Source organism: Amblyraja radiata, chromosome 21, assembly GCF_010909765.2.
Source record: "Amblyraja radiata isolate CabotCenter1 chromosome 21, sAmbRad1.1.pri, whole genome shotgun sequence".
NCBI lineage: Eukaryota > Metazoa > Chordata > Chondrichthyes > Rajiformes > Rajidae > Amblyraja > Amblyraja radiata.
The window spans coordinates 1,220,427-1,292,515 of record NC_045976.1 but is presented as its reverse complement, the minus strand read 5'-3'; the positions used below and the strand labels follow the sequence as shown (position 1 = coordinate 1,292,515).

The following is a 72,089-nucleotide window of genomic DNA, read 5'->3' as shown; positions in this document are numbered from 1 at the left end:
CAAGACAACTGAATTAATAGTGATTATTTAAATCAAAGTTGCTTCTGATCCATGAGAATAAACTTTATTATCTCTAACTTGCCTCTCACACACAGACACACATTCATATAAATATATAAAATATATATACGTTAAATTTAATTTTGTGCAGTGTGTGTTAAAGCAATACAAGGGAAACTGCACAATACAATGCAAGGGAAACTACGCAAAGGAGGGGGCTGTTCCCGCTACAAGATACTCGAGGATCTTTGCTTTGGATCAAAGATTATAGAGGAGCTCTATAATCTTTGCTTTGGATCACAGCGGGTGGCATACCGGAAGTCGCGTGTCGCATTAAGAAATGGCGTCCGTGACGTTCCGTCACGTACTACACGTCAGTCCATTGGATTTCGGAGGAGTGGTCTATCTTGCTCCGCTATAAGATCTTTGGTCTAAGCTGTGAATCAACTGAACTGTGAGACTGCAATGTACTTGCAATAAATTAATTGTTAGCCCTTAATGACAATGCAATGAATTGTTTGGCCTGCTGCCCTGCCTGTACTTGAAAATGCAATGCTAAATTGGAAATGAAATGAAATGATAATGCCATGAGTTGTTTGGCCTGCTTCCCTACCTGTGCTTGAAACTGCAATGCTTTGTTAGGCCCAATTGTGTTTGGAAGGAATAAATGCTTTATTAGGTCCGACTGTGTTTGGAAGGAATAAATGGTTTATTAGGACCGACTGTGTTTGGAAGGAATAAATGCTTTATTAGGTCTGACAGTGTTTGGAAGGAATAAATGCTTTATTGGGTCCAAGTGTGTTTGGCAGGAATAAATGCTTTATTAGGTCCGACTGTGTATAGTCCAAAGGTCCCGCTCATTCCGTGACTTCCGCTTAGTGGACAGGTCACGCTGATTGCGTAATTTCTGGTGAGTGCAGAGGTCGCGCTGATTGCGTAATTTCTGGTAAGTGCAGAGGTCACGCTGATTGCGGGAGTGCCGCTGACTGCGGAAGCCCCACAGTGGAGAGGCCGAGCTCAGCCGTGTGAGTAGATTCAAGAAAGTTTACTGTCATATATAAGGTGTGCGAGTCAGTGTGTGTGTGTATCTGTGTGTGAGTGAGTCTGTGTGTGTGTGTGTGTGTGTGTGTGTGTGTGTGTGTGTGAGTGTGTGAGTGTGTGTGTGAGGTGGAGGGTGTGTGTGTGAGTGAGTGTGTCTGTGTGTGTGAGTCTGTGTGTGTGTGTGTGAGTGTGTGCACTCTGATTGAAATGGTATGAAATTGAATTTGCTGGCCTGCACTCTGCTTGAAATGCTGTGAAATTGGATTTGCTGGCCTGCACTGAATGATGACTTTTGAGGTAAATTCTCAGATTTTCTTTGTTAAAATTTGACCGCTCAATCTCTCTATATTAAAATTGTCTTTTTTTAAAATCAACAGCAAAGAGTCATCAAGAGGCAGTGAGCAGCAGAACACAACAAGATACACAACAAGAAAGAACTGAACTTAATAAATCTCATCTTTAACATTTAAATTGTTATATTTTAAGAGTCATTCACATTTTGAACTTTAATAAATCCTTGTTCCACCTGCCATGCCTGCGTGTTATTCATCACAATGGGAACCTAATAGGCAGGAATGGCTGCGCTGTCGGAAAGCCACTAATAATAAGCCACCAGCCATGACTTGGTGAACTGCCAGCCCACCAGCCATGACTCACTGAACCACGAGTCCAAGAATCCATTCAGTCCACAATATCCATACTAGCACTCTGGAAACCTGCCCCTTCAGCCCACAACGCCCATACTATCGCTCCAGAGATCCACGCAAGGATAGACTTTCCTCCTTTATTGCTGTGATCTGTAAAAAAGAAAATGTCTAAAATTGATTCTCCACTATCTGCCCTTCTCTCTCACAGAGTCTGTCACCTGTTTTGGGCAGAATTTCTGGCAGTTTCTGAGCTGCCAGCCCGCCAGGCCTGAGTTACTGAGCTGCCAGCCTGCCAGGTCGACTGAGCTGCCAGATCTCAGTGACTGAGCTGCCAGCCCAAGAATCCATTCGGCCCACAATGTCCACACTAGCCCTCTGGAAACCAGTCCCTTCGGACCACAACACGAATGCTAGCGCTCCAGAAAGCCCCCCCCCCCCCACTGGCCAGCAATATTGGAATTGGTGGAGAGGTGCAATATTGCATTGGGGGACCAGCGCTCCCGTATGAAGCTGGGACCCAATGGGTCCCACTTAGACTAGTATACTATTAAAAGTCTCGTCTTATTTCTATGTGTGTGTGTGTCTGTGTGATGGTATTTTCGCCAAAATGGCGCATGGTAGCGCTAAAATCTTTGCAGAACCTTACTCAGCTATTTCCCATCGTCGATCTAATCAAGTTTCCTTCAGATTTGATGTTATATTTCATGATATTGATATTTAAAGGTTTAGAAAAGCCAACTTTGAGAATAATAACTGACTGTGAGCTTCTGGCAGCTTCCAGTGATGATGTCACAATGGCATCTCACGGTCCTCTAATCACAATGGGATCTCATTTACACAAGCTGCCGTGAACATTACAACAACCAAGAATGACATCACATTGTGATCTCTGCTGCCAATACACAGGCTATGAGAGCGTTTTTACATCTTTGTAACGAGATGGCCGTAGTGGGGGAGTTGTAAAAGTTGTAAAGTGACATTTAAAAATTGGATTTCTTCAAATCTGCACTGGCAGTTAGGTAGTTATGATGTCACAATGCCCTACTGGCTACAATGTTGCTATGTCAGAACACTGAGTCCTTCACAGCAAATGTCCTTCAGGGAAAGAATCTGCCAGCCTAACCCAGCACAGCAAAGTTTAATGATTAGATTTGGATTACAAAAGATGGCCTTGTCGGTGGCACCTACATCACATTAAATCTTAGTGCAATTGCATTTTTTTTGAAGTTTAAAATGAGGGTGGGTGAAAGAATGAGCCGACCTGCATAGTTGGGGGCTATGGGTGAGTGGTGGAATATTACATTGGGAGAATGAGTTATGTTGGGGGAATGGGTGAGAGGTGGAATCTTACATTGGGGGAATGGGTTGCATTGGGGAACGGGTGAGTGGTGGAATATTACATTGGGAGAATGAGTTATGTTGGGGGAATGGGTGAGAGGTGGAATCTTACATTGGGGGAACGGGTTGCATTGGGGAACGGGTGAGTGGTGAAATCTTACATTGGGGAACGGGTTGCATTGGGGGGCCAGGTCTCCCGTGGGGGCTATGGGTGAGTGGTGGAATATTGCGTTGGGGAACGGGTTATGTTGGGGGAACGGGTGAGTGGTGCATTATTGCATTGGGGACGGGGCCCAACGGGTCCCACTTGGTCTAGTACACCTTAGGATGTTCAGCATCTCCTCGACTGTAATACTGACTGTCCTCATATTTCGCTTGGGCAGTTTACAACCCAACAGTATGAATATCAACTTCTCTAACTTCAAGTAATCCTTACTTTCCCTCTCTCTCCACCCTTCCTAGTTCTCTGACCAGTATGACTTTCCCCTTGATTAAATGTCTATCTTTGTATGCTTCGTTGTCAACTTTCCCTCGCTAACAATGATCTATTCTTCATCCCCTTTGATGTCCCTCTCCCCTGACTCAGTCTCGACCCGAAGCTTCAGCATTTTTGGTCTATCTGTCCTCAAGATACTTCTATTGACTGCGCCAGGATCCCTGGACTTCATGTCTTTCTCCATGGTAAAAACACTCATTGAGGACCTTGCCCATCTCCTACAGTACTTGTATCCTGGAACTTTGTTGCCAGACTTGTCCCTAGTTTGAAGAAGTGTCTAGACCCAAAATGTCACCTATTCCTTCTCTCCAGAGATGCTACCTGATCCATTGAGTTACTCCAGCTTTTTGTGTCTGTCTTTGGCTTTAACCAGCAACTGCATTTCCTCCCTCTACAGACCTGTTCCTCTCTTAGTTGGGAGCTGACTGTACTGAAAGCAGTTCAACCGGCATCTACAGTATGAAGAGACAGCTGAGTTCATGTTTGATGGTGTTTCAGCCTAATGGGGCTGTCCCACTGTACGAGCTAATTCAAGAGTTCTCACGAGTTTCCCCTGATTCGAACTCGGAGAATTACGGTAATAGCTGGTACTCGGGGCTCTCGTGGACATTTTTCAACATGTTAACCATGTACATGTTGAAAAATCTTCACGAGGCTTCCCGAGCTAACCGCGTTTCCCGAGAACCTGCCGTTAGCGTTACGAGCCGCTAAGAGATGTCCCCAAGCTCCGACGTACCCGCTACATACATTCTACTTGCTTACCACGAGATTTGATTTTTTTTTAAATTCGGGAGAGCTCTTGAATTAGCTCATACAGTGGGACAGCCCCATAAGACACAAAATGCTGGAGTAACTCAGCGGGTCAGGCAGTATCTCTGGAGAAAAGGAGTGGGTGACGTTTCGGGTCGAGACCCTTCTTCAGACTGAGTCAGGGGAAAGGGAGATGAGTGATATAGATGGTGTTGTAGAGAGATAAAAAACAAATGAATTAAAGATATGTAAAAAAGTAATGATGATATAGGAAACTGGCCATTGTTAGATGTGTGCCAGGTGAAAACGTGTTACAGACAATGAGAATCAACAAGATAACATTGAAGCTAGTACGACTTGGGTGGGGGAGGGATGAAGAGAGGGGGCTGCAGGGTTTTCTTGAAGTTAGAGAAATCAATATAGAATATCTATTGACTACAGGGTGGTCACGGTGGCGCAGCAGTAGAGTTGCTGCCTTACAGCGAATGCAGCGCCGCAGACCCGGGTTTGATCCCGACTACGGGAGCTGCCTGTACGGAGTTTGTACGTTTTCCCCGTGACCTGCATGGGTTTTCTCCGAGATCTTCGGTTTCCTCCCACACTCCAAAGATGTACAAGTTTGTAGGTTAATTGGCTTGGTAAATGGAAAATTGTCCCTAGTGGGTGTAGGATGGTGTTAATGTGCGGGGATCACTGTCGGCACAGACCCGGTGGACCGAAGGGCCTGTTTCCGTGCTGCATCTCTAAACTAAACTAAACTAAACTAAACTAAACTAAACTAAACTAAACTAAACTAAACTAAACTAAACTAAACTAAACTAAACTAAACTAAACTAAACTAAACTAAACTAAACTAAACTAAACTAAACTAAACTAACCTAAACTAAAAAACTATCAATATTCTCATTTCCCTGTCCCCTGACTCCCAGTCTGAAGAAGGGTCTCAACCCTAAACTTTACCCATTCCTTCTCTCCAGAGATGCTCTGTCCCGCTGTGTTACTCCAGCTTTGTGGAGTACACCAGCATCTGCAGTTCCTTCCTATGCGTTTCAGCATAGGTTGTGATGCAAGCTCTTCAATGTGAAACATTCGTACTTCCTGTCTCCACAGATGCTGAGTGTGTTCAGCATTTGCAATTTTATTTCAGATTTGGAGCTTTTGCAAATTTCTGAAGTGCAGTTGTTGGTTACTGTCATGTTGCCTTTTAAGTTTGTAGTGTTAGCGACTCCTGATGATGTCACGCAACATGAGTTGGTGGAAGCAGGAAGGCCCAGCACAGCAGGCTGGTCAAGGACATCCTTTCTAGTTGGAGGCAAAATGACCTTTGGAACCAAGACTTTAGACTTTAGAAACAGTCGAGTCAAGAGTGTTTTATTGTCAATCAACACAAAACGCTGGAGTAACTCAGCGGGACAGGCAGCACCTCTTCATAGAAGGAATGGGTGACTTTTCAGGTCGAGACCCTTCTTCAGACTGTTTTATTATCATATGTCCCAAATAGAACAATGAAATTCTTACTTGCTGCAGCACAACAGAATATCAGGGCCGGATTTAGATGAAGAGAGGCCCTAGGCTATTCCACTTGAGGCCCCTCCCAATCCCCCACCCCCACCCCCACGACAAGAGGAAGATGGAAGAGTCCACCAGATTGACACCGATGTGCAGCTGAGCGTGGCCAATGAGTTAAGTGCTAGTGTCGAGTTATCGGCTTAAAACACTATTATTCTGAAATGGAGGGCAAGGAAAATTACTGGTGTTGTTTAGAGACTACAGTGCGTTGTGACAGCATATGTAAGAAAGGCCTATGATAGTGTCAAAAATATTATACACTAGGCCCGTATGCAGCTTTTCAAAAAGGGGAGTGGCATGGCAGGATTACAAACATTTTATGTGAAATAAGTGCACGCAGCGCATATCACAAGCGCGAAGCTGAAAGACCCTTGCAGCCGTTGTTCTGGGGTTTTAGATGCTCTCAGGTGCATTCTGAGCCTTATTTTGGAGCATTTTTGCACCAAATTTATGACCAATATTTCAGAAATAATTTTGGTTGTCAAGAGTAATAAGTGGTTGGAATGGGATGATTGGGGTCATTGTTGCATACATTTTTTTAAATCACGAATTGAAGCTGTACTTGTTTTAATAATCAAGTTGTACTGTGAAATGTTATGTGAAATGTTGTAAAGGACCATGCAAACACTGCAAATAAAATACTGTAAGTTTTCACAGTAAATTAAACCTTTTTTTGGAAAATGTTTTGTGTGCTGATTTGATTGCCAGTTACTGTTTGACTGTGTTAGTGTGTGCACATTAAAAATATGATGCAAAATGAAAGTCGCAAACTATGGAATACATATTTTTCAGTATTGTTATCAAGGAAAAGAAAGCAGTTCCGATTGTTTGATATTATTCATATGGAGAAGATATTTGCTCTAAAACCTACCTTAATTTTGCAATCTCATTCAAGATAATCCCCCTTTCCCTCTCCCCCCTCCTCCTTCCCCCTCCCTCTCCCTCCACCTCTCTCTCCCTCCCCATCTCTCTCCCCCTCCCCCCGTTCCTCTCTCTCTCTACCCCTCCCCTCCCTCTCTCTCACCCCTCTGTCTCAACCCTCCCTTTTCCCCCTCTCACATCCCCCTCTCTCTCTCTCTCCCACGCAGCGAGGCCCTGACTCCGCGCCGCAGACACCGCTGCCCCCCCCGGCCCGGAGAAATGGACACTCCCGCAATGTAATATTGCACTACTTACCTGGAATAGACACCTAGGATCTTTGGTAGACACAAGGCATCAAGGTGATTGTGTGGAGTGCAAATGGAGATCTGAACTCGCCCGGGCCCACTGCGCACGAGCGGAGAGACAGCGTCATATTGCGTCGCTACTGCGGCACCGACTTCCCCCAACTGCGCAGGCGAAGATGGTCGCAATTTTTTTCCCCAAAACTTCCAGCAGTCCGGAACCAAAATTTTGGGTAATTTCCGTCAAAGTGGAAACGCTGACAGTGCTCCAATTTTGTTTTCCTCTGGATTTTTTTTACTCTGGGAAAAAAACACCTTGGCCGGAGGCCCCCTAGATTGTGAGGCCCTAGGCTTCAGCCTATGAAGCCTGTAGGTAAATCCGGCCCTGCCGAGGCCCCCCTAGATATCGAGGCCCTAAGCTTAAGCTTGTGAAGCTTATACGTAAACCCGGCCCTGCAGAATATGTAAACATAGTAACCTGTAAACAATATAATAAACGAGAAAAAAGGGTTCATTGTGTGGACACACACTCACATACATACACCTAAAAACAAATAAACAATAATAGTGAAAAAGTCAAAACCAGTGCCCCCAAGTCTATGTGGTTCAGAGCTTATTTGGAGGTTGGAGTGTTTAATAGTCTGATGGCTGTGGGGAAGAAGCTGTTCCTGAACCTGGACGTTACAGTTTTCAGGCTCCTGTACCTTTGAGTGTGTGGCCAGGGTGGTGTGGGTCTCTGATGATGCTGGCTGCCTTTTTGAGACAGCGACTCCTGTAAATCCCTTCGATGGTGTGGAGGTCAGAACCCGTGATGGTCAGTGTCCACAACTTTGGAAACCGGCGCGGAAACAGGCCCTTTGGCCCACCGTGTCCACGTCAACCAGCGATCACCCCGTACACTAGCACTATCTTACACACTACGGCCAATTTACATTGGCAGAAGCCTACTAACCTACAAACCTGTACGTCTTTGGAGTGTGGGAGGAAACTGGAGTACCCAGGTAAAACCTACTTGGTCACGTACAAACTGCGTACAGACAGTTCCCATTGTCAGGATTGAACTCGGGTCACTGGCGCTGTAAGACAACAACTCTACCACTGCGCCACCGTGCAGCTGCGCCACCGTGCCGCCTCCTAAGACTCCATTGCAAGGAGCACCTCTGCCCTACCCTGCACTTGTTGCTTCTTCCTGTTCTTTGTCCTCTGCTCTGCCTGCCATCATCCCAAGGCCTTGAATGGCCAACAACAGGGTCTGCTGCAGGCTGTAGCCCGGCAGAGGGTTCTCCCACAGCCCCGGTCACCTTGCTTTGAGGGGCCTGTGTTCTCGTGCTCCCTTTCACCGGGGCCCTAGTGCCCACATACACATTCACTGGTTTGAACTTGGGTCAGATAGATTTATACTACGGTGGCCACACGGTGGCTCACTCTGCAAGTATTCCACTCAGAACAGGACATGCGGCACAGTGGTGCAGCGGTAGAATTGCTGCCTTACAGCACCAGGCACCCGGGTGTGATGCTGACCACTGGTGCTGTCTGTACAGAGTTTGTACGTTCTCCCCATGACCTGTGTGGGTTTTCTCCGGGAGCTTTGGTTTCCTCCCACACTCCAAAGATGTGCAGGTTTGTAGGTTAATTCGCTTTGATAAAATTATATATTGTCCCTGGTGTGTAAGATAGTGTTAGTGTGCGGGGATCGCTGGTCGGAGTGGACTCTGTGGGACAAAGGGCCTGTTTCTGTATCTCTAAACTAACCTAAACTAAACTAAACTAAACTAATATGAATTAAACTAAACTATCGCAGAGGAGTGAAGAGTAGAACGCATCTCAAAGTGTATTTGGGTGAATCCCGTGTGAACGGGTTCATCTGAATACTCGTGCCCACAACTCCCTCCCTATTACCTCCTGGCCATCGACAAAGTTCTGCATGGTAGGCTGCTCTGGAAGGTTAGATCCGATGAGAACCAAGACGAGGTAGCTGAATGGATAGCAAATTGGTTTCATGGAAGGAAGCAGAGGGTGAAGGTGGAAGGTTGCTTATCGGACTGGAGGCCTGTGATTAGTGGTGTGCCACAGGGTTCGGTGCCGGGTCAGTTACTGTTTGTCATCTACATCAATGATTTGGAGGAGAATGTACAGGGCAAGATTAGCAAGTTTGCAGATGACGCTAAAGTAGGTGGTGTTGTAGATAGTGAAGACGGTTGTCACAAATTGCAGCAGGATCCTGATCGAGTGGGCAGGTGGGCTGAAGAACTGTTGATGAAATTCAATATAGAGAAATGTAAGGTGTTGCACTTTGGGAAGTCTACCATGGGCAGGACCTTCGCAGTGAATGGTGGAGGGATCTCAGGGAGCAGGTGTATAGTTCCTTGAAAGTGGCATCACATGTAGACAGGGTGGTCAAGAAGGCTTTCGGAACATTGGTCTTCATCAGTCAGAGTATTGAGTATGAAGTCATGTTGCAGTTATATAATTGTGGTCACATTTAGAGTATTGTGTTTAGATTAGGCCTGATCTAAAGGGAGAAATTGAGCATTCATTCATTTGTCTTTATTCATTGGAGGACAGGAGGATGAGGGGTGATCTTACAGAGATGTACAAAATCATCAGAGGAATAGATCGGAATAGATCGACGCACAGTCTCTTGCCCAGAGTTGGGGGATGGGTAACATGAGGGCATAGGTTTAAGGTGAGGGGTGGTAGCTTTAATAGGAATCTGAGCAGTAACTTTTTTACACCAAGGGTGGTGGGTGTATGTTTCTTAAACGTTGGGATGGGGTGGAAGATTGCAACCTTCACGTGGTCCACCCTGTTTCGACTAATGCAATCAACTCGACGTGCACAAACGGGAGATCAAATAGAACAAGTTGTCCAACAACTTTAGGCTGTGCACGCCACACGAAAGAAGAAGAAGAAGAAGAAGTAACGTTGGGATAGTCCCAGCATCACCTGGAGTATTGCGTACAGTTTTGGTCTCCTAATCTGAGGAAAGACATTCATGCCATAGAGGGAGTACAGAGAAGGTTCACCAGACTGATTCCTGGGATGCCAGGACTTTCATATGAAGAAAGACTGGATAGACTCGGCTTGTACTCGCTAGAATTTAGAAGATTGAGGGGGGATCTTATAGAAACTTACAAAATTCTTAAGAGGTTGGACAGGCTAGATGCAGGAAGATTGTTCCCGACGTTGGGGAAGTCCAGAACAAGGGGTCACAGTTTAAGGATAAGGGGGAAATCTTTTAGTCCCGAGATGAGGAAAACATTTTTCACACAGAGAGTGGTGAATCTCTGGAATTCTCTGCCACAGAAGGTAGTTGAGGCCGGTTCATTGGCTATATTTAAGAGGGAGTTAGATGTGGCCCTTGTGGCTAAAGGGATCAGGGCATATGGAGAGAAGGCAGGTACAGGATACTGAGTTGGATGATCAGCCATGATCATATTGAATGGCGGTGCAGGCTCGAAGGGCTGAATGGCCTACTCCTGCACCTATTTTCTATGTTTCTATGTTTCTAACTACCTCCTCTGGCATCTTGTTCCATACACCCACCACCCTTTGTGTGAAAAAGTTACCCCTTGCATTCCTATTAAATGTTTGCCCCTTCACCTTAAACCTATGTCCTCTGGTCCTTGATTCACCCACTCTGGGCAAAAGATTCTGTGCATCTACCCGATCGATTACGCTCATGATTTTGTACATGATTCGTGTACATTAGGCAAAGTTGGAGATAATGTGCAGACTTTCTGCACTTGACTTTGCACTGTCTTTGCTGTTGACTGTTTGATGCTCAGGTGCAGCACATTGAGCTGGCCTTGGATCAAACCCAACGCTGCCTCACATTTGGTACAATTCCTTATTAGATTATTGGCTGAGACAATGGGAGAATTTGACAAACTAAAAATAACAATGCCAAGTTAAATTCTCTTCTTATCAGCAAGGTCTTACATTTCTAAGTGCTGCTGATAAGAGTTGCTGATTCACCCGTTCCTCCTTCATTATCTTGTTTATCTTTCCTTCCCTCGCTCCTCTCCAATCAAAGCCATCTCATCATTCACCGTTTACCTCATCTCATTTTTCCTGTCATAAAACAATGGCTGTTCCAGCAAGATTGATCAATAAGGGACAATGCAATCTCCCCTCCCCCACCCTGCACACCTCCCTCCCTCCTATCAGACCTTGAAGACCCAATATCAGTCATAATCAAAATCTGGTTATGGTTAATTATTACCATTGTAATGAAAAGCGGTTGTACCTAAATTGTATAAAAGAGCTCGGCTTATTTAATATTTAAAGCGGTGTGTTTGGAAGGTATACTGAGGACAAGAGCGCAGGTAACATTTTTGTTACGTACATGTTGCTGTTACTTCAGATGGGAAATACTGCAGTGTTTTATTTGTGCATTGGAATTCTTTGAAGAGGTAAATAGCAGGACAGACAAAGGAGAGTCAGTAGATGTTGTTTACTTAGATTTTCAGAAAGTCTTTGATAACGTGCCACACGTGAGGCCGCTAAGGAAGCTGAGAGCCCACGGTATCAACGGGCAGATACCAGCATGGATAGCAGGTTGGCTGGATGGCAGAAGACAAAGAGTGGCAATAAAGGGGCTTTTTCTGGTTGGCTGCCAGTGACTAGCGGAGTTCCGCAGGGCTCGGTACTGGGGCCGCTAATCTTCTCGTTGTATATTAATGATTGGATCAGCGGATTGAAGGCTTTGTAACCAAGTTTGTGGATGATACAAAAATAGCTGGAGGGGCAGATAATGCAGAGTAAGCAGGGACTCTGCAGAAGGACTTGGATAGGTTGGGATAGTGGGCAGACAAGTGGCAGATGGAATATAGTGTAGCAAAGTGTGGAGTCATGCATTTTGGTTATAGGAATAAAAGCGCAGACGATTGTTTTTAAATGGGGAGAGAATCCAGAAATTGGTGCAATGGGACTTGGAAGTGCTGATGCATGATTCCCAAAAGGTTAATCTGCAATTCAAATCGGTAGCAAAAAAGGCAAACACAATGCTAGCATTTATTTCAAGAGGGCTAGAATACAAAAACATGGATTTAATGCTGAGGCTCAATAAGGTGCTGGTCACGCCGCATCTGGAATATTGTGAACAATTTTGGGCACCCTATCTGAGGATGTGCTGGCTTTGGAGAGGGCCCAGAGGAGGTTAATGAGAATGGTCCCAGGAATGAGTGGGTTACATATGATGGGCGTTTAAGGGCACTGGGCCTGTACTTGATGGATGAGGGGGGACCTCATTGAAATCTATAGAATAGTGAAAGGCCAGGATGGAGTGGATGTGGGGAGGATGTTCCCACTAGTGGGAGAGTCTAGGACTAGAGGTCAACCTCAGAATTAAAGGATGTTCCTTTAGGAACGAGATAAGGAAGAATTTCTTCAGTCAAAAGGCGGTGTATCTGTGGCATTCACAGGTTGTGGAGGCCATGTCAGTGGATATTTTTACGGCATAGATAGGTAGATTCTTGATTAGTGCAGATGTCAGGGGTTATGGGGAGAAGGCAGGAGAATGGGGTTAGGAGGGAGAGATGGATCAGCCATGATTGAATGGCGGAGTAGAAGATTGGCTGAATGGCCTAATCCTGCTCCCATCACTTATGAACTTATGCAAACTGGACTACTCGACCTGACTCTTGGGATGAAACCCCTCATTCCCAGAACCATCCCAGTAAATCATTTTTGTGGCCACACTCGGAACTCCAGATCCCTCCTGGAGACAGACACAAAAAGCTGGAGTAACTCACCGGGTCAGGCAGCATCTCTGGAGAAAAGGAATAGGTGACGTTTTGGGTCGAGACCCTTCTTCAGCCTAAGTGTCAGGGAGTGAGATATTGGAGGTATGGGAAGTTCTTGACCTGAAATGTTGCCTATTCCTTTTCTCTCAACCCAAAACATCACAGATTCCTTATCCCCTTCCCTGACTCGTAGGGAAACTATATTCAGTTGTGCAAGATGTTGTTGACTTGGGGAAGAGTCTCGACCCAAAATGTCCCAGCAGGAGACTGGGGTCGAGAGGGTTAGATAGATCAACCATGATTGAATGGTGGAGTAGACTTGGTGGGCCGAATGGCCTAATTCTGCTCCTAGAACGTATCCCTTGCTTTTGTACTGATTACTTCTTTTTAAGAATCACAGGATTCATGTGCTAAAATTGTATGGGTGTTAGTATCGCCATGTTAGGGGAAAGGGTGATGTCACTGTAGGGTCGGCATCTCAGGATAGGGAGCAGTTGTTATTTGTATCCTCAGAATCCTTCAGGCTATGGAATGGCATGGTATGCCTGGCTTCAGAATCCCAGCTTCGGGAAACATGATGCTCCTGGTTAGGGAAGGATCTGATATTATGAATGCCAGGACAGAGAATGAGGCGATGGATACTTTTCTGCAGTGGAGCATTCTGCAAATATCACATTAAGAACAGGAAGAGTGGCACGGTGACCCAGGAGTAGAGTTGCTGCCTCACAGCGCCAGAGACCCGGGTTCGATCCTGACCTCGGGTGTTGCCTGTACGGAGTTTGTACATTCTCCCTGTGGCCACATGGGTTTTCTCCAGGTACTTCTGGTTTCCTTCCACGCTCCAAAGACGTACAGGTCGGTAGGCTAATTTGCTTTGGTAAATTGTGAAAATTGTCCCCAGTATGTGTAGGTTAGTGTACAGGGTGGTCGCTGCTCGGCACGGGCACGGTGGGCCGAAGGGCCTGTTTCTGTTCCGTATCTGCAAAGTATAAAGTCTAAAAGGTGGGTAGGTGTCAAATAGAACATAGGAACTAGTAGTGATGCCACAAGGTCCTAGAAGAATGGTCCTGACCAAAGGCAGACGAGTCACCAGGTCCCCACAGCCTAAACACCAGGTTGTAATGTGGCTGCTGAGATAGTAGATTTCCCAGCTGAAATTGTTACAAAACTCACTCGACAAGATACCAAAGGATTGGAAAAATGCAGAGGTGACACTAGAGAGAGAAACTATCGTCCATAACAAGTGACTTGGACAAGACAATGGAGTCAATAACCAAGGAAGAAATGGCTTAATGTAACCAAACTAAACTCTGTAAGGAGTTTGTACGTTCTCCCCGTGACCTGTGTGGGTATCACCGGGTGCTCCAGTTTCCTCCCACACTCCAAAGACGTACAGGTTTGTAGGTTACTTGGCTTTATTGAAATTGTAAACTGTTCATGGCGTGTGTAGGATAGTATTAGTGTACTAACATTTGGATAGAGTGGAAGTGGAGCGGATGTTTCCACCAGTGGGAGAGTCTAGGACTGGAGGTCATTGCCTCAGAATTAAAGGACGTTCGTTTGGGAAGGAGATGAGGAGGAATTTCTTTAGTCAGAAGGTGGTGAACCTGTGGAATTCTTTGCCACAGAAGGCTGCGGAGGCCAAGTTAGTGGATATATTTAAGGCAGAGATAGATAGACTCTTGATTAGCAGGAGAATGGGGTTAGGAGGGAGAGATACTGTAGATCAGCCATGATTGAATGGCGGAGTAGACTTGATGGGCCGAATGCCCTAATTCTGCTCCTATCACTAATGATCTTATGTACGGAGATTGCTGGTCGGTGAGGACTCGGTGGACCGAAGGGGTTGTTTATTAACTCATTATCATCTGTCCCACTGCCAACAATGGACCATTGTGGGCTCTACATTCCCTTGATTATCATTGCTTTTTGCATATCCTGCATTCATTTGTCATGTTCATAAGTGATAGGAGAAGAATTAGGCCAATCGGCCTATCAAGTCCACTCCGCCATTCAATCATGGCTGATCTATCCTTCCCTCCTAACCCTAACCCTAATACCCATAATAAACAAGAATCTATCTACCACTGACTAAAAATATCTATTGACTTGGCCTCTGTGGGAATGAATTCCACAGATTCATCACCCTCTGCCTCAAGATATTCCTCCTCGTCGCCTTCTTAAAGGTACGTCCTTTAATTCTGAGGCTATGTACTAAGTATGGTTTATATCTCTCATTTCCCTCTCCCCTGACTCTCAGTCTGAAGAAGTCTTGTCCTGAACTATCACCTGTTCCTTTTTTCCAGAGATGCTGCCTGACCCGCTGCTCTTTAGCTTAGTTGAGTTTAGTTTTTTAGTTTAGTTTAGAGATATAGCACAGAAACAGGCCCTTCGGCCCACCGAGTCCGCACTGACCTGCGATCCCCGCACATTAACACTATCCTACACACACTAGGGACAATTTTACACATATACCAAAGCCAATTACCCGACAAACCAGTACGTCTTTGGAGTGTGGGAGGAAACCAAAGGTCTTGGCGAAAACCCACGCAGGTCACGGGGAGAACGTACAAACTCCGTACGGGCAGCACCTGTAGCCAGGATCGAACCCGGATCTCCGGCGCTGCAAGCGCTGTAAGGCAGCAACTCTACCGCTGCGCCACCGTGTCTGCCCACCTTCTCAATAGTGGCTGAGGGATGGGCTGTGAATGCAGGCATTTCCCAGACAAAGGGGCGGGAGCAGTCAGCAGTGGGGTGCGGGCACCGTGAGCCTGTGAGAAAGTGGTCAGGGCAACGTTGAGAATCATTGTTTTCAAACCACTCATTGAGAACAGGCCACCGCGCTGGTAACAATATGATATTATCCCCATCCTGAGCACCAGGAAACCATAGGTAGACAAAATTGCTGGAGAAACTCAGTGGGTGCGGCAGCATCTATGGAGCAAAGGAAAGAGGCAACAAAACGTTGCCTCTTTCCTTCGCTCCATAGATGCAGCCGCACCCGCTGAGTTTCTCCAGCAATTTTGTCTACCTTCAATTCTCCAACATCTGCAGTTCCTTCTTGACCACGGAAACCATGATCCATGTCACCTGTCTGTTCACCGGGGCAAAGACTGTGCTTTACTGACGATAGGATGGTTTCCTGCTGGTTGTTCACCCTGTAGTTTGGTTTGTGTAGGACTCTGGTCAACGGTGGTGAAGGGAAGTGGTGGTGATGGAGCCTGTTCCAGGGAAGGGAGCCATGGATGGTGAGAAGGAGCAGTACGTGATCACCCGAGCGGCCTACTCTGAGGTCAGCTTCAAGGCTCAACACCAACAAATTGAGAGGTATCACAAAACGCCCCTGGATCACCTGAGGATCTATTTCAGGTAAGCAATATGACACAACTGAACATTCCCAGAGAGTGGGAAGTAGGTCTTTAAAATGAGTCCTTAGTTGGTCGATTGGCTTGGGAAATAGTAAATTGTCCCTAGTGTGTGCAGGATAGTGAGAAGATGCTGGGATCTCGGATCGGCGCAGACTTGGTGGGCCGAAGGGCCTTTCTGTACTGTATCTCCCAACTACACTAAACTAATCCAAACTACACCAAACAATAGACAATAGATGCAGGTGTAGGCTATTCAGCCCTTCGAGCCAGCACTGCCATTCAATGTGATTGATCATGGCTGATCATCCACAATCAGTACCCCGTTCCGGCCTTCTCCCCATATCCCTTGACTCTGTTATCTTTGAACTCTATCTTGAAAGCATCCAGAAAACCGGCCTCCACCTGAGGCAGAGAATTCCACAGACTCACAAATCTCTGTGTGAAAAAGTGTTTCCTCATCTCTATTCTAAATGGCTTACCCCTTATTCTTAAACTGTGGCCCCTGGTTCTGGACTCCCCCAACATCGGGAACATGTTACCTGCCTCTAGTGTGTCCAAACCCTTAATAATCTTATATGTTTCAATAAGATACCCTCTCATCCTTCTAAATTCCAGAGTATACAAGCCCAGCTGCTCCATTCTATCAACATATGACAGTCCCGCCATCCCAGGAATTAACCTGGTGAATCTACGCTGCACTTCCTTAATAGCAAGAATGTCCTTCCTCAAATTTGGAGACCAAAACTGCACACAATACTCCAGGTGTAGCCTCACTAGAGCCCTGTACAACTGCAGAAGTTGCTTCTATGCTCAACTCCTCTTGTTATGAAGGCCAACTACACTTTCGTTTTCGCTTTCTTCACTGCCTGCTGTACCTGCATGCTTACTCAGTGGCTGAAACTACATCAAACTAATCCAAACTGCACTAAATTGAAAAAAAAACCCCGAAAGGATATAAATTTAGGGGAGGGGGTAAAAGATGTAGAGGCGATCTGACGGGAATCTTTTTCACACTGAGAGTGGTGAGTATCTGGAACACAGTGCCAGGGAGAGAGGTGGATGTAGAGTCTCGACCGCTGCTGGCAAATTCATTTCACTTGCACTTTATGTGCAAGTGACGAATAAAACTTGACTTGACTTGACTTGGACAGCAATTAAAACTGGTCTAGACAAGTACTTGAATTAGCCAGGTATTAAAGCAAAGTTCTAGGAGATGGGATTAATAAGAATAGGTTCCAGTGCTGGGCATGGATGTGGTGGCCAGGTAGCCTGTTTCCATGCTGCAAGACCATGAGCCCATGACTGAATCCAGGCATCCTATTTCTCCTTTGACATGGACCTCTTCTGCTATCTTTATGGGCCACCCCAAGTGTCGGTTAGTTCTTAACTTCTAGGAAGAATTAGGCCATTCAGGCCATCGAGTCCACGCCGCCATTCGATCATGGTTGAGGTCACAGGGGGAACGTACAAACTCTGTACACACAGCCCCCGTAATTAGGATGGAACCCGGGTCTCTGGCGCTAAACTCTACCGCTGAGCCACCAACAACTTTTTCTTTGGATCCCATGGGCTTCCAGGGCTGCCTTATTGCTAAAATACGTGCAGAGACCCTCAATGACCCTCCAGTTACCTTGCCAATGTGGCCCTTCCTCATCAAATCTCCGATCACTGTTGCTGAATAAACGGGGCCTTTCTAAGGAACATTGATACTCCATTCCAAAACTCACCCACCCGTTCAAAGTTAAACTAACTGGCCTATAAGAACTTGGTTTAATATTTTATAACTGTTTAAACAATTGTGAAAGATAAGCCAATGCAATGTAAAACGTGATTGATCCATTTTAAAAGATATGAACCTATTTAATACTTTCACCTTACCCCATCCAATATTTCACACTCGTTCACCTTAGCTGCAATGTCAGCATTATTCCTTGCTGTGAACAGTCCCAGGTGGCAGCATGGTGGGGCAGCGGTAGAGTTGCTGCCTTACAGCGTCAGAGACAAGGGTTTGATCCTGACTACGGGTGCTGTCCGTACGAGCTTGTACCTTATCCCCATGAACTGCGCGGGTTTTCTCCGGGTGCTCCGGTTTCCTTCCACACACCAAAGCCATGCGGGTTTGTTGGTTAATTGGCTTCTGTAAATTAAACATAGAACTAGTGTAGGGGTGATGGTTGGCTGGCATGTTTCCATGCCGTATCTCTAAACCAAACCAAACCAAAGTGCGGGGGAGCAGGATTGATGGCATTGCCCTGACAGCAGACATGGGCTTGATGGGCCGAAAGGCCCACTTCTGTGTTGTATGGAAATATCAAAATACTTTGAGAATCCTTCATCTCTGCTAACAGGCGATCTTCTTGGTCTCTGTGTCAACCCTATGCTCTCCGACATTATCCTATTGTTCTTAACCGAAGATAGACACAAAATGCTGAAGTAACTCAGCGGGTCAGGCAGCATCTCTGGAGAGAAGGAATGGGTGATGTTTCAGGTCCAGACCCTTCTTCCTCTTGTTTGTTATGTCCTGATAAAATACCCAGGGATTTTCGCCGACTTTATGTGCCGCTACTTTCTCATCCCCCTCTTAACTTCTCAAACTTCCCCTTTACGTTCACTCCTACACCTACAGCGCTGGTCGAGATCACGGACATCTTTCTCATCATCCAGGGGCTCTGGGTTTCCCAGTCCCAACGTTCACTCTGTGGATCCCATGAATCTCCTTCAATGCTTCCCATTGCTTCAAGAAACTGGTGACAGACACAAAAAGCTGGAGTAACTCAGTGGGTCAGGCAGCATCCCTGGAGAAAAGGAATAGGTGACATTTCAGGTCGAGACCCTTCTTCAGACTGAGAGTCAGGGGTAAGGGGATTGAGAGATATAGATGGTACCAGATAAATGAATGAGAGATATGCAAAAAGCAATGGTAATCAAGGAAAAGTGGAGCACACAATGGTCCATTGTTGGCTCTGGGATATGTGATAACGAGTTATACAGACAGAGGAACTCAACAGGGTGAAAGTGAAACTAGTACTATGACTAGGGTGGGAGAGGAACGGACAGAGAGGGGATGCAAGGGTTACTGAAGTTAGATAAATCAATATTCATACCGCTGGGGTGTAAGGTGCCAAAACAAAATATGAGATGCTGTTCCTCCAGATTGCGTTTGGCCTCACTCTGACAATGAAGGAGGCCCAGGGCAGAAAGATCAGTGTGGGAGTGGGAAATCCCAGATCTGCACTGGGAGACCTCCCTAACCTGACACTGGGAGATCCCAGACACTGAGAGATCCCAGACACTGGGAGATCCCAGACACCTGGAGATCTCAGACACTGAGCGGTCCCTGGTATTGGGAGATCCCTGGCATTGGGAGATCTCAGACACCAGGAGATCCCAGATGATGGGAGATCCCAGACATTAGGAGATCCCAGACACTGGGTGATCTCAGGCACTGGGAGATCTCAGACACTGGGAGATAGATCCCAGACACTAGGAGATCCCAGACATAGAAACATAGAAACATAGAAATTAGGTGCAGGAGTAGGCCATTCGGCCCTTCGAGCCTGCACCACCATTCAATATGATCATGGCTGATCATCCAACTCAGTAGGACACTAGGAGCTCCCAGACACTGGGAGATCCTAGACACTGGGAGATCCCAGACAGATCCCAGTGGGGGGGACTGCTGCCCAATGCAGGCAATAAACAGGAATGTTCGGTGAACTCTGGTAACTTTGTTGGCAGCAAAGACGTGGTGACTCTTGTGCATTGCCCAGGTGAGGTCTGGCATCCATATGATTTTACCGGGTTGTATACAAAACAAAGCATAATTGGATCATTGAATAGATGCCACCTTCTTGAGGCAGAGCCTCTTGGAGATGCTTTTAATGAACCAGGCTGAAGCCACCACTTTCTGCAGCTCTCGTGTGTTAGTGTGTTGTCGTTGTTGTACCAGGCCCTGATGCAACCAGCCATGAGCTGGGGAGGAAAGGAGGTACTAGGGGCCATTAGGACGGAGACGAGGAAACACTTTTTCTCACAGAGGGTGGTGAGTCTGTGGAATTCTCTGCCTCAGAGGGCGATGGAGGCAGGTTCTCTGCATGCTTTCAAGAGAGAGCTAGATAGGGCTCTTAAAGATAGCGGAGTCAGGGGATATGGGGAGAAGGCAGGAACGGGGTACTGATTGGGGATGATCAGCCATGATCACATTGAATGGCGGTGCTGGCTCGAAGTGCCAAATGGCCTACTCCTGCACCTATTGTCTATTGTCTATTGTCTATTAGCTTAGTCTAGTTCAGAGATGCAGCGCGGAAACATGCCCTTTGGCCCAGCGAGTCCGCAGCGATCAGCAATCCCTACACGTTGACACTCTCCTACACACACGAGGGACAATTTACAATTATACCAAGCCAAATAACCTACAAACCGGTACGTCTTTGGAGTGTGGGATGAAATCGAAGATCTCGGATAAAACCCATGCAAGGGAGAACGTACAACTCCGTACAGGCAGCACCCATCATCAGGATCAAACCCGGGTCTCTGGCACTGTAAGGCAGAGACTCTACCGCTGCGCCACTCTGCTGCCCAGTCCAGTGTCTGGAGTCATTGGGTGACATCAATGGGGTAGATGTCATGAAAGGGGTTAAATGGTCACAGGTGGGCAGGTGATCAGGGCCATGAGGGGCCACCGAGTCCGCGCCGACCAGCGATCCCCGTACACTAGCGCTAACCTACACACGTTATGGAGAATTTACAATTACTCCAAGCCAATTCGCCTAATCACTCCACAATGAGGATCAATTAAATAACTATCACATAACTCAATCTCAGCTAACTCAAGAGGAACATTTAGCCACGGTCACTGCTTCCACAGCTGTTCAGGGTGTAGGCTTGCGAGACCAAGCGCAGACTGGCCGATCGTTTCGCTGAACACCTTCGCCCAGTCTGCCTCAACCCACATGATCTCCCCATTACCAAACACTTTAACTCCCCCTCCCAATCCCACTCTGACCTTTCTGTCCTGGGCCTCCTCCACTGTGAGAGTGAGGCCACACGCAAATTGGAGGAGCAGCACCTCATGTTTCTCCTGGGCAGCTATGAATATTGATTTCTCTAACTTCAAGTAAATCTTGTTTTCTCTCTCTCTCTATCCCTCGCCGTCCTCGTTCTCCGACTATTTCTGCTGTTCTCCTAATTAAATTGTCCTGATTGTACGTGTCAGTCACCTTCCCCTCAGCCAACAATGATCAATTCTACACTTGGACATTGTCCCCTTTGATCTGTGTTTTCACACTTTCCCCTTCCATATCTCTATGTCTCCCTCTCGCCTGACTTTCAGTCTGAAGAAGGGTCTCGACCCGAAATGTCACCCATTCTTTTTCTCCAGAGATGTTGCCTGGCCCGCTGAGTTACTCCAGCATAGTGTGTCTATATTTGGTGTAAACAGGCATCTGCAGTTAACTTCCTGCACATTTTGACCGCTTTAAAATCGGGCAGAACCACCTGACCGACGATACACATAATCTGCCGGCTCATTTTCCAGGTGCTGTAGACTTGTTCTCTGTTTCAGATGCTCCACTGCAAGAGCGAAGAGAATCGGCCTCTCGTTGCTGCCCATTGTCTCATGGCTGCCAGCGTACAACGTGAAAGAATGGATTGTCAGTGACATTGTGTCTGGTATCAGCACTGGCCTCGTCTGCGTTCTGCAAGGTATTCACCCACTTTAAATTTAGCTTAGTTCAGAGATACAACACGGAAGCAGGCCCTTCGGCCCACTGAGTCTGCGCCGACCAGCGATCTCCGCACATTAACACTACCAATTTTACCGAAGCCAATTCACCTACAAACCTGTACGTCTTTGGAGTGTGGGAGGAAACCGGAGATCCCGGGGAAAACCCACACAGATCACGGGGAGAACGTGCAAACTCTGTACAGACAGCACCCATGGTCAGGATTGAGCCTGTGTCTCTGGCGCTGTAAGGCAGGAACTCTACCACTGCACCACCGTGCCCATGTTTTAGTTTAGTTTAGAGACACAGCGCGGAAGCAGGCCCTTCGGCCCTCTAAGTCCATGCCGACCAATGCTATGCTACACACTAGGAACAACTTACAACAATTTACTACAGACAACAGTAACAGGGAGAATGTACAAAGAGTTAGATTGTCTGTGGATAAAGTCTGTTGAAATAGATGACAGGTTAAAGATCGCCACAATATATTGTCTAAATTTAGATATTTTAGAGTGATTGGCCTTGAAGAAGAAGACACCAATTGCCTGTTCGTTATCTCTTCAATATCAACGTTTCAAAGATCACTCATGAATTCATGAAAAGCATCAAAACACGGGATAGGGGATGAAACTCATAAAGATCATCTGATACGCCGCACCCTGAAGTATTTTTAGCTGAATGAGGGCAGGATTTCATTGAAGATAACAATGTACAGATTAGTTCCTGGTGTCGGCTCGCTCTCAGGCACCAAGGCTGAACAATCAGTGACAATAATCCTCATTCCTGGCACTCATATCTTTTGTGGGAGCAATGATCCAACCGGTTTTAAATCTTCCACTCTTGCCGTGGGGCCCACAAACGAATGAAAGGAAGTCAATGAAGGATCATCAATCTAAACTCACAAACAGAAGGATGAAATCTGGCACATCCTTCCTACAGGTGTAGCGTGAAAGGTGCAGTCGTTACAGAGTGTGGAGGGAGGGTGTCGCGGGCATAGTAAGGGCGCTCACTGTGTGACAAATAGTTCACACGTTATCGGAGTAGAATTAGGCCATTCGGCCCATCGAGTCTACTCCACCATACAATCCTGCCACATAATCCCATTTTCTTGCCTTCTCCCCATAACCCTTGACACCCGTTCTAATCTTGTCTATCTCTGCCTTAAAAACATCCACTGACTTGGCCTCCAGAGCCCTCCGTGGCAATGAATTCCACAGATTAACTACCCTCTGACTAAAGAAGCTCCTTTTCACCTTTTTAAAAGAACCCCCATTAATTCTGAGGCTATGATCTCTGGTTCTAGACTCTCCCACCAGTGGAAACATCATTTCCACAGCCACTCTATCTATGCTTTTCATTATTCTGTACGTTTCAATGAGGTCCCCCTTCAACCTTCTAATCCCCAGCGAGTAGAGGCCCAGTGCTGTCAAACGCTCATCATATGCTAACCCACTCGTTCCTGAGACCATTCTTGTAAACCTCCTCTGGACCCTCTCCAGAGCCAGCACATCCTTCCTCAGATATGGGGCCCAGATTTGCTCACAGTTCTCCATATGCGCCAGTGGGAATTTTGGGAATCCTGACCAGTGCCTTATAGAGCCTCAGCATTACATCCCTGTTTTAGTATTCCAGTCCTTTTGAAATAATTGAATTTGTCTTCCTTTGCCTTCCTTACTCCTGATTCAACTTGCAAATTAACGTTTTGGGAATCCTGCACCAGCGCTCCCAACTCCCAAGTCCCATCGTGTGAGGGTAGAGAGTGTCGCTGGCAATGTGAGGGCAGTTGTGACAACTAGTGTGTGGGTAGTGCGTGTGTGACTAGTGTGTGGGTAGTGCGTGTGTGACTAGTGTGTGGGTAGTGCGTGTGTGACTAGTGTGTGGGTAGTGCATGTGTGACTAGTGTGTGGGTAGTGCGTGTGTGACTAGTGTGTGGGTAGTGCGTGTGTGACTAGTGTGTGGGTAGTGCATGTGTGACTAGTGTGTGGGTAGTGCGTGTGTGACTAGTGTGTGGGTAGTGAGTGTGTGACTAGTGTGTGGGCAGTGAGTGTGACATTCAATATGAGGGTAGAGTGTGTCACACACTCACTCCCCTACAATACTGGGGACACACTCACTACTTCCACACTGCCGATAACGCACTCATTGCTCTCACACTAACAGAGATACACCTACTGCCCACACACTACTAGTGACACATTTGCTCCCTGACACTGCCAATGACACACTCCCTGCTCACACGCTTTGATTGGCAAGCCCACAGCTTTCACACTGCCTGTGACACACTCACTGGACACACTCTATACAGTGTCACTTATTAAACGGCCTGTACATGGCTGGCAATATCACCGTGCCCATGTTGGCTCTGCTCCAGTTCACCACTTGGTCCTGCCATTGCTGTGTACTCTGCCAAACAAGAGGCAGAGGAGAGGACTCTTCTCACTGGGCCACCCTCAGCTGCCGATGCTGATGCCACATCGCTCATGCTGCTGCTGGTGTGGTGTTGCCATGCTGGTGTAAGGCCAACCTCGTGCGGCACAGTGATGCAACGGTAGAGCTACTGCCTTACAGCGCCAGAGACCCGGGTTTGATCCTGACTACAGGTGCTGTCTGTACGGAGTTTGAACGTTCTCCCCGTGACTGAGTGGGTTTTCTCCAAGATTTTTGCTTTCCTCCCACACTCCAAAGACGTACAAGTTTGAAGGTTAATTGGCTTGGTGTATGTGTGAATTGTCCCTAGTGTGTGCAGGATAGTGTTAGTGTGCAGGGATCGCTGGTCAGTGCAGACTCGGTGGGCCGAAGGGCCTGTTTCCACACTGTATTCTGGTTGAGCAGGCTGGGATTCTATTCTTTGGAGCGCAGGAGGATGAGGGGTGCTCTTATAAAGGTGTACAAAATCATTAGAGGAATAGATTGGGTAGATGTATAGTCTTTTACCCAGAGTAACATAGAAACATAGAAACATTGAAACATAGAAAATAGGTGCAGGAGGAGGCCATTCGGTCCTTCGAGCCAGCACCGCCATTCATTGTGATCATGGCTGATCATCCCCAATCAATAACCCGTGCCTGATAGAAAGGAAATCAAAATCCAGAGCTCATAGGTTTAGGGTGAGGGAGGGAAAGATTTACTAGGAACCTAGGGGACAAATTTTATACAAAGGGTGGTGGGTGTATGGAATGAGGTAGTAGGTAGTTGAGGCAGGGGCTATTGCATCATTTAAAATACATTGGACAAGTACATGGAGAGGATAGGTTTAGAGAGATATGGACCAAATGCAGGCAGTTGGGACTAGTGTAGATGGGACATGTTGGTCGATGTGGGCAAGTTGGGCTGAAGGGCCTGTTTCCACACTGTAACACTCTATGACTCTATAAATGTATCCATCCCCACTACCTCTGGCATTAGTTGCTGATCCAGGTCTCTGATTCTGCTTATTGTGATTTGCAGGTTTAGCCTATGCCCTCTTGGTGTCAGTACCAGCTGGTTATGGACTCTACGCGGCCTTCTTCCCCATCCTGACCTACTTTTTCCTGGGAACATCAAGACACATATCAGTCGGTGAGAGATTCAAACCACTTTTGTGAGCTGCTATAAGAGTAGATTTATGGGATGCACCACCACATGAACCTTCCCTGTCTTCCCCAGGGCCGTTCCCGGTGGTAAGCCTGATGGTGGGCACCGTGGTGGAGAGGATTGTTACCGACGGCGATGCCGGGGCCAACTCCACCATTTTCCCCGCTGACATGAGCAGAGAGGATAGGCAAGTGTGGGTGGCTTCCTCTGTCACCTTCCTCGCCGGCATCTTCCAGGTGAGCTACAGACGGCCATGGCAACAGACCAAGGCAACAGGCATTTGTGGAGCGAAGAGCGACAGGTTCTTGATTAGGGGTGGAGATTGACAGATTCTTGATTAGTACGGGTGTTGGGGGTTATGGGGAGAAGGCAGGAGAATGGGGTTGAGAGGAAACAATAGATCAGCCATTATTGAATGGCGGAGTAGACTTGATGGGCCGAATGGTCTAATTCTGCTCCTGGAACTTATGAACTTGAACATGAAGTTATGAGTGCCATTATGGCCAGATGAAAAATATCCACCTGCAAAATAGCATATTAAAACTCATCCTTTCCTCCCCTTCTTCTCAGCTGGCTCTTGGATTTCTCCAGGTGGGTTTCATCGTCATTTACCTGTCAGACCCGATGATCTCGGGCTTCACCACAGCCGCTGCCATCCACGTGCTGGTCTCGCAGCTCAAGTTTGTCTTCCAGTTGATGGTCCCCAGTTTCAATGGGCCCCTGGCCCTGATATACGTGAGTCCAAACCACCTCTGATAGCTATTAATATTTTCAATATCAATTGAATATTAATATTCAATTGATATCAATATCAATATCAATTGTATATTAATTATATATGTAGGGTGTCAAACCTCTTGAAATTTGTGTTATTTGCAGATGACACTAATATTTTCTGTGATGGGGACAATTTGCAGCAGCTTTTGGAGGTGGTCACAGCAGAAATGAGTAAACTTAAAGCATGGTTGATTTGAATAAATTATCATTAAATTTAAACAAAACCAAACTTATGCTGTTTGGAAAACGCAAAATAAATACACAAGTGAAAGTAATGATAAATAATGTTGAAATAGAAAGAGTGTATGAAAATAAATTTCTGGGTGTGATTCTTGATCACAAAATCTGCTGGAAACCCCATATAAAACATGTGAGAGCAAAAGTAGCACGGAGTATTGGAGTGATGGGGAATGCAAGGCATGTTTTGAATGAGAGAGCACTGTATATTCTGTACAGCTCACTTGTGTTACCGTATTTAAATTACTGTGTGGAAGTATGGGGCAACACCTACAAAACCACCTTACAATCACTAAGCACACTACAAAGAAGAGCTATTCGTATAGTAAACAATATAGGATATCATGAACACACCAATATACTGTATTTAAAATTACACACCTTAAAGATTAAGGATCTGGTAGAATTTAAGACTGCACAAATAATTTATAAAGCAAAAAATAAACTGCTACCTGTAAACATACAAAAACTGTTCAAAGACAGAGAGGGGGGTTATAACTTTAGAGGGAAACTAAACTTGAAACAGCATTATGCTCAGACCAATTTAAAAAGTATGTGTATTTCCATTTGTGGGGTGGTTTTGTGGAATGGTCTTGACAAAACGATTAAACAAAATATGAATATAATGCAATTTAAAAAAATGTACAAAAGATATATCTTTGAAAAGTACAATAATGAGGAAGGAGAATGTAAATCTCACAGATGTTAATGGTGCTTGTTCTTTTTGTTCTTTTCTTTTTTTGTTCTTTTTTTCTTAATAGCTTGATTGGAGTAGTTTTATTTGAATTGTCTGTTTAGTTTATTTTATTGAATTTTGCATTTGTTAATGGTGAAGAATGGGGGTAGGACTTGACAAGCATAGGCTTCTTCCTATCCCTTTTCCAACGAGTCTAATGTGTATTATGTTGAAATTGGCTTTTGATTTTTAAAATTTATATATGTACATATATGTTATGTATATGTGTGTGTGTGTATATGTGTATATGTATGTATGTGTGTATGTATTTATGTATATATATATGTATATATATAATTTTCCTTTATTTAATCATTTTCATCTTTTCTTTTCTTCTTTTTTTTAATCGTTCGAAATAAAGATAAAGATAAAGATAAAGATAAAACTAAAACCTCATTGAAACGTACCGAATAGTGAAAGGCCTGGATAGAGTGGATGTGGAGAGGATGTTTCCACTAGTGGGAGAGTCTAGGGCCAGAGGGCCAGCATCTCTGGGGAAAAAAGATGGGTGGCGTTTCCGATCGGGACCCTCCTTCAGACTGAAAATAGAGGGGGAGAGGGAGGGGAAGGGGGAGGGGGAGGGAACTGGGGGTGGGAAAAGACCAGAACAAAGCACAACCCTTCTGAGCCTAAACGATTACTGGCCCTACTTACAGCATCATTTGTTTTAGTAGCTGTTTTTCATTCAATTGGACTTTACCCGAGGAATTATATATGCTCCTCGTAAATAAATATAGGGCGGATTTAGTGTCGCTCATTAAAAAGTGGAAGCTTTGGAGAGGGTGCAGATGAGGTGGACCAGAATGCTGAGGGTAGACACTAAGTGCTGGAGTAACTCAGCAGGTCAGGCAGCATCTCTGGAGGAAATGGAAGGGTGACGTTTCGGGTCGGGACCCTTCTCCAGACTGAAAGGGAAGGGGGAAGGAGGTAGGAAAAGGCCAGAAAAAAAGCAGGGCCGGCAACAGATGACCAAGGAAGGGTGGAGTCCACAATGGCCCATTGTGGGCTGGGGAAGAGGTGATCATGAAGGCATACAAGGATGCGGACAGTGGAACTAGGAGGACAACTAGGGTGGGGGAGGGGAGGTGGGGGGGGGAGTGAATGCAGGGGTTACTTTGTTAGATACAGGGATGCAAATATTGGAACTAGTGGGATGACTAGGGTGTGGGAAGTGGGGGGGGGGGGGGGGGAGATAGAGAATTCAGGGGTTACTAGAAATGAGATAAATCACCGTATTGCAGGATTGTAAGCTGTCCCTGCTTACAAGTACAAGGTTATTGACATGTACATTGTGCGTTACTTCAGACGCTGAAACACATCTTCACGCATATCACGGAATCCAACGTGGCCGACATCATCATCTCACTCATCGTTATGGGCGTTGTGTTCGTCGTGAAGGAAATTAATGATCGATTCAAGTCCAAGCTCCCTGTGCCAATACCCATTGAGGTTATCATGGTGAGTAGGGGCCGTCCACTTGTACTTTGCAACCTTCACAACTCACAACAGCTGTAGAGTGCCCCGGTCAAGCCATTAGCCTTTAGCCGTAGGACGTCACAGTGGCGCAGTGGTAGAGTTGCTGCCTTACAGCGCCAGAGACTCGGGTTTGATCCTGACTATGGGTGCTGCCTGTGTGGAGTTTGTACGTTCTCCCCGTGACCTGTGTGGGTTTTTCCTGGTTTCCGGTTTCCCCCCACATTACAAAGACATACAGGTTTGTAGGTTAATTGGCTTTGGTAAAAATTGTAAATTGTCCCAAGTATGTAGGCTAGTGTTAGTGTACAGGGATCGCTGGTCAGCACCAAACCGGTGGGCTGAAGGGCTGTTTCCATGCTGTAACTCTAATCTTTAAACATAGTTGATCTGTATTTAAGGTCTATATCTATTTTTGTTCCCTTGTCCCTTTTAAAATTCAGCTAATGATACTCGTGTTTTGACAATTTCACAATTCTACCTCGATAGCACTATGGGTGCTGAGTTTGGATTTCTTATAAGCAATCCCTGGCAATATTACTGGCAATCCCTGACTTACTGCTCCCTCTCTCACAGAGTCATAGAGTCATACAGTGTGGAAATAGGCCTTTTGGCCCAGCTTGCCCACACCGGCCAACATGTCCCATCTACACGTCCCACCTGCCTGTGTTTGGCCCATATCCCTCTAAACCTGACTTATCCATGTACCTGTCTAATTGTTTCTTAAACGTTGTGATAGTCTCTGCCTTAACTACCTTCTGTGGCAGCTCATTCCATACACCCACCATCCTTTGCATGAAAAGGTTACTCCTCAGATTGCAATAAAATCTTTCCCCCCTTACCTCTAGTTCTCAATCCCCTACTCTGGGCAAGAGACTCTGTGTGTCTACACAATCTATTCCTCTCATGATTTTATATACCTCCATAAGACAACCCATCACAGTCCAATATATCTTATCTTTTCAAACCAATCCTTTGTAACTCTCTCACTGTGGTATGGTGGCGCAGCAGTAGACTTGCTGCCTGACAGCGCTTTCAGCGCCAGAGACCCGGGTTCGATCCCAACTAAGAGTGCTGTCTGTATGGAGTTTTGCACGTTCTCCCCTTGACCTTGTGAATTTTCTTCGAGATCTTTGGTTTCTTCCAACACTCCAAAGACGTACAGTTTGTAGGTGAATTGGCTTGGATCGGTCCGAGTCAGCATGGATTTACGATGGGGAAATCATGCCTGACTAATCTTCTGGAATTTTTTGAGGATGTAACTAGGAAAATGGACAAGGGAGAGCCAGTGGATGTAGTGTTCCTGGACTTCTAGAAAGCATTTGATAAGGTACTACATAGGAGATTAGTGGGTAGAATTAGGGCACATGATATTGGGGGTAGGGTGCTGACATGGATAGAAAATTGGTTGGCAGACAGGAAACAAAGAGTAGGGATTAACGGATCCCTTTCAGAATGGCAGGCAGTGACTAGTGGGGTACCACAAGGCTCAGTGCTGGGACTGCAGCTATTTACAATATACATTAATGATCTAGATGAAGGGATTAAAAGTAACATTAGCAAATTAGATGACACAAAGTTGTGTGGCAGTGTGAACTGTGAAGAGGATGCTATGTGGATGCAGGGTGGGTGAGTGGGCAGATGCATGGCAGATGCAGTTTAATGTGGATTAATGTGAGGTTATTCGCTTTGGTGGCAAAAATAGGAAGGCAGATTATCATCTAAATGGTGTCAAATTGGGAAAAGGGGAAGTTAAACGAGATCTGGGTGTCCTTGTTCAGCAGTCGCTGAAAGTAAGCACGCAGGTACAGCAGGCAGTGAAGAAAGCGAATGGCATGTTGGCCTTCATAACAAGAGGAGTTTAGTATAGGAGCAAAGAGGTCCTACTGCAATTGTACAGGACCCTAGTGAGACCACACCTGGAGTATTGTGTGCCGTTTTCGTCTCCAAATTTGAGGAAGAACATTCTTGCTATAGACGGAGTGCAGCGTAGATTTACCAGGTTAATTCTCGAGATGGCGGAACTGTCATATGCTGATGAATGGAGTGGCTAGTCTTGTATACTCTGTAATTTAGAAGTTTGAGAGGGGACCTTATTGAAACACTAGACTAAGTGAGACCCGTTGGGACCCTCTCACATGGGGGACCTGGTCCCCAATGCAACCTGTTGCCCAACGCAATGTTCCACCACTCACACATAGCCCCCAACTGTGCATGCGCGGCTCATTTCCCCTCATCCCTAGCACTCCCTCCCCCTCCTCTTCACCCTCCCTTTTCTTTACCCTCTCCTCCCCTCCCCCAATCCCTCCCTCACCTCTCCCTCCTTCTCCTTTCCCCAACCCTCAGTCATTCCCTCCCTCCCTCCATCCATAAAAAACAGCACCTGCAGTTCCTTCCTCCACAGGTCATTCATTGTTCGCTGTGGTTTAGATCCCGTTGACTTGACGATTGAACCAGTTTGCATCGTGTGTGTGTGTGTGTGTGGGTGTGTGTGGGTGTGTGTGTGTGTGTGTGGGTGTGTGTGAGTGTGTGTGTGTGCGTGTGGGTGTGTGTGGGTGTGTATGTGGGTGTGTGTGGGTATGTGGGTGTGTGTGAGTGTGTATGTATGTGTGTGTGTGTGAGTGTGAGTGTGTGTGTGTGTGTGGGTGGGTGTGTGTGTGTGTGTGTGTGTGTGTGTGTGTGTGTGTGTGTGTGTGTGTGGGTGTGTGTGTGTGTGGGTGTGGGTGTGTGTGTGTGTGTGTGTGTGTGTGTGTGTGTGTGTGTGTGTGTGTGTGTCTGTCTCAAACTCTGCGCAAATTGTTCGGTCACCCTGGGGGGACGAGTAGACGGGACCGCCATTGCTGCAGAGGGCGGGCGGGCGGGGGAGGGGGGTGAGTGATGAGGGAGAGACAGACGGGACCAGGGCCTCCACTGACGTCTGCGAGTATTGGGCATTGTGACATCACACGATGGAACGAATCAAAAGGCAGAATGGCAGCCGGAAGGCAGCCAGACGGCAGGCGGCAGGCACAGAGTTTTAATAGTAGATAGATAGATAGATAGATAGATAGATAGATAGATAGATAGATAGATAGATAGATAGATAGATAGATAGATAGATAGATAGATAGATAGATAGATAGATAGATAGATAGATAGATAGATAGATAGATATAAGATTATTAAGGGACTGGACACGCTAGAGGCAGGAAACATGTTCCCGATGTTGGGGGAGTCCAGAACCAGGGGCCACAGTTTAAGAATAAGGGGGAAGCTATGTAGAATAGAGATGAGGAAACACTTTTTCACCCAGAGAGTTGTGGGTCTGTGGAATTCTCTGCCTCAGGAGGCGGTGGAGGCCTGTTCTCTGGATGCTTTCAAGAGAGAGTTAGATAGAACTTAAAGATAGCGGTGTCAGGGGATATGGGGAGGAGGCAGGAACGGGGTACTGATTGTGGATGATCACATTGAATGACGGTGCTGGCTCGAAGGGCCGAATGGCCTACTCCTGCACCTATTGTCTATTGTCTATTCTATAAATGTAAATTGTTAATGTGCGGGAATTACTGGTCGCCGTGGACTTGGCGGGCTGAAGGCAGCGGGTTGCCGCGCTGTATCTCTAAACTAAATAAACTAAACTGTGGTTTGTTCAGAGATTTATAGAGATGAGTTGGAGGCACCAACCAGGGTATAATGGTCACCAGAGAGCAGTTCGTCAATGTTGTAAATGCCTCAGATAGAATTACATTTATCTGTAGCAATTTCCTTATCACTGGAGATAAGTTAGTTTGGCTTTGTAATTAACTTACACACCAAGTGGTACAATTACAGCTATTGTACATGGCAAAATCAATTATTTCACAAGATTACAAAGAATGTGGAGGGTTAGAGTTGAAGGTGCTGTATCTCATTTATTGCACCTTGTAATCTGCTGGATCCGTATAAATTCCAGTTGGAAACGTCTGCCTTGGAATTGTTCCATAGTGTTTTTGTTAAATCAGTGGTTATATGTTACACCAAAGCTGGTATTGAAGATGGCTTGGCAAGCCAGGGTGACACAGTGGCACAGCTGGTAGACCTGTTGTAGACCAGCTACAGAGACTGTTCAATCCTGACCTCGGGTGCAATCTGTGTGGAGTTTGTACGTTCTCCCAGTGACTGAATGGGTTTCTTCCAGGTGCTTGTGTTTCCGCCCACATCCTAAACACGTGCAGGTCTGTGGGTTAAGTGGCCTCTGTAAATTGGTCCTAGTTTGCAGGGAGTGGATATGAAAGTGGCATAGCATGGAACTAGTCGGCACAGACTCGGTGGCTGCAGTGTCTGTTTGCATGCTGAATCTTTACACTAAACCAAACTAAATGAGTTGTGAGATGCAGGGTTATCAGCCTTCTCTGAATGTTCCTTGGTGACATCTGTGACAGATTCAGCCCACAGTTTCCCAGTCACACAGCACAGAAAACCCCCTTTGGTATAACTGCTCCATGCTGACCAAGTCCCACTTGCTTGCATTTGGCCTATATCCCTCTAAACCTCTTATCCATGTACCTGTCGACATATCTTATAAATGCTGTTACAGTATCTGCCCCAACTACCTCCTCCAACATCCTGGTCTATACACCCACACTAAGTGAAAAGGTTTCCCCTCAGGTAAACATTTCCCCTCTCACCTGAAAGCCGTGTCCTCTGGTTCTTGATTCCCCTACTCTAGGGGAAAGACTATGCATTTATCCTATGTATTCCCCTCATGATCTAGTACACTATAAGATCACCCTTCAGCCTCCTGCGCTCCAAGGAATAGAGAGCTCATCATGATGCAAGTGGGGGTGGAGAGACTGTGGAACAGCAAGTGGAATTAGACAGCCAGAGTCCTTCTCCCAGGGAGGCAATGGCAAAGTAGAGGGTACACAGTCTTTCCTTTTTTGTACCAAAAATAACTGTAGTCAATTATTACAAGAATAATATGTACAATGCAAAACAATACCAACAAACCCACCAGCATAGTACAAAGTCAAACAGATATTCTTAACTAACAAATACACTCTTTATTAAACAGCTATGTTACAATCATTGTTAAGGAAAGAACCCCCCGCAGTGCCCAGCAGTCCCTCTCTAACACCACCCGGGTACAGACATAACCCCGGGATAAGAGGCGGGCAGCCGGCTCGGGCAGAGTCCTCCACCGCCTGGCGCAGTGACGGTGGAGGGCCAGGCCCAGGAGCAACCCAACCAGCACATCTTCACCCCTACCCTTTCCCCTACACACAGGGTGTCCAAAGATGAGGAGGGTGGGTGTGAAGTGCGGACAGAAGGCAAGGAGCAGTCCCTTTAGATATTGGAATAGGGGCTGCAGCCTCGCACACTCCATGCAGACTTGGAACACAGACTCGTCCAGCCCGCAAAAATAGAGGGGAGATAGTCTTTCACCAAGGAATGCAACATCAAACAGGAGAAGGCACAGCTACTAGATGAGAGTATAAGTTGTGTACAGCAACCAGTGCCCTGGTGCAGATTCCCACTGAAGTCCCATTTAATATGCCTCACCTCACGTTCTATGGAGCATAGGTACAAAGGAAGTTTATTGGTGAGCTGCGCGAGATAAACTAACAGTTGAATGCATGAAACTAGAAAAGAAAAAGCTGACCCGCTGAGTTACTCCAGCACTTTGTGACCATTTTTTGTTAACCAGCATCTGCAGTTTAGTTTAGTTTAGCTTAGAGATACAGCGCAGAAACAAGCCCTTCGACCCACCGAGTCCACGCCGACCAGCGATCCCCGCCCGCTAACACTATCCTACCACACTAGGGACAATTGACAAATTTTTTTATCAAACCAATTAACCTACAAAACCTGTACGTCTTTGGAGTGTGGAAACCGGAGACCCTGGAGAAAACCCACACAGTCACGGGGAGAACATGGAAACATAGGAACATAGGAACATAGAAAATAGGTGCAGGAGTAGGCCATTCAGCCCTTCAAGCCTGCACCGCCATTCAATATGATCATGGCTGATCATCCAACTCGGTATCCTGTACCTGTCTTCTCTCCATACCCCCTGATCCCTTTAGCCACAAGGGCCAAATCTAACTCCCTCTTAAATATAGCCAATGAACTGGCCTCAACTACCTTCTGTGGCAGAGAATTCCACAGATTCACCACTCTCTGTGTGAAATTTTTTTCTCTCATCTCGGTCCTAAAAGACTTCCCCCTTATCCTTAAACTGTGACCCCTTATTCTGGACTTCCCCGACATCGAGAACAATCTTCCTGCATCTGGCCTGTCCAACCCCTTAAGAATTTTGTAAGTTTCTATACGATCCCCCCTCAACGTACAAACTCGGTACACACTGCACCTGTAGTCAGGATCGAGCCCGGGTCTCTGGCGCTGTAAGGCAGCAACTCTACTGCTGGGCCACTGTGCCACCCTTGTATAGTTCCTTGTATCTGCATTGGCAATTGTTGACTATTCTTCCTTACGTTACAGACAATAATCGCGACGGGTGTCTCCTACGGTTTTAACTTTGAAGAGACCTATAAAGTTGCCATTATTGGAAACCTACCCAGTGGGTCAGTGCCTCAGTTATACGTTTATAGAATTATACATTCATTGATCGCACAACGCAGAGAAATGTTCTTTCAGCCGAACTCATCCATGCTGACTGTCATGTCCGCCTGCACCAATCCCAAATGCCTGGATTAGGTCCATAACATAAGTTCAGGAGCAGAATTAGGCCAATCGGCCCATGAAGTCTACACCGCTATTCAATCAAGGCTGATCTATCTTTGCCTCTCAACCCCATTCTCCTGCCTTCTCCCCATAGTCCCTGACACCCGTACTCATCAAGAATTTGTCAATCTCGGCCTTCAAAATATCCATTGATTGCCTCCACAGCCGTCTGTGGCAATGAATTCCACAGATTCACCACCCTCTGACTAAAGAAACTCCCTCTCATCTCCTTCCTAAAGGAACATCCTTTTATTCTGAGTTTGTGCCCTCTGGTCCTAGACTCTCCCACTAGTGGAAACACTCTCGCCACATCCATTCCATCAAAATTGCTCACAAATGCTGCCTGACCAGCACGTTATGAAGCCTCAGCATTATGTTCCTGATTATTTATCATTTATGATTTATTATTGTTATTGTGTCCAATGTGCCTGTAAAGCTGCAGCAGTGATTGAGTGATTAAAAGATCCAGCATGGAAAGAGGCCCTTCAGTCCACTGAGACCTGGCTGACCATCGATCACCCGTCTACACTAGTTCCATGTTATCCCACTTCTGCAGCTATTGTCTACACACTGGGGAAATCGACAGAGGACAATTAATGTACAAACCTCCGGTTCATCGTTGCAGTTCATATCCAGTGCATGTGACAAATGAAATCTCTTGAAAGTCTTGAAAGTCTAACTGCTGTTCCTGAAACGATGGCCAGGCCTTTTTAACCTTGTGCAGCGGTAGAGTTGCTGCCTTACAGCGCCAGAGACCCGGGTTCGATCCTGACTACGGGTGCTGTCTGTATGGAGTTTGCACGTTCTCCCCGTGACCTGCGTGGGTTTTCTCCGAGACCTTCGGTTTCCTCCCACACTCCAAAGGCGTACAGGTTTGTAGGTTAATTGGCTTGGTAAAATTGTAAATTGTCCCTAGTGTGTGTTGGATAGTGCTAGTGTATAGGGATCGCTGGTCGGCGCAGAGTCGGTGGGTCGAAGGGCATGTTTCCACTGTATCTTTAAACTAAACTAAACTAAAAACAACTCACGGAAGGGAAGGTCTGTGGTGAAGTGGATGGTGACGACAATGATGATGTGTGTTGCAGCTATCAGACGCCTCTGCCCCCCAACACCGCCGTCCTACAGCAGAGCTTCGGAGACGCCTTCTCAATTGCTATTGTTGGCTTTGCTGTTGCATTCTCAGTGGCCAAGGTTTACTCCATCAAACACGATTACGTTATCGATGGAAATCAGGTAGGCAACTAGAAGAGAGACAATGGCATACAACTTGGGCAGCGTGCGGGAGAAGGAGTGTCCGTGGGTGCTGGAAGAGTGGAGGAGGAGGGAGGATTACAGGGAGGTAGAGGGAGGGCAAGGCATCAGGAGAGGAGAAAGGGGGTCGCAGTGGTCAGTCAGCCTGCATGTGGGGAGAGTGAGGCTGACAGTGGTGAGGGGAAGCTAGTGACAGGAGGAAGAGGAAGGGAAGAGGTGGTGAGGGGTGTTTGCGGGAGTGGTTGGTGTTAGGGAGGGGGAGTGGATATGGGGAGATGGTGGGTGAGGGATGGTGGTGCCCGGACATGAAGGTTCCAGCTGAGGGGGAGATACTGGGGGAGGGGTCGGGGAGAGGGAGGGATTGGGATGGGGTTGGGGAGAGGGAGGGGTTGTGTAGAGAATGGGGAGGGGGTAGGTGGGGAGGGGTTGGGCAAGGAGAGGAGAGGGAAGGGGGGTTGGTGGGGGAGGGTTGGGGAGGGGGAGAGGTTGTGTAGGGATTAGGGAGGGGGAGGTGGGGTAGGGTTCAGCAGGGCGAGGGGGAGATGCTGGGGAAGAGGTAGGGGTTGGGCATGGAGGCAGGAGAGGGATGGGTTGGGGAGGGGTTGGGGAGGGAGGAGGGGAGGTGGGGCAGGTAAGGGGTTCAGGATGGCAGTTGGTGACACTGACCAGTCCTTGTGTCATTGCTGTGGGAGGATGAGTTTGAGGTGGCGGATGGAGATGGCCATGAGTGTGTTTGTTACTTGGCCCGGCAGGAGCTGGTGGCATTCGGGATCAGCAACATGTTCTGTGGGGCGTTCCGGGGGTTTGCGGCCAGCACAGCCCTGTCCAGGACGGCAGTTCAGGAGAGCACCGGCGGCAAGACCCAGGTACCTCATTTACCCCCCCCCCCCCCCCCCCATCCTGCCCTCTCCTTGGCCCACACCTCCTCTCAGAGGGCAGAGCAACACTAGTGGGGAGAGGAACAAGGCCAGGGGGAGGGTGATGAGCACTTCATCACAAATGTAGGGAAGTGGGGGGAGGGGGGGGGGGGGGGGGGGATAGTGGACAGGTTACAGTAGACACAGCAAAGCTGGGCGGATGGGGGATGACGGGGTACAAAGGATCACAAGGATAGAGATGAAGCCAGATCATATGACAATTCACCATATTACCATATAACAATTACAGCACGGAAACAGGCCATCTCGGCCCTTCTAGTCCGTGCCGAACACTTATTCTCCCCTAGTCCCATCTACCTGCGCTCAGACCATAACCCTCCATTCCTTTCCCGTCCATATAACTATCCAATTTATTTTTAAATGATAAAATCGAACTTGCCTCCACCACTTCCACTGGAAGCTCATTCCACACAGCTACCACTCTCTGAGTAAAGGAGTTCCCCCTCATGTTACCCCTAAACTTCTGTCCCTTAATTCTCAAGTCATGTCCTCTTGTTTGAATCTTCCCGACTCTCAGTGGGAAAAGCTTATCCACGTCAACTCTGTCTATCCCTCTCATCATTTTAAAGACCTCTATCAAGTCCCCCCTTAATCTTCTGCGCTCCAAAGAATAAAGACCTAACTTGTTCAACCTTTCTCTGTAACTTAGTTGCTGAAACCCAGGCAACATTCTAGAAAATCTCCTCTGTCCTCTCTCTATTTTGTTGACATCCTTCCTATAATTAGGCGACCAAAATTGTACACCATACTCCAGAATTGGCCTCACCAATGCCTTGTACAATTTTAACATTACATCCTAACTTCTATTATCAATGCTCTGATTTATAAAGGCCAGCACACCAAAAGCTTTCTTTACCACCCTATCTACATGAGATTCCACCTTCAGGGAACTGTGCACAGTTATTCCTAGATCCCTCTGTTCAACTGCATTCCTCAATTCACTACCATTTACCATGTACGTCCTATTTTGATTTGTCCTGCCAAGATGTAGCACCTCACACTTATCAGCATTAAACTCCATCTGCCATCTTTCAGCCCACTCTTCCAAATGGCCTAAATCTCTCTGTAGACTTTGAAAATCTACTTCATTATCCACAACACCACCTATCTTAGTATCATCTGCATACTTACTAATCCAATTTACCACACCATCATCCAGATCATTGATGTACATGACAACCAACAGTGGACCCAACACAGATCCCTGTGGCACCCCACTAGTCACTGGCCTCCAACCTGACAAACAGCCATCCACCATTACTCTCTGGCATTTCGCATTCAGCCATTGTTGAATCCATCTTGCTACTCCACCATTAATACCCAACAATTGAACCTTCTTAACCAACCTTCCATGAGGAACCTTGTCAAAGGCCTTACTGAAGTCCATATAGATAACATCCACTGCTTTACCCTCATCAATTTCCCGAGTAACCTCTTCAAAAAATTCAAGAAGATTAGTCAAACATGACCTTCCAGGCACAAATCCATGTTGACTGTTCCTAATCAGATCCTGTTTATCCAGATGCTTATATATATTATCTCTAAGTATCCTTTCCATTAATTTTCCCACCACTGACGTCAAACTAACAGGTCTATAATTGCTAGGTTTACTCTTAGTTCAGTTGTTTTTTTGGGGGGTCATGTTGCAGTTGGCGGAAGAACGGTTGATGGAATTTAATACAGAGAAATGTGAGGTGTTGTATTTTGGGATATCTAACAAGGGCAGGACCTACACAGTGAATGATAGGCCTCTGAGTAGTGTTGTAGAGCAGAGGGATCTAGGAGTACAGGTGCATGGTTCCACGAATCGCAGGTAGATAAGGTGGTCAAAAGGCTTTTGGCACATTGGCTTTCATCAGTATTGAGAAGAGAAATTGGGAGGTCATGTTGCAGTTGTATAAGACATTGGTGCATTTAGACCACTTTGTTCAGTTCTTGGCACCATGTTGCAGGAAAGATGTTGTCAAGCTGGAAAGGGTACTGAGAAGATTCACGAGGATGTTGCCTGCACTTGAGGGCCTGAGCTATAGGGAGAGGTCGAGCAGGCTGGAGCACAGGAGGACGAGGGGTGATATTATAGAGGTGTACATAATCCAGAGAGGTATAGATCGGGTAGACGCAGAGTCTCTTGCCCAGAGTGGGAGAATCGAGAACTAGAGGACATAGGTTTAATGTGAAGGGGGAAAGATTAGTAGGAACCTGGGGGTAACTTTTTCACACAAAGGGTGGTGAGTGTATGGAATGAGCAGCCAGAGGAGGTAGTTGAGGTTAGGACTATCGCAATGCTTAAGAAACATTTGGACAGGTACATGGATAGGACAGGTTCATGGATAGGACAGGTTCAGCGGGATATGGGCTAAACGCAGGCTGGTGGGACTAGTGTCGATGGGACATGTTGGTCGGTGTGGGCAAGCTTTCTATGCGGTATCACTATGACTCTAAGTACTGTCTGTTTGAGCTGTCTGGGCAGGGGAAGTAGCGTCCTAAGCAACTTCCTTAGAAGGCTTAGGAAGTTTGGCATGTCTGCGACAACTCTCACCAACTTCTACAGATGCGCCGTAGAAAGCATTTTATCGAGGTCGCAGCCCCGACCATTACGCAAACTAACCTCCCTTCCATTGACTGCATTTACACCTCACGCTGCCTCGGCAAGGCCAAGGATGAGTCGCACCCCGGCCACTCTCTCTTTTCCCCTCTCCCATCAGGCAAAATGTATAGAAGTGTGAAAAAGCACACCTCCAGATTCAGGGACAATTTCGTCCCAGTTGTTATCGGGCAACTGAATCATCCGACCACGGCCAGAGGCCGAAACGTTGCCTATTTCCTTCGCTCCATCGATGCTGCTGCACCCGCTGAGTTTCTCCAGCATTTTTGTCTACCTTCGATTGTCCAGCATCTGCAGTTCCTTCTTTCCATCAGAATGACCTCTTCTCTACCCACACAACCTCTCATTAGCCAGGTTCTCAGCATTCATTGACCAGTCCGTATTCACTGTAACCCTCTACCTTCTTCTCCCAGTCCACACCGCCTCCCATCTTTGTGTTGTCAGCAAAGGTCTATCCAGCACTCATTCACCCCTGGCCCGGGAGTGGAGCACAGTGCATGTTATTTGCTCGTTTACAGAGAGGCCCAAGTGGTCACCAGCTGTTAGTTTAACTCTGGTGGTGGAGTAGCAGCAAGAGTGAAACTAACAATGACATGTGAAGATAGTGTTGAATGTTGAGAATGCCTGTGTCTTGTTGTAGATCGCGGGCCTGTTGTCGGCTGTGATCGTGATGATTGTCACGCTGGCCATCGGCTTCCTACTGGCGCCTCTACCCAAGGTGAGGACCCGCACATCTCTGCACCACGATTATTCATCATGCGTTCCATTCATTGGCCAGTCCAAACAAGGGGAATCCATGAAGCACCGTTGAATGGCATATTTCTCATGACATAGGTCATTCGGCCCATCATCTATGTGCTACCCCCTAGAGCAATCCCATCAGTCCCCTCCTGTAGTTTAGTATAGAGATACAGCGCAGAAACAGGCCCTTCGGTCCACCATGTCCGCACCGCACACTAACACTATCCCACATACACTAGGGACAATTTACCGGTCACTTAATCTACAAACCTGTATGTCTTTGAAGTGTGGAGTGTACTCACCAACTTTCACGTTTACAGGACGTGGGGGGAACTGGAGCAAACTCCACAGGACTAATCCCGCCACAGTGCTGTCCACACACAGATCATTTTCAATATCTCCATGGAACGCTGCCCTTAACCCTCTCCCACCGCAAGTCTTCCCATATACTTTTTAGCTTAGAGATACAGCGCAGAAACAGGCCTTTAGGCCCACCGAGTCCACACTGACCAGCGGTCCCCATACATTAACACTATCCAACACAAACTGGGGACAATTGACATTTATACCAAGCCAATTAACATACAAACCTGCACGTCTTTGGAGTGTGGGAGGAAACTGAAGATCTCGGAGAAAACCCACGTGGTCTCGGGGAGAACGTACAAACTCCGTACAGACAGCACCCGTAGTCAGGATGGAATGCGGGTCTCCGGCGCTGCAAGTGCTGTAAGGCACTCTAGCGCTGCTCCGCGGAGTTGCCCAGAAGGCAGGACTCTCGCCTGGTCCATTGGAAGCACATTCCCACCGCTCTGATCTCCGAGGTTTTTAGGTCCTTCAGCGCTTTGAATTCAGCATCATCTTCCAGAATTCAGCAACCATCTACCATGGTTACAATCTTTGGCATGAATTCCCAGGGTCTTGTAACTGAATAAGATGTGACCTTCTGTAGAGTGTAAAGTTGCAGAGTCTGGCTTTACTAGGATACGTTTGGTCTTGCCAAATGAACCACTTCTACCTGATCCCAATGGTTCAATGGTGCTTTATTCGTCATATAGCCGTGCCAACCAGCGGTCCCCGCACACTAACACTATCTTACACACACTAGAGATAATTTACAATCATGCCAAACCAATTAACCTACAAACCTGCACGTCTTTGGAGTGTGGGAGGAAGCCGGAGCACCTGGAGAAAACCCATGCAGGTCACAGGGGGAACATACAAAGTCCGGGTCTCTGGTGCTGTAAGGCAGCAACTCTACCGCTGCACCATAGTATAATTGTAAATTGTCCCTAGTGTGTGTAGGATCGTTTTAGTGTGCGGGGATCGCTGGTCGGTGCGGACTGGGTGGCTGAAGGTCCTATTTCCGCGCTGTATCTCTAAACTAAACTAAACTATAAAAAGCCTGTACACTAGTTCTACGTTCTCCCTCTCTGCAAATTATTTACTCCTTCTCGACAAGTATTGTATTAGAATAAATGAAACTACATGATGTCTTGTGTAGTCCGTGAATAACTGTTTTATTTTCATCCCCTTGCAGTCAGTTCTCGGAGCAATTGTTATCGTTAATCTGAAGGGGATGTTAATGCAGTTCAGAGAAATTGTAGTCCTCTGGAAGAAAGACAAGTATGACTGCGTGAGTAATCTTGATAACTTCGTTCCCTATTGCTTGGCATCAGTCCTGTTCAATACCTCCCTCGTGATGGGATCAGACTGGGGGGGGGGGGGGATTATTCACAAGTGTGAGGTGTTGCACTTTGGGAGGTTGAATGTAAGGGGAGAATTCACAGTTAATGGCAAGACCCTTCACAGCATTGATAGCTCATAGAGTTCATAGCTCACTGCAGATGGCAGCACAAGTAGATAGGGTGGTAAAGAGTATTCTTGTCTTCATTGCTATGTGCATTAAATATAAGAGTCAGAAAGTCATGATGCAGCTCCATAGGACAGGTTAGGCTGCATTTGAAGTATTGCGTGCAGTTCTGGTCGCCCCTTTGCAGGAGAGATGTGGAGGCTTTGGAGAGGGTGCAGAGGAGCTTTACCTGAAATAGACACAAAATACTGGAGTAACTCAGTGTGTCAGGCAGCATCTCTGGAGAAAATGCATGGGGGACATTTCAGGTCGGGACCTTTCTTCAGACTGATTATAGTAGGGAGTCGGGGGGGAAACTGGAATTTAAAAAAAGGGCAAATCAGTGTCAGCAACATATGACCTCAGGCAAGTAGGTTCCCTGATAGACTGATGTTTGGATAGTGACAAGTGTCAGCTCACGAGGGATACACAACTGTAAATTGTGTAGCTGGTTTATTGTCTTTTAGTGAAGGAGGTGGGGGGGGGGGGATATAGGAGAGGGGAAACGGGGAGAGGAGGATGAAGGGAGGAAGTGGGGGGGGGGGAGGGAATTGAGGGGGCAGGAGGGAAGAGGGGGGTTGTAGAGGAGAAGAGGGAAGGGTAATAGATGGAAGAAGTAAGGGGGGAAAGAGGGGGATAAGAGGGGGAGGGGGTGAGGGGAGGGGGAAAGGAGTATGAGAGGGGAGAGGGTAAGAGAGGGAATGGGAGAAGGAAAGAGGGGTGAGGGAAGAGAGGGAAGGGGAAGAGCAGGGAGGGGAGTGGGAAGTGGAGGGAAGTGCATGTGGAAGTTACCTAAAATTTGAGGATTTGATGTTTCTACCGCTGGGGTGTAAGCTGCCCAAGTGAAATATGAGGTCCTGTTCTTCCAGTTTGTGTGTGGCTTCACTCTGACAGTGCAGGAGGCCCAGGACAGAAAAATCAGTGTGGGAATGGGAGGGGAGTTAAAGTGGTCACCAAACTGGAGATCCCTTAGGCCTTGGTGGAGTTTAAGAGGCTTATGGATAGATACATGGGCGTGCAGGAAGTAGAGGGATATGGATCACGTACACACTGATGAGATCAGTTGAATTTGGCAGTGCTGGGCACAAACATGTACTGTATGGTACTGTTCTGTGTTCTATGGTCTATACATGCTTCCACTGAGAACAGATTCATTGAGCCGGGATGATCTTTGAAGCCAGCGTGTGGCTTTACCCAGTTTTACTGAGGGGGCCTCTCAGCTGGCCCGGGGGTTAACCCTTCTCTGGTTTCCGTTGCTAATTTATGGTGTTACTCGGTCTGCAGCTGGTGTGGATCATGGCCTTCATCGCTGCCGTGCTCCTGGGCCTTGACATTGGGCTTGGTGCCGCCGTCGGCTTTGAACTGCTGACTGTCGTCTTCAGGACCCAGTTGTGAGTATTGAGCTCGCCAATGTCATCTGCGCCATTCAATGCTGTGGCCACTTGTTACTTATTGGAGACAGACACAAAGTGCTGGAGTAACTCAGCGGGACAGGCAGGATCTCTGGGGAGAAGGAATAGGTGACGTTTCGGGTCGGGACTCTCTTCAGACTGGGCAATTAGACCTGGGGGGGGTAAACAATCTCCACTTCATTGGGCTGCTGAGAATAAGGTTGTGGACAGTTGTTCAGAATCCAGCGACTGTAACCTCAACAGTGAGCACCTGCTCCTGGACTTCCACTCCACTCCAGTTCCTCACATACGCTTCACCCCACACTCAACAGGCAGCGTTTTATTGTCATATGTCCCAGGATGCACAATAACATTCTTACTTCCTGCAGCACCACAAAATATGTAAATATAGTACACTGTAAATAATATAATAAACAAGGAAAAAGTCCAGTACACACATACCCACACACACATATTTATTTATATATTTTTTGCTAAAAATACATCGATAGATGCTCCTGAACACATCATCAGTGATGTAACCTGGGGTCATTGGGTGTTTCGGGTCTTTCAACATCAGACACCCTCACCCAGGCGACCCAGCCGTAGTTGATCAGACCACGACTTGTGTTCAGGTGGCATTCGCTCCTCCCCATGGACCTCCTCTCCTGATCTAGAGCCATCTCGAGGCCTTCTCCACTGCCTCTGTGGTGTTCTTGATGGCTCTTCTCCTCGCCACTCCGTTGATGCCCAGTGCACTCAAGGCTTTGTAGAGCGATTGCCCTGCAAAACCTCTGCAGCCAACCTCGATGGGCATACACCTTGCCTTCCAGCCCTGCTTGCGGCAGTCTATGACCAGCTCTTTGTACTTGGTCATCTCCCTCTCGTGGGCCTCCTCCAGACGGCACACATATGTACACATAAATAACAAACAACAATAGTACAATAATAACAATAATAGTCCATGTTGTTCAGAGCTTAATGGATGTAGGGAAGAAGCTGTTCCTGAACCTGGACGTTACAGTTTTAAGGCACCTGTACCTTCTTCCCGATGGCAGGGGTGAGATGAATGTGTGGCCCGGGTGGTGTGGGTCTCTGATGCTGCTGGCTCCTCCACTATCCCCTTTAACATGCTCCATAAAGACGGTAACGCCTGTCCTAGTTTTTCATAAATATCGCGCCACAATCAACCTCTTGCTACGACCGCACTTTGTTTTCAGTCCGCAGTGTTCAGTTCTGGCCAACATTCGCGGCACGGACCTCTACAGAAACAGGAAGGACCACGTGAATGTAAGTGAAGCGGGCAACCACTATTAAACCCAGGGTTCAGCGACGCCCGCACGCACTAACCTCACTGTGTCTTACCCTAGATCTATGAGCCAGAGGGAGTGAGGATCTTCCGATGCCCTTCACCAATATTCTTTGCAAACATTGACTTTTTCCGGACTAAGTTGACAGAAGCTGTAAGTCGGGGTTGGTCAAAACTTAAACGGGCTTGTTTATCACGGAGTTCCCACAAGAAATGTGTGCACAGATTGGTTGTTTGATACTTTATTGTCAAGTGCACTTGGTACAGTACACAAGTATGCAAAGGGTCGCCATGGATAGGGCGCTGACCAAGTTACAAAAGTATTCAATATTGTTCTGATGGTCCCTCTTCTCTTCCTTCTACCTAATAGTTGCCTGCAAAGATCCTATAGCGAGCAAGATAGGTCACTCGACGAAAAAGACGTAGTACGGTCATGGGCAGATTCATGGGTAATTTTCGGCCCCATTTCGGTAACCGGCTTCCGTCTCCGCACCAAAGATCCCATAGGATATTAGTGCGGAGACGGAAGCTGGTTACGGAAACATCCTCGTAAAAATAAAAGTTCTTTGGTAAAAATCTTCTCCTCATTTTCAGAGTTATAATTTATTAACACAAACTGTTCCCCCGCAGCGCTGATTAAACTGCGAGTCGGGTTACTGAAATGGATGAAAAAAAGGCCCACGTTCCGCTCCGTTGTGTACTACATGTCAGCCCATTGCATTTAGGAGTGGTCTATCTTGCTCTGCTATAGGATCTTTGGTTGCCTGAGCCGCTGTGTTTTGCTTTGTGTGAAGAAGGGTCTCGACCCGAAACGTCACCTATTTCCTTCGCTCCATAGATGCTGCCTCACCGGCTGAGTTTCTCCAGCATTTTTGTCCAACTTTGCTTTGTGTTATGCGTTTTGTGTTTTGGTCACATACAATGCCTCGGGAGAACTGCCCGACCACTCTCACCACCCGCTCATTCCTTCTTCCCTCTTCAGTAAAGCAGAAAATACAAAAGCTTGAAAGCAGATACCACAAGATTTAGGAACAGCCTCTTCTCCGCTGTTACCAAAGGTCTCCCATAAGTTAGGGTGTTATTCTGATCTTCCGACCTACCACACTGTGGACTTTGGATGTTTTTTATCTGCACTACGGGTGCTATCTGTACAGAGTTTGTACGTTCTCCCCGTGACCGTGTGGGTTTTCTCCGGGAAATCCTGTTTCCTCCCACACTCCAAAGACGTACAAGTTTGTAGGTTAATTGGCTTCTGTAAAAATTGAAATATTGTCCCTTGTGTGTGTAGGGTAATGTTAGTGTGTAGGGAGCACTGGGCAGTGCGGACTCGGTGGGCCAAGGAGTCTGTTTCCATGGTATATCTCTGAATGAAACTAAACTATAACCAGCTTGTAAATCAAGCTTGGGCATTAAAGCACATAAAAAACACATATATCAAACATGTGTAAAACATGTGGTGACGGTATTGGAAAATATATAATTTATGACCCATTAGCTATTCCTTTACCCATTTTCCCAGTTCATTTAGATCTTGTGATGTTAGATAACTAAAGAAGTCTGCAGAAGGGTTCCGACCTGAAACGTCACCCATCCTTTTTCTCCAGAGATACTGCCTGACCCGCTGAGTTAAGGGAAAGTCCCACTTTGACGATTTAATTTAAAACCTCTGCCGAGTTAAAGGACCTAAAAAAAAATCAAGATTGTGGTAATCTACGAACTCCTACGACCTTCCACGATTGTGTTCACAAACTCCTACGAACCCCTACGAGTATGTCTACGAATTCCCACGACTATTTCGATGCCCTCCTTACGAGTAAAAAGTTGCAATTTCTTTCATCCCGTCCATTTTTTTACTTGTGGATATTTTTTATCGGGCTGAAAAAAACGTCCCGACTTACCTGATGTCCCGAGTACCTACGGCTGGCATAACGAGCCACTACGATATATCTACGAACTCCTACGACCTCCTACGGACTCGTTACGAACATTCTGCGAGTTTGAATCAAGGGGAAAACTCGGGAGAATTTGTGAATTACCTCGTGAAAGTGGGACAGGCCCTTTAGTCCAGTGCTTGGTGTCTGTATTCTGGTTACATTTGTTGCCAATCCAAAATATCGATATGTTTAAAAAAAAAGTAGCATTGTTATTCTTTGATCGACCTTTATTTGCATTGTCAATCTTGATGTAATTTTTCTCATACAGGTTGCGTTTAATGCTCTCCGCATTCTCCGTAAGAGGAATAAAGCCATTCGAAAAATCAAAAAGATGCTCCTGAAAGGAGAGCTAATGATCACGGCGGTAAGTTAAGGGCCTGTCCCACAAGTATGCGACCTGCATGTGGCAAGCGCGACCAAACCGGAAGCGGGGGCCGCACGGAGGTCGAGTGATCCCCGTACAGGGCCGGACCCACCAGTATGTGCCTGCATGTGGCAAGCGCAACCAAACCGGATGCGGGGGCCGCGCGGAGGTCGAGTGAGTGACGTGAAGTTCAAGTGAAGCCGCGGGAAGTTCGCGCGTGACGTACGGCGTCAAGACGTGCGTACGCCGTCGAGACGATGCGCTGCGGGCCGGCAGGCCGTTGTCGGGCGGAATATTTGAACACGGTCAGTTTTTCGGAGTCCCGCGCGATGTCGGGACCAGCTCTGCACAACTCCATATGGCTCCGCCGATTGAAATGGGACCGGCCCCGCGAGGCCGTACGGCTCAAGTGACCACGTTAGGTCGCGCTTGCCGCATGGAGTCGCATGCTCGTGGGACAGGCCCTTTACTCATAAACACCGAGGCAACGGAGCCCACCTTTCAATTACCTCACTGTAAACCTTGAAGGCAGACAAAAATGCTGGAGAAACTCAGCGAGTGAGGCAGCATCTATGGAGCGAAGGAAATAGGCAACGTTTCCGGTCGAGATGTCGCCTATTTCCTTCGCTCCATAGATGCTGCCTCACCCGCTGAGTTTCTCCAGCATTATTGTCTACCTTCGATTTTCCAGCATCTGTAGTTCCTTCTTGAACCGTAAACCTTGATATAGTTTTTGGCTCTGCTTTTCACTTTACTTTCGAAATACAGCGCGGAATTCAATCCCTCGCCCAGATACGTTTAATGTCATGCGAGTCTCTGTTTCCACTACCCACTCAGGCAGTGCTTTTCCTATTCTAACCTCCCTCTTATTGAAAATAAATCCTCATGTCCCTCTAAACCGCTTCAGTGTACAAAATTACGAGAGGAATAGATCGGGCAGACACACAGATTCTTGCCTAGAGTAGGTGAATCGGGGACCATAGGACTTTGGTTTAAGGTGAAGGGGAAAAGATTTAACAGGAATCTGGTGTAACTTTTTCACACAAAGGGTGCTGGGTGTATGGAACAAGCTGCCGGAGGAAGGAGTTGAGGCAGGTAATATCGCAACGTTTAAGAAACATTTCGACAGGTACATGGTTAGGACAGGTTTAGAGGGATATGGGGCAAACGCAGACAGGTGGGACTAGTGTAGCTGGGGCATGTTGGTTGGCATGGGCAAGTTGGGCCGAAGGGCATGTTTCCACACTCTATGACTGACTTAAACCCAAGCCTGCTGGTTGCAGACATCTCTGCCACGGGAAAACAAAATCTTACTATCTACCCTATCTCGGTCCCTCATAATTTTGTACACTTCTGTCGGGTTCCACTTCAGACTCTTCCACCCCAGTGAGCACAAACCCAGCCTTTTTCTGTCTCTCCTCATAATTGAAACTCTGCAAATCAGGTCAATGTGCTAACAAATGCCCCCTGCAGCCTCTCCAGAGAATTAATGTCTTTCCGGCACTGTGGTGTACCCAGAATGCACACATTTCTCCAGAAGTGTCATCAAAGTATTATAGCAAAAACGATATGCCAAAAACTCCCTGTTCTTATATTCTATATCCTAGGTAATTGTGCCAAGGATCCCATCTGCAGTTATAAAAGACGTTAATAAGGCCACATTTAGTGTATTGTGTTCAGTTCTGGGCCCCATGTTATTGGAAAGATGTTGTCAAGCTGGAAAGGGTGCAAAGAGCATTGCCAAGGATGTTGCCAGGATTCAAGGACCTGAGCGATAGGGAGAGGTTCAGCAGGCTAGGACTTTATTGTTTGGAGCGGGAGGGACAGATCAGATAGAGTCTTGCATGGAGTCTCTTGCCCAGAGTAGGGGAATCAAGACCAGAGGACATAGGTTTAAGGTGAGAGGGGAAAGATTTAATAGGAATTTCTTTTACACTAAGTGTGATAGGTGTACGGAACGAGCTGCCGGAGGAGGTAGTTGAGTCAGGAACTATCCCAACGTTTAAGAAACATTTAGACAGGTACATGGATAGGACAGGTTTAGAGGGATGCAGGCTGGTGGGACTAGTGTGGATGGGGAATGTTGGTTGGCGTGGGCAAGTTGGGATGAAGGGCCTGTTTCCATGCTGTATTACTCTATCAGCTTTCTTCACCACCCTAGCTATTTATATTGCTATTTATATTCAGGGATTTATGGACATGTACACAAAGGCTATCTGTTCTTTGATGCTCCCCAGGGCTATAATTCATGGTATGTGCACTCCCCTTATTTGTCCTCCCAAAAAGTATCACCTCACATTTGTCAGGATTATATCCGAACTGCAATTTTTTTGTCAATCTTACCAACTGATTCATCACATTCTGTAGACTAAGCCCACCCTCCTCACTACCATCAGCACCTCCACCTATCCCTCGCCAACTCTCCACAGATTCCACAACTCATCTACACACTGGCGATAACTTCCAGAGGGCGATGAACTCAATGGGCTGAGCATTTTGGGACGTGGGTGAGACTGGGGCACTCTTGGGAAACGCACCCAGTCACAGGGAGAACGTGCAAACTCCACACAGACAGCACCCGAGGTCAGGAGAGAGCCTGGGCCACTGGAGGTGTGAGGCAGTTTGAGTGTGAGTTTGAGTTTAGTTTATTGTCACGTGTACTGTGGTGCAGTGAAAAGCTTTTCTTGTGAGCTAACCAGTCAGCGGAAAGATAATATATGATTACAATCAAGCCTTTACAGTGTAGAAACATGATAAGAGAATAACGTTTAGTGCAAGGTAAAGCCAGTATAGTCCGATCAAGGATAGTCCAAGGGTCTCCAGTGAGGTCCACTTGCTGTTTGTGTAAGGATAAACTTCCCCTCACAAGGGGCAAACATCCTCCTCCAAAACCATGGAAATTGGTTGGCAAATTTAGGGTGGCATGGTGCCGCAGCGGTAGAGTTGCTGCCGAACAGCGCTAGAGACCCGGGTTCCATCCTAACTACGGGTGCTGTCTATACGCAGTTTGTACATTCTCCATTGAGAACCTCAGGCAGCAGCTCTGAGGTTCAGACTGTCACTGCCCGCTTGTGTTTCTGTGCAGAAAGGGTACGTTGAGACGACAGATGGGAGTTATTCCAGCGACTCTGACAATGAAGATGAGAAGACTGCTGACGATGTGACTGCAGCAACCGACACCCAGGACTTGCCACTGAAGATTGACTGGAGGTCCCCTCTCCCGGGAGGGATTCTAGTCCCCAGAGTGGACACACACAGCATTGTCCTGGACTTTGCCGCTGTCTCCTTCCTCGACATGTCTGCGATGAAAGGCCTGAATTCGGTAAGGACCTAACTTGCAGATGGTTCAGTGAAGACAGTGATCGTGGGGACATTAACGGTTTTCACATCGTGCCCTGCTGTTTGTGGCATGTTAAAGACAACTTTAAAACACAACACACAGATTAGGGAAGACAATCAAAGCTTTATTGAAGCTAAAGATCACTGGGAGTAATCAGGGAGATTGTTCAATGAACAAAGATTCTTCTCCTCCTTATACACACAATTTTCCTTTAACGTGTGTTTACTGTAGCAGACACTTTAGCACTTTTTCTTCTTCCAAAATTATAAATCATGCACCCCTCTCCCCCCCCCCCCCCCCCCCCCCCCACCAGCAGAGTAAACACAGCCGAATTACACACCATTACAATAGACAATAGGTGCAGGAGCAGGCCATTTGGCCCTTCGAGCCAACACCGCCATTCAATGTGATCATGGCTGATCATCCCCAATCAGTACCCTGTTCCTGCCTTCTCCCCATATCCCCTGACTCCACTATTTTTAAGAGCCCTATCTAGCTCTCTCCTGCCTCCACCGCCCTCTGAGGCAGAGAATTCCACACACTCACAACACTCTGTGAGAAAAAGTTTCCTCGTCTCCGTTCTAAATGGCTTACTCCTTATTCTTAAACTGTGGCCCCTGGTTCTGGACTCCCCCAACATCGGGAACATGTTTCCTGCCTCTAGCCTGGCCAAATCCTTTACAATTACAGATAGGCAAATGTCCTGTTACCCTTTTGACCTTCTTTTATTGTTTTACGATTGCCATTTGTCCTTTGTCACCAGAGAACAGAAACTGATTAAAGTAGACGGCAGTGAGTGTCAGCTACACATGCTCAGTCTCAACCTTCTTTAAAACACAGAATTATTATAACACATGAAGTGGACTTTAAACATTTTTAGGCTACCCCTATACCTTGAAGCTTTGCAATTTATTTTTGACAGGCACCAGCTGAAGTCAAAAGGGTTTCGAGCTGAAACGTCACCTATTCCTTTTCGCCGGAGATGCTGCCTGACCCACTGAGTTACTCCAGCATTTTGTGCCTCTCTTCAAGCCCAGTTAATGTTGCGTTTATTGGTATGAACACATGTGGCGAGGTACAGCAACGATAAAAAATCTTGCAGCCATGAGTTTGGTCTAGAGATACAGTGCGGAAACAGGCCCTTCGGCCCACCGAGTCCGCACTGACCAGCGATCCCCGCGCACTAAGTGTGCCTCCTACACACTAGAGACAATTTACAATTTTGACCAAAGCTAATTAACCTACAAACCTGCACATCTTTGCAGGGTCGAAGCCGGGTCTCTGGCACTGGAAAGCAGCAACTCTACCACTGGCTCTCTGGAGCCAGCCGGTGAAGGGGCTCCTCACACCCTGCCGACCATGTAGATTGTCTGCATGAGGGGAGGGGGGAGGGGGAGTGTACGTGAGCAGGATCATTGCTCTGTAGTGCCGTGCGTGCAGTGAACATAACGGCTCATCTCTGTTGCTGCTGATCACGGTGGCTATTCACAGTAGCTGCTTACACTTGGATCACTGAACAATATGACGAAGAAACATAGAAACATAGAAATTAGGTGCAGGAGTAGGCCATTCGGCCCTTCGAGCCTGCACCGCCATTCAATATGATCATGGCTGATCATCCAACTCAGTATCCCGTGCCTGCCTTCCCTCCATACCCTCTGATCCCCTAAGCCACAAGGGCCACATCTAACTCCCTCTTAAATATAGCCAATGAACTGGCCTCAACTACCCTCTGTGGCAGAGAGTTCCAGAGATTCACCACTCTCTGTGTGAAAAATGTTTTTCTCATCTCGGTTTTAAAGGATTTCCCCCTTATCCTTAAGCTGTGACCCCTTGTCCTGGACTTCCCCAACATCGGGAACAATCTTCCTGCATCTAGCCTGTCCAACCCCTTAAGAATTTTGTAAGTTTCTATAAGATCCCCTCTCAATCTCCTAAATTCTAGAGAGTATAAACCAAGTCTATCCAGTCTTTCTTCATAAGACAGTCCTGACATCCCAGGAATCAGTCTGGTGAACCTTCTCTGCACTCCCTCTATGGCAATAATGTCCTTCCTCAGATTTGGAGATCAAAACTGCACGCAATACTCCAGGTGTGGTCTCACCAAGACCCTGTACAACTGCAGTAGAACCTCCCTGCCCCTATACTCAAATCCTTTTGCTATGAAAGCTAACATACCATTCGCTTTCTTCACTGCCTGCTGCACCTGCATGCCTACTTTCAATGACTGGTGTACCATGACACCCAGGTCTCGCTGCATCTCCCCTTTCCTAATCGGCCACCATTTAGATAATAGTCTGCTTTCCTGTTTTTGCCACCAAAATGGATAACCTCACATTTATCCACATTATACTGCATCTGCCAAACATTTGCCCACTCACCCAGCCTATCCAAGTCACCTTGCAGTCTCCTAGCATCCTCCTCACAGCTAACACTGCCCCCCAGCTTAGTGTCATCCGCAAACTTGGAGATATTACCTTCAATTCCCTCATCCAGATCATTAATATATATTGTAAATAGCTGGGGTCCCAGCACTGAGCCTTGCGGTACCCCACTAGTCACTGCCCGCCAATGTGAAAAGGACCCGTTTATTCCTACTCTTTGCTTCCTGTTTGCCAGCCAGTTCTCTATCCACATCAATACTGAACCCCCAATGCCGTGTGCTTTAAGTTTGTATACTAATCTCTTATGTGGGACCTTGTTGAAAGCCTTCTGGAAGTCTAGATACACCACATCCACTGGTTCTCCCCTATCCACGCTACTAGTTACATCCTCGAAAAATTCTATAAGATTCGTCAGACATGATTTACCTTTCGTAAATCCATGCTGACTTTGTCCAATGATTTCACCACTTTCCAAATGTGCTGCTATCCCATCTTTAATAATTGACTCTAGCAGTTTCCCCACTACCGATGTTAGACTAACTGGTCTGTAATTCCCCATTTTCTCTCTGCCTCCCTTCTTAAAAGAGAGACACAAAATGCTGCAGTAACTCAGCGGGACAGGCAGCATCTCTGGGACAAAAAGGAACAGGTGATGTTTTGGGTTAAGACCATTCTTCAGACTGGGATTCAGGGAAGGGGGAAACTAATGAAAGGTTCAGAACAAATCAGAGTCGGCACCGATGGCCAAGTAAAGGTGGAGCCCACAATGGTCCATTGTTGGCTGTGGGAGAGGTGATAACGAAGGGAAGAGAGAGCTAACGCAGGGGGTTACTTGAAATTAGAGAAAACAATATTCATACCACTGGGTTGTAAGCTGACCAAGCAAAATATTAACATTATAATCAAGATAGACACCAAATGCTGGAGTAACTCAGCGGGACAGGCAGCATCTCTGGATAGAAGGGATGGGTGACGTTTTGTATCTAGACCGTTCTTCAGATTGAGAGTCAGGGGAGAGGAAGACACAAAGATGTGGACGGGTAAGGTGTGAAAACGAGTGATCAAAGGGGACGAAGGTCAAAGAAAATGTAGAATAGTTAATTGTATCCTTGATCTTTGATCACTCGTTTCACACCTTACCCTTCCATATCTCTGTCTCCCTCTCCCCTGACCCTCACTCTGAAGAAGGGTCTACTGTCACCCATTCCTCCCATCCAGAGATGCTGCCTGTCCCGCTGAGTTACTCCAGCATTTGGTGTCTATCTTCGGTGTAAACCAGCATCTGCAGTTCCCTCCTACACATCAACAATATGACTACAGGTTTGCTTCATATAATGTGCCACAGTGTAATGATCCACATTCTCTGACAAGGAATGCATTATCCATCCTGATAATTCACGCAGCTTTTCATCCTTGTCCTGACAAACTATAACATTACTAGAGATTTAGGTTTTTACCAAAAATTTGACTCTCGTTTACAAACCATGTAACCTCTTTTCATCCTTCACTTTCCTTCACAGATCCTGAAAGAATTCATCAGGATTGAGGTTGATGTTTACATTGCTGCTTGCGATGGTAAGTTTGCTTTCCTCCAATTATCTGGCAGAATTTGGAGCCACTTGAAGTGCCCAGGGTGGGGGGTTTGCTGATTATCCTCACCTTTACCTGGAACACAGTAGCCATTAGCTTCACCCAGCACATTCCCGTTTCAATGGAGTCATCGAGTACTAGAGTCATCGAACACAGAAACAGGTCTTCGGCCCAACTAGTCCTTGCTGACCAAGGGGCCCCATCTAAGCCAGTTCTATTTGTCCACGTTTGGCCCATACCCCTCTTAAAAATTCACGATTCACGTACCTGTTCAAATACCTTTTAGATGTTGTTATTGTAGTTTAGATATACAGCGCAGAAACAGGCCCTTCGGCCCACTGAGTCCAGCAATCCCTGCACACTAACACAATCCTATACATACTAGGACAATTTACATTTATACCAAGCCAATGAACCTACAAGCCAGTACGTTTTTGGAATGTGGGAGGGAACCAGAGCTTCCCAGAGAAAACCCACACAGGTCACGGGGAAATCCGTACAGACAGAACCTGTAGTCAGGATTGAACCTGGGTGTGTAGAGCTGTGAGGCAGCAACTCCACCGCTGTGCCACCCACTTGTCTTGCCTCAACCATTTCCTCTGGCATCTCGTTCCATATACATACCAGCCTTTGTGTGGAAAAAGCTGCCTCTCAGGCTCCGATGATATCTTTCCGCTCTCGCCTACCCTGAAGAAAGACTTACACTCATTCAATTATTGGGATAGCAATTCACCCTATGTATCGGGTGCTGTAGAGAGGACATTCACCTTCTTTATTCAAGGCACCACACTCATAACTTTCCAAGGCAGATCCAAATCTGCACTTCCACCATCTAAAAAGAACCAGGGGACTTGAGTTTAATGGGAGTCATGACCTCGTTGCTCTCCATGTCACACTGCAGCACTCACATCCATCATCATTTTTTCCTCACCATCAGGTTGAAGTCCTGAACCTATCTGAGACTCTGTATCAGAGATCTGCAGTAAGTGAAGTGAAGGCCAATCTGGTGTGGACAGTTCATAAGTTCTCGAAGCAGAATTAGGCCATTTGGCCCATCAAGACTATCCGCCATTCAATCATGGCTGATCTATCTTTCCCTCTCAACCCCATTCTCCTGCCTGCTCCCCATAACCCCTGACACCCACATTAATCTAGAGTGTGTCAATCTACGCCTTAAAAACATCCATTGATGACCTCCACAGTCATCTGTGGCAATGAATTCCACAAATTCACCACCCACTTCCTCATCTCCATTCTAAAGGTACGTTCCTTTATTCTGAGGCTGAGGCCTCTGGTCCAGGACTCTCCCACTAGTGGAAACATCAATAGGATCGATGTTGATGTTGCCAATGATGAACATAAAGCTACACAAATGAAGCTGACAATGCACAGGGAAGCTGCTCTTCCTTTCAGGAAGGAATGTTGAGGCGTGTTTGGGAAGAGTGTTGGGTGTTAGCGTGTGGAGCACCGGGACAAGCTCGGAAACCCGTTCAGTCTCCACACCATGCCTGATATGGGACAGGATCCAAGTCAGAGTTTCCACATCTCAGTCAATGGCTGACACCTTTCAAACTGGAGATTAAACATCTCAGATGTAAATGTCTGTTGTGGTTACTTTTAGGTTTACTACTGGAAAAATTAGAAAGATGTGGATTTTTTGATGATGAAATCACTCCAGAAATCTTCTTCCTTACAATCCACGATGCAGTGCTCTGTATATTGGAAAAACACAACTCCATCAAAACACTGGACCTCAGGAATGGAAAGGTGTGTTCTTATTGATCATGTTCATATTTTCCAGGAGCAAAATTAGGCCATTCGGCCCATCAAGTCTACTCCGCCATTCGATCATGGCTGATCTGCCTTTCCCTCTCAACCCCATTCTAATAATAATAATAATAATAATAATAATAATAATGATAATAATAATAATAATATATTTTATTGTCATTGCACGTCAGTGCAACGAGATTTAGTATGCAGCTTCCAACCGATGTAAAAGAAAAGTAAAATAAATAAATAAGCTGTGTGACATGACCATCCGAGGGAGACAGTCCAGGGGGGATGGGGGGCACTCAGCAGGGCCGGTTCAGAGCCTCTATAGCTCTGGGAATAAAGCTGTTTCTGAGTCTGGAGGTTCGGGCGTAGAAGGCCTTGTAATGTCTGCCGGAGGGAAGTAGTTTGAACAGTCCGTTACAAGGGTGTGAGGAGTCTTCATGGATGCTGTAGGCCTTCCTGAGGCACCGTGTGTGGTAGATGCCCTCCACGGCTGGTAGCTGTGTCCCAATGATCCTCTGCGCTCTGTGGACTACGCGCTGAAGAGCTCTCCTCTCCGCCTCCGTGCAGCTGAGATACCACACAGAGATGCCATACGTTAATATGCTCTCTGTGGTGCAGCGGTAGAACGTTGTCAGCAGCTGTTGGGGCAGACCAGTCTTTTTTAACGTCCTCAGGAAGAACAGTCGTTGCTGTGCCTTCTTGACCAGCGCCGCGGTGTTGGTGGACCATGTGAGGTCCTCTGAAATGTGAGTGCCCAGAAACTTAAAGCTAGACACTCTCTCCACACTTTCCCCGTAAATGGAGATTGGGGCGTATTCTCCATTATGGGACCTCCTGAAGTCAATAATCAGCTCCTTGGTCTTGGAGGTGTTTAGTGACAAGTTGTTACGTGCGCACCAGTCCGCCAGGTTCTGCACCTCCGCTCTGTATTTTGTTTCATCACCGTTGGTGATCAGTCCAATCACGGTTGTGTCGTCTGCAAACTTCACGATGGTGTTGGTGTCGAATGCAGGAACACAGTCGTGAGTGAAGAGGGAGTAGAGCATGGGGCTTAGTACACAGCTCTGTGGTGTGCCGGTGCTCAGGGTGATAGTGGTGGACAGGTGCGGGCCCAGTCTCACTGCCTGCGGACGCTCCGTCAGAAAGTTCAGGATCCAATCACATATCGGTGAGCTGAGGCCTAGCTGGTGGAGTTTGGTGGTGAGCTTGGTGGGGATGACCGTATTGAATGCAGAGCTATAGTCAATGAAGAGCATCCTCACGTACATGCCCTGTCTGTCCAGGTGAGTCAGGACAGTGTGAAGAGCCTGAGAGATGGCATCCTCTGTTGATCTATTTGCCCTGTATGCAAATTGATGAGAGTCCAGTGAGGCAGGGATGCTGGATTTGATGTGGGAGAGGACCAGCCTTTCCAAGCACTTCATTGGGATTGGAGTTAGGGCAACCGGGCGGTAGTCGTTCAGGTTGGTGACTTTAGACTTTTTCGGCACCGGCACTATGGTGGCTGTTTTCAGGCACTTGGGGACCGTTGCCAGAGATAGAGACAGATTGAAGATTCTCGTGAATACCTCCGCCAGCTGTACAGCACAGTCCTTTAGTACCCTTCCCTGGGCTCCATCCGGGCCTGCAGCCTTGCGTGGATTGATCCTACGCAGAGCGCACTGTACCTCCTGAGTGCTCAGTGTTAAGGCCTGTCCCTCCGCCATGGCCGGGGTTATTCCACTCCTGGTGGTGTTGCCAGTTTCGAAGCGGGCAAAGAAGGTGTTTAGTTCGTTGGCCAGTGTGATATCACCGTGGGGGCAGGCGGGGCTGCTCTTGTAGTCAGTGATGTCTCTGACACCCTGCCACCCTGCCACATGCTTCTGGTGTCCGCGATATTGAAGTGGTCTTCCACCCTTTGCCTGTGGATGTCTTTGGCCTTTTTTATGCCTTTGTTCAGGTTCGACCTGGCCGCACTGTAAGCAGAAGTGTCCCTGGATTTAAAGGCATTGTTAGCCCTTAGCAGATCCTGAACCTCCTTGTTCATCCAGTGGTTCCGGTTTGGGAACATCTTTATTTGCTTGTCCACTGTGACAGTCTCCACACAGCAGTTGATGTAGGAGAGCACAGTGGATGTGTACTCCTCCAAGTCTACCTCTGTACCACTGGTTGCCTGTTGTTCAAACAGGTCCCAGTCGGTGCGATCAAAGCAGTCCTGGAGTTGTAGAATGGCGTCCTCGGGCCATATTTTGACCGTCCTTATTGCAGGTTTGGTCTTGTGGATGAGGGGTTTGTATGCAGGCAGTAGAAACAGTGAGAGGTGATCGGATTGTCCCAGGGATGGGCAGGGGAGAGCTCTGTATGCGTCCTTGATGTTGGTGTACACTTTATCCAATGTGTTTGAGCCCCTGGTAGGGCACTGCACATGCTGGTGTAATTTGCGGAGTGCAGCTCGTAGGTCGACCTGATTAAAGTCCCCTGCAACAATGAAGGCACCGTCGGGGTGAGCATCCTGCTGCTTACTGATGGCCGAGTGCAGCTGTGCTAGTGCTAGGTTAGCATTAGCCTGTGGTGGGATGTATATGGCCATGATGATAACCACAGTAAACTCCCGAGGCAGGTAAAACGGCCTACATTTAAGCAGTAGGTATTCCAGGTCTGGGGAACAGTAGCTCTCTACTGCAGTGTGGTTGGTGCACCAGTCATTGTTGATGTAGATGCAGAGCCCGCCACCCTTGCTCTTACCGGAGTCCTTTGTTCTATCAGCACAATGCAGTTGGTCAGGTCCACAGCCCCATCGGGAACCAGCGCGCTGAGCCAGGTCTCTGTGAAGATCAGCACACGGCAGTCTTTCAGGGATCGCTGGGTGTTGATCCAGAGCCTTACCTCATCCAGCTTGTTGGTGAGTGACCGGACATTTGCGAGAAAGACGCTTGGGAGCGATGGTCTTTGTGGAGCCCTCCGTAGCCTGTCCTGCACCCCCACTCGCTTTCCACGTTTCTGCTTTCGCTCCCGGCGCTTGCTCCATCTCCTACCCTCCGGAGTGGTGATCCAGGGGGCTGTTCTGCCCAGCTCCATCGGGATTTTGGTGAGTGTGCTGTAGTACTCACAAGCCAGTTTCTCACAGCCACGTCCTATATTGAGCAGTTCCGTGCGGCTCCATGTGCGACCCGTCGGGATTGCGATGTGGGTCCTGGATTTCTTCGTCCTGGAGGTGAGTTTCTTCCTATGGTTTCTGGGGGTACTAGGGGTTCTGGGGGTTCTCAGGGTTCTGAGGTTTTTAAATACCTTATTTTCACAGCCGCGTTCGGTACCGCGTTGCTCCGAATTGACTCGAACTTGGGAGCGCAAAGCCGCTGCGTCTGAACGCGCCGCCATCTTCAGGGATGTCGTCCTGCCTTCTCCTGCCTTCTCCCCATAACCCCTGACACCCGTACTAATCAAGAATCTATCAACCTCCACCTTAAAAATATCCATTGACTTGGCCTCCACAGCCGCCTGTGGCAATGAATTCCACCGTATTGTTTATATTCCTATGCGGATGGAATAGGATGATGAATCTTTGAAACCACTGCCCAGTTTTACTGGTGACAACCAGAGTGCGCTTTGGAAGAGAAGGAGATCGCACTCATTCTGCACGTTTGTGGCCACAACATGTCTCAATGTTCAGCGCAGGTCACATTGTAGATCTACAGCCACGCTGTACACAGCACTGTGGTGTCATGTGAAACACACAGACATTGGCAGAGCACCACTGGGTATCAAGCGATGGCATAGAGGGCAAGGAGGCATGAGAAGAGGAGCAGGCCCTGTGGTTGATGATTATGTCTGTGCATCGGGTTAGATGTAGAGAACGTTGTGACTTCAGTCATCTTCCTTGATTCCATGACCTTTATTAATCTAAACAAACCCAACAGTGTCAATGTGGGCATCCTTAGGTAATAGCTTTGGCAGCTTTTTGAGGAGACCATTCTAGGTTTAATTTGATTTAGAGATACAGTGCGAACACAGGCCATTCGGCCCACCGTGTCACTCCGTCCAGCGATCCCCGCACACTAACACTATCCCACACACACAATGTACTAGTACAATGACTAGGGTGGGAGAGGGACGGAGAGACAGGGGATGTAAGGGTTACTTGAAGTTAGAGAAATCAAATTTCAGGCCTCTGGTTTGTAAGCTGCCCAAACAAAACTAAGGTGCTGTTCCTCTACTCTAACAATGGAGGAGGCCCAGGACAGAAAGGTCAGTGTGGGAATGGACCAAGACAGCCCTGGTGTGTGTGGTCACTCATTGACCTGGGACAGCCCTGACTTGGTTTGGGTGATGGTCTGTCACTGACCCGGTGTGGGCCAGTCAGTGACACAGGACCATCCCAGTGTGGATCTGTTCATTCATTGACCGACTGGACATGAGCTGATTTGTAGTGCACCAGGTTGCAGGAGTGGGACACCAGGCTGCAACCCACAGTCCCACAGTGAGTGTTATATAGAAAATAGGTGCAGGAGAAAGCCATGTGGCCCTTCGAGCCAGCACCGCCATTCATTGTGACAAGACCAATGCTCCGACAAGTGTTCCGCAGAAGTCTTATAGCGAACCATTAATGAGGTGAGGAAAGTCCAATTGAAAATACCACTTGAACACAAGACTGGCAACGGTGGAAGTAACGTCAATATTTATGAAGCTACAGCGGAGAGATGTAAAAAATTAATATTTCTGGTGAATGATCAGTCCTCACCATTGAAAATTTTTACTAAAAAAAAGTGACCTCGCATGTGGAATTTTAGACACAAAATGCTGGAGTAACTCAGCAGGTCAGGAAAAAAGGAATAGGTGACATTTTGGGTCGAGACCCTTCTTTTAGCTGAGAAAAAATGAAGTAAGGCAGAGAGGATGTACGCATTGTTTTGTCATCTTGAGACTATTGCCACAAGATGTCAGACACTTTTAACACAGAAAAAATGAGAATACACACCAGAAGTGACCATTCATTCTGATGTTTTGTGCAGGTGAACGAGACCAGGGGGAAGTTACATTCTGAAGGAGAGTTAAAAAGAGGGGAACCATGGTAAGTTAGAAATGCCGTGCAGAGCGTTCCAGTAGACGGTGTCTTTTCTGCATTAAAGACTGTTGTGTGTTCACTTTCAGGTGCCGTCGGATACACAGTTCTGAGCTGGAAAATGTAAATAGAAGCTGACTCAGAAAGAACACATCACGGTTTTGAAAACGAAGTGACAATTAACGATGACTATGTTATATTAATTTGCAGTCTTCCTGGGAAGAATTTTATCGAGGTTCCTTGGCATCATGCTTTTAAAATAATTTTAATGTATATATAAAATATAAATATTTTTATGAAAAGGATGTGACATGAGAGATGGAACCAAAGAGCTGCTGCAACAAAACTCATTCAGTGTCCTCGTACCACAGGCAGAGTGAGGTCTGTTGATCTAGGTGTCTCGGGTCTGATACAATTAGCCCCTGTGAATACCTCCAAATTTCCTTTCAACATAAAAGGAGACAGTTCGGCCCATTGAGTCCGTGCTAGCTCGCACAGCAATCCCATTCCCACACTTATTCTTCCTGTAATATATTATCCCCATGTTTCCCTCAACTCGCCCCAGGTTCTTCCACTCAGCCACAACTGGGTGGCACGGCTGCGCAGCGGTAGAGTTGCTGGCTCACAGCGCCAGAGACCCGAGTTCCATCCTGACTACGGGTGCTGTCTGTACGTGGTTTGTACATTCTCCCCGTGACCTGCGTGGGTTTTCTCCAGGTGCTCCGGTTTCCTCCCACACTCCAAAGCAGGACAGGTTTGTAGGTTAATTGTCTTGGTATAATTATAAAGTGTGCCCCAGTGTGCGTAGAATAGTGTTTGTGTGCAGGATCGCTGGTTGCCGCGGACTCAGTGGGCCGAAGAGCCTGTATCTCTAAACTAAACTAAACTAAACTGAGAGCAATCTAACCTGACAACTCGCACACTTGGGGGAAGTGGAGCACCCAGACTAATCCCTTGTGGTCACAGGGAGATAGAAACATAGAAACATAGAAAATAGGTGCAGGAGTAGGCCATTCGGCCCTTCGAGCCTGCACCGCCATTCAATATGATCATGGCTGATCATCCAACTCAGTATCCTGTACCTGCCTTCTCTCCATACCCCCTGATCCCTTCAGCCACAAGGGCCACATCTAACTCCCTCTTAAATATAGCCAATGAACTGGTCTCAACTACCTTCTGTGGCAGAGAATTCCACAGATTCACCACTCTCTGTGTGAAAAATGTTTTTCTCATCTCGGTCATAAAAGACTTCCCCCTTATCCTTAAACTGTGACCCCTTGTTCTGGACTTCCCCAACATCGGGAACAATCTTCCTGCATCTAGTCTGTCCAACCCCTTAAGAATTTTGTACATTTCTATAAAATCTATAAGAGATTGTGCAAACTCCACACAGGCAGCACCGAGGTCAGGATTGAACAGGGTTTGCTGGTGCAGTGAGACTGTGGCTCTACCGGTTGTGTTGCCCTGATGTGAAGCTGTGTGTTTACACTCTCCTCATCATTGGTATAGTGCAATATTTCCATCCGCTCCTCCTCACCCACTAAACTATCATGTAAAGCTAATGTTTAGTTTAGTTTAGCCCACCAAGTCCGCGCCGACCAGCGATCTCTGCTCACTCTAACACTATCCTACACACTAGGGACAATTTAGAAATTTAACAAAGCCAATTCGTTTACAAACCTGTACGTCTTTGGAGTGTGGGAGGAAACCAGAGATCCTAAAGAAAATCAACAGGGAGAACGTACAAACTCCATAAAGACAGCACCCATAATCAGGAATGAATGGGGGTCTCTGACACTGTAAGGCAGCAACTCTACCACTGCGCCACTGTGCCAGCATGTAAGGTATGTAGATGAAGCTTCATAATGCTATAGATAAGTATAGAAGGAACACATGTGGGGAGAATGACCCTGGACAAGTATTAACATTCACGGGTCGGAGATATGAAAGCACATATGTGATTGGTACAAAGCAGGTACCATGAAACTTAACACAGCCGCTCTCATCTTATTGCACTGAAAGTTACTGGAAAGGTAGTAAATATCAACACCCATGAAGTGGATACAATGAATCTATTTAGTTTAGTTTAGTTTAGAGATACAGTGCAGAAACAGGCCCTTCGGCCCAATGAGTCCGTGCCGACCAGCGATCCCCGCACAGTAACACTACACTGAGGACAATTCACAGAAGCCAATTAACCTACAAATGTGTATGCCTTTGGAGTGTGGGAGGACACCGGAGATCCCAGAGTAACCCCACGCAGGTCATGGGGAGAATGTACAAGCTCCGTACAGACAGCACCCATAGCCAGGATTGAACCTGGGTTTCAGGCGCTGTAAGGCAGCAACTCTGCCATTGCGCCACCTCTAAGAAAAATATTAAATATCAATACCCATGAACTGATCAGAATTATTCTATATTCACTTATTATTTTACATTTATTCAATTGCTTGCTTGAGTACAAACATGTTGGAGACAATGGCATAATTTGTCGTTCAGTGGTGGGAAAATGTTTAATAATTATGGGCAGTAGTACCTAGAAAGTACAGTTCCTTGTTAGTGTCTGCCTGCCTACGATTGAGTATTAGAAAGGCGCTATATAAATCCCATCCATTATTATTATTATTACGTTTGGTCACAGAACAGTACAATACAGGAACAGGTCCCTCAGTCCATAATGACTGTCAAAACTGATGCCCAGTTATAGTAACCTCCTCTACTGCTCGTGACCACTCTCCCTTCATTCGCTCATCTCCATGCGCTTATCCAAAACCCTTTTAAATTATATCTCCTCCACGACTTCCCCTGGCAGTGCATTCCAAGCAGCCACCACTCTCTATTAACCCAGCCGATTGGCTGGTGACTGGGGAAATGGAAAGGCATTAATACTATTTCTGCACATTGGATGTTCCAAAAGGTTCATATGGTTTCCCGCCTCTCATTGTATCAGACATCTTCAGGCGTATGAAGCTGGATAAATGTCCCGGGCCACAGATATACCCGAGGACATGGTGGGAAGCAATGGGATATACAAATCACCATTAGACACAGGAGAGTTTCCAGAAGAATGGAGGGTGGCTAATCTTGTGCCTCTATTTAAGAAGGGCTGCATGGAAAAACCTGGGAACTATAGACCAGTGATCCTAACATCCATGGTAAGCAAGTTACTGGAGATTATTCTAAGGGATAAGGTATATATGCATTTGGATAGACAGGCGCTGATTAGGGTTAGTCAACACAATCTTATACGTGGCACAATTCTGATTGTGTTTTTTGAGTAAGTAACAAAAGGATTGATGAGGGCAGAGCTGTAGACGTTGTCTATATGGACTTCAGCGAGGCATTTGATAAGGTTTCCGCAAGGTAGACTACTCTAGGATGATAGATGGAATGGGATCCAGGGAGAGCTAGTCAACTTGATAGAGATAGGTTTCATGGAAGGAAGCGGAGGATGATGGTGGAAGGTTGTTTTTAAGACTGGAGGCCTGTGACTAGTGGTGTGTTTCAGGGATCAGTGCTGGGACCCTTGCTGTTTGTGGCTTAAACCAACGATTGGATGAGAATGTGCAAGGCATGTTTAACAAGTTTTCAGATGACGCAAAAGTGGGTGGCATCAAAGGCAGCGAAGATAGCTATCCAATATTTGCAGCAGGACCTTGATCAGTTGGGCTGAGGAATGGTTAATGGAGTTTAATACGTAATATGTGCGAGGTGTTACGTTTTGCGAAGTCAAACCAGGGCAGGATCTTCACAGTGAATGACAGGGCTCTGGGATGTGTTGTGTAGAGGGGTTTAGGATTGCAGGTGCATGGTTCCTTGAAGGTTGAGTCGCAGGTAGATAAGGCTTTCGGCACATCGGCCTTCATCAGTTAGAGTATTGAATATAGAAGTTGGGAGGTTATGTTGCAGTTGTATGACATTGGTAAGGCCACAATTGGAGTATTCTGTTCAATTTTGGTCACCTTGTTATAGGAAAGATGTTATTAAGCTGGAAAGGATGCAGAGACGATGTATGAGGATGCTGCCAGGACTCGTGGGCCTGAGCTATAGGGAGAGGTTGAGCAGGCTAGGACTTTATTCCGTGGAGCACAGGAGAATGAGGGGTGATCTTATAGAATTGTATAAGGGGAATAGATCGGGTAAATACAGCGAGTAGGTAAATCAAGAACCAGAGGACATATGTAGGAAAGAGGAATGTTTGAACAGACTAGGCTTGTATTCACTGGAGTTTAGAAGGATGAGGGGGATCTTATAGAAACATATAAAATTATAAAAGGACTGGACAAGCTAGATGCAGGAAAAATGTTCCCAATGTTGGGCGAGTCCAGAACCAGGGGCCACAGTCTTAGAATAAAGGGGAGGTCATTTAAGACTGAGGTGAGAAAAAACTTTTTCACCCAGAGAGTTGTGAATTTATGGAATTTCCTGCCACAGAGGGCAGTGGAGGCCAAGTCACTGGATGGATTTAAGAGGGAGTTAGATAGAGCTCTAGGGGCTAGGGGAGTCAAGGAATATGGGGAGAAGGCAGGCACGGGTTATTGATAGGGGACGATCAGCCATGATCACAATGAATGGGTGTGCTGGCTCGAAGGGCCGAATGGCCTCCTCCTGCACCTATTTTCTATGTTTCTATGTTACCCAAAGCTTGGTAGTGTATGGAATCTGCTGCCAGAGAATGTGGTTGAGGCAGATACAATCACAACGTTTAAAAAACATTTAGACAGGTACATGAATAGGACACATTTAGAGGGATATGGACCAAACGCAGGCAGGTGGGAATAGTAAGATGGGGCATGTTGGCCAGTGTGGGCAAGTTGGGCTAAAGAGCCTATTTCCGCACTGTATCACTATATGACTCTTTGGTTCAGAAAGTTGGAAGTTAAATACAGTCCAATATGATTGGTACCATGTACAGTAATAGGCAAGGAAATGTATAGTTTTGAAAGAGCACCTTGTAGATTAATTTTGAGATTGTGAGAAACCAGAGCTGGTTGGAGATGTTGATGGCTTGCCAGCAATACAGGACTGAGCAGCTGTCTAGCTCACAATCTCTGATTCTTGTCTATGTATTTCCATGATAAATGGTATTAATGTCAAATATGTTTTAAAAAATCCAAGTGATATTTTGTACCATGCAACAGTGTGCAGAAGCCTGGCCAAGATGATTGTTGTCTAACATACCTCAGCCTTTGACTCGAAGGATCACTCTACTCACATTCCCAAGAAAAATGAAAGAAAATAATTCTGCTCAGGCAATGTGTATATTAAAACTAGGAAATTAAAATATCTAGAAGAAAAAGAGACAGTATTTTGCTTACTTCAGGTTAGTTTTTTGCAGTTATTACCAGAAATCCTGAGGAGTTTTCTTCATGTTAAAGGGCGTGGGAATGAGTTGAGTACATGAAATGAGTATGGAGGTTGGGAGGTCATGTTATATAAGATGTTGGTGAGGCTGCATTTAGAGTAGTGTGTACAGTTTGGGGCACCAAGTTACAGGAAGGATATTGTCAAGTTGGAAAGGGTACAGCGAAGATTTACGAGGATGTTGCCAGAACTCAAGGGCCTGAGCTATAGGGAGAGGTTGAGCAGACTGGGGTTAGGGTTAGGGTGCAGGAGGATGAGGGGTGTACAAAATCATGAGAGGAATAGATAGGGTAAATGCACATAGGCTCTTGCCCAGAGTAGGGGACGAAGAACCAGGGGACATAGATTTAAGGTGAGGGGAGGAAGCTATAATAGGAATCTGAGGGGTACCTTTCCACACAAAGGGTGGTGGGTGTATGGAACGAGCTGCCGGAGGAGGTAGTTAAGACGGGCTATTGCAATGTTTAAGGAACAATTAGACAGGTACGTGGACAGGCCAGGTTTAGAGGGATATGAGCTAAACGCAGGCAGGTGGGACTAATGTAGATGGGGGCAAGTTGGATGGTGTGGGCTAGCTTTCCACACTGTATGAATTCATGACTCCATGACTCTATCCTACGAGTTGGTCACATCAGTTTCTGCCACACAGTTGTCAGGATGACGCAACTTGCAGAATCAAGATAAGTACTTTACCCTTTGAACAAAGGCTTGGTAAAGGAAAGAATGGAAATCTCAGCGTCCATCATGCAAAAAAAGTGAAGGAGCAGTCGTCTAAACAACATCATCAGATGTTCGTAATTGAGACAAACCCCAATCATGTCCGACATAGATGTCCCAAGACTTGGCTGCGACTTTGCCCCGACTTGGGGTTGTCAGGCTGCTCCCTTCAGCAGCCGAACCGGGACTAGCTGTGCAGATCGATGCTCTGTTGGTATCATCATTTACCAAACAGGCTGCACGTGCTAGTGACTCCGAGTTCTGCTCCCTTCCAGTGCCAACAGAGTATTACAGGGAAGGACTGGAGCGCCTCTGGCCCCCATGCGCCAGACAGAGTGGGAGAAATGCTGCAACCCTGCCAGGTGTTTGTCAAAGGCAATGACGTTTATATGACTGAACGAACCCTATCCCTATTAAATCAGGGATTTCATCACTTTATTGATATGCATAAAGTTGTCGTCTATTGGAAGGAATCTTCCACAGTCCCCTCTAATGAGCGGAATTTACCATGACGCCACCAGGTGTAGCTCCCACAGGTGACTGATAGGCACAGCTCAAACAAGGCTTCCCAAGCCTAGGAGCTCTGGACTGCCATGGCAGGTCCAATTCCACTACACCTTTTTATTGGTGTAAGTGATAATAAATGTTCCTTGTAATTTATCTCTTTTAAAACATAAACTAAATTGGCATGATAATACATATTTATGATATTGCCAAGAATAAACCTGAACTGATATTATAAACCAAAGGATACCAGCACAATGGTGCGGCTGGTAAAGCTGATGCCAGAGACCTGGGTTCACAGCACCAGAGACCTGGCTTTGATCCCGACCACAGATAGATCTGTGTGGAGTTTGTAGCTCATAGAATGATATAGACTATGATAGTCACAAACGTGACCCTGTGGCAACTGTTATAAATGCCAACTCTATTATAGCCGTCCAATTAAAAGAATACACTATATATGCTATAGCTGTAGCAGCAACTCAGTTAAATTTGTTTGGTGCTACAGCAGGCGGGACTTACCTAAGCGGTATTCTTAAAACTCACCTGCTGCCGATAAATCTCCTGCAGTAACAGTCCCGCAATTTACGAATGCAAGTGCCTGAATTTGTAACTCTGGCTGCCTGCTCCCGAATGGAGCTGTGATGTCGGCATCCTCTATATTTAGGGCCGTCTGCTGAAGACTATAACGGCCACAGCCGCAAACCCAGCTTTAACGAGGCTATCGGTCTCTGAACTGGGTCATCCCCTGCCGTGCAGACTAACGGCAAACAACCGCATGAAGCCCTATAACTTCAGCCGCTTGCTCACATTGGAGACTGCGGTGACAATATAACCTACCCTAGCTCCAGTGGAGCAGCTACTTTTTTGGGGGCCCGCTATAGAACGGCCCAAAGAAAACTGACATACCTTGCAGAGCAGTGCGGGAACTGCTCTGACCAGCGCCATGCGTTAGACGTATTGACGCGCATGCGGTCTGGCGGACTTCTTCACGTAGTCACTCACATGACTTCGAAATAAAATTAGTATATTTACCAAACCAATTAACCAACAAACCTGTACGCCTTTGGGGTGTGGGAGGAAACTGGAACACCCAGAGAAAACTCAAGCAGGTGCATGTAAATGTAGATGGCTTGGTTAGTACATTTGCAGATGACACCAAGATTGCTGGAGTCATAGACTGCGAGGAAATCTGTCAAAGTATACAGCGGAATGTAGATCAGCTATAGTAATGGCAGATTAAGTTTAATTCCAGCAAGTATTAAGTGTTGCACTTTGGGGGTTTGAGTGCAAGGAGAATATAAAGAATTAATGTCCGGGCCCTTCACAGAATTGATCTTGGGGTCCAAGTCCAACAAACACAAAAGGTGCAACACAATTACACGGAGTGGTAAAGAGGGTGTATGCTTGCCTTCCTTGGTCGTAGCATTTAGTGTAAGAGTCAGGAGGTGATGATGCACCCTTTATAGTACTTTGGTCAGGCCGCATTTGGACTATTGTGTGCAGTTGTGCTTGCCCCAATGCAGGAAGGATCTGGAGGCTTTGGAAATGTTGGAGAGGTGGGTTACTACAATGATGCCTGCATTAGAGGATATTAGCTATGGGAGGTTGGACAGACTTAGAGTATTTTCTCTGGAAAGCTGGAGGTTGAGGGGAGACCTACTAGAAGTATGTAAAATTATGAGAAACATAGATATGGTAGTCAAGTCAAGTCAGGTTTATTCGTCACATACACATCCGAGATGTGCAGTGAAATGAAAAGTGGCAATGCTTGCGGATTTGTGCAAAACATTACGAAACAGTATGGAACAGAATCACATATTCACATACTACATATTTGTGGGAGGAAAAAAAAAGAGAAAAAATCAGCAATTTAATAAGACACCACACAACAGTAGATTGGTACAGTAAGTTAGTCCCTGGTGAGGTAGGAGTTTACAATCCTAATGGCATCTGGGAAGAAACTCCTTCTCATCCTCTCTGTTTTCACAGCATGGCAACGGGAGGCGTTTGCCTGACCGTAGCAGCTGAAACAGTCCGTTGCTGGGTTGGAAGGGGTCTCCCATGATTTAATTGGCTCTGGAGTTGCACCTTCTGATGTATATTTCCTGCAGGGGGGGCGAGTGTAGTTCCCATAGTGCATTCAGCCGAAAGCACTATGTCCTTCTTGACCTGGGCAGAGCAGTTCCCAAACTAAATTGTGATGTTTCCGGACAAGATGCTTTCCACAGCCGCTGAGTAGAAGCACTGGAGGATCCTCAGAGACACTCTGAATTTCCTCAATTTCCTGAGGTGGTAAAGGCACTGCCTTGCCTTACTCACCAGTGTTGCAGTGTGTGATGTCCATGTCAGATCTACCATACAGTCAGATCTACCATTCAGTAGACCCCTCTCCCCCCCACCTGACAGAAATAAAGACACATTTCATGTTTCCTCCTACATTTCAAAGACGTGCAGATTTGTAGGTTAATTGGCTTTCAAAATTGTCCCATATGTAGGATAGAACTTGTGTACAAGTGATTGCTGATGGTGCTGACTCGGTGGGCCGAAGGTCCTGTTCCCACACTTTATCTCTAAAGAATAATGATCTTTTCTCCCTCGATGGAAATATTAAATACTAGAAGGCATAGCTTTAAGATAGTGTAGTGATGAAGCTCCGACTGTGGCTTTTAAGAGACTTTTGGATGGGTGTGAGGATATGCAGGGAATGGAGGGATATATATTATGTGCAGGCAGGTAAGAATTGGTGCTGGCTTTGTGTACGGCACAGACATTGTGGGCTGAAGGGCCTGTCCCTATGCTCTACCGTTCAATGTTCTATCTCCATTAAGGGGAAGAAAAACTCATTATTCACCCTATATAATTTTGTACACCTCTATCAGGACCCCATCATCATCCTCCACTCAATGGAAAACAAACCCAGTCTATCCAATCACTCTTCATGGGTGATGTCAGTGATACAGTATGGAAACAGGCCCTTCAGAATAACTCGTCCACACTGACCAACACGTCGCATCTACACTAGTCCCACCTGCCTGCATTTGGCCCAGATCACTCTAAACCTATCCTACCCATGTACTGTGTCTAAATGTTTCTGAAACATTGCGATAGTACCTGCCTCAACTACCTCCTCCAGCAGCTCGTTCCATACACCCACCAGCCTTTGTATGAAAACTTCACCCCACAGGTTCCTATTAAATCTCCCCCCCTCCATTTTAAACTTATGTCCTCGGGTTCTCGATTCCCCTACTCTTAGCAAGAGATTATGTGCGTTTACCCAATCAATTCCTCTCATGATTTTGTACACCTCTATAAGGTCACCCCTGGGGTGGGAGATGGCAACCTTCACGTGGTCCGCCCTGTTTCGACAAATGCAATCAACCCGGCGTGCACTATCAAAGAAGATTAAATAGAACAAGTTGTCCGACAACTTTAGGCTGTGCACGGCATACACAAGAAGGTCTCCCCTAATCCTCCTTTGCTTCTAGGAATAGTCCTAGCCGGCGGAACCTCTACCTATAGCTTAGACCCAGGACAAGGGGTCACAGCTTAAGGATAGAGGGGAAATCCTTTAGAATCGAGATGAGAACATTTTTCACGCAGAGAGTGGTGAATCTCTGGAACTCTCTGCCACAGAAGGTAGTCGAGGCC

General features: G+C 46.7%; 1 protein-coding gene across 1 annotated transcript; it reads left to right on the top strand.

Annotated features, from left to right (window-relative positions):
* Positions 1-15,992: 15,992 nt before the first annotated feature.
* slc26a3 (solute carrier family 26 member 3) lies at positions 15,993-62,149 on the top strand. Its single transcript, XM_033039366.1, has 20 exons — positions 15,993-16,120; positions 21,683-21,822; positions 25,290-25,400; positions 25,488-25,651; positions 25,986-26,150; positions 28,471-28,623; positions 35,098-35,180; positions 36,426-36,573; positions 37,344-37,457; positions 40,775-40,852; positions 42,413-42,508; positions 44,009-44,115; positions 45,336-45,405; positions 45,486-45,578; positions 47,627-47,706; positions 50,846-51,044; positions 54,967-55,021; positions 56,658-56,803; positions 61,804-61,862; positions 61,943-62,149. The coding sequence occupies exons 1-20, from the start codon at positions 15,993-15,995 to the stop codon at positions 61,989-61,991; spliced, it is 2,238 nt and encodes a 745-aa protein (XP_032895257.1). The 3' UTR covers positions 61,992-62,149.
* The last annotated feature ends 9,940 nt before the right edge of the window (positions 62,150-72,089 follow it).

What these genes read in the sequence shown, in the direction of transcription:
- slc26a3 (XM_033039366.1), top strand. Translation starts at nt 15,993, where the DNA reads ATGGATGGTGAGAAGGAGCAGTACGTGATCACCCGAGCGGCCTACTCT. An exon ending in CACCTGAGGATCTATTTCAG is followed by an intron (nt 16,121 to 21,682) that starts GTAAGCAATATG and finishes TCTCTGTTTCAG; the next exon opens with ATGCTCCACTGCAAGAGCGA. An exon ending in TTAAAAAGAGGGGAACCATG is followed by an intron (nt 61,863 to 61,942) that starts GTAAGTTAGAAA and finishes GTTCACTTTCAG; the next exon opens with GTGCCGTCGGATACACAGTT.